This window comes from Alosa sapidissima, chromosome 11 (genome assembly GCF_018492685.1).
Source record: "Alosa sapidissima isolate fAloSap1 chromosome 11, fAloSap1.pri, whole genome shotgun sequence".
NCBI lineage: Eukaryota > Metazoa > Chordata > Actinopteri > Clupeiformes > Clupeidae > Alosa > Alosa sapidissima.
In genome coordinates, this window is record NC_055967.1 from 10,281,733 (window position 1) to 10,353,821 (window position 72,089).

The window sequence follows — 72,089 nt, forward strand, 5'->3', positions numbered from 1 at the left end:
GCACCGCCCTTTTCTGTGCTGGATAAAAAGGTCACACATTTCTAGTCACAAACATAAGATCATGTCTAGCAGAAGCCAGATCAAGGTTTTGCTGAGTAAATGTGTATATGTTTACATGTTTCATATTACCAGATGTCAAATTAGGCTCACACATGTGTGCATACATTCACACACACACACACACACACACACACACATAGAGTCCAAACAGTTGCTTGTTCTCAAGGGCATGTGGGCTTTTGGTAATCATCAGTCTCTTAAGCTATGTTTAATCAGGTTGCTTTGTTTAAAACTGTCTTGATATTTGATATAAGCCTCCTGGTAGTCACCCAAAGGAAGAGCCAGGGGATAGGCAAGCAGAACTGAGACGAGAGAGGAGGGAGAAAGAGAGAGAGTGGGGTGATCCTTTGATGTAGCGATGGTTAAAAGCTTGTATAAAATGCCAGGTTACTAAAGGTCAGGCTTTGTTGAGTTTGAGTCGTCTGCAGGACTGATTGGATCGATAAACACACCTGGAGATCTTGCTCTCATTCCCTCAGTCTCTCTTTCGCACACACACACACACACACACACAAAATGCACATATCAGCCGTTTTCGCACTGTAGGGACCTATTTGTAGTTCCTATACCATCTTTATGTAAACTGGGGGCAATTGTAGTCTCTACTGTAGCCACAGCTCCTATAACCAAATTAGTATCAGGTTAGGGTCTTTTCCTTGTACATAGGAACCACAACTGCATGTTGATTGGTCAAGCAATACAAGCACAATAAGTAATATAGGCAACAGAAGCACCCTTTTTAAAAATCCGCGAGACATGCCTACAGACAGATGTGAGTTGGATACATTTTCCACTGTAGGGTAAGGTCTGTAGGCTTCATGTAGCATATTTTATTAATCCTATCTGTCAATAAACTTCAGTAGCCTAAATAACAATGCTATCTGTTGCATTACTCTATGTTCATGTAAGACATAAGCTACTATCATAGTGTCAATATGATGCTAATATGCCTAAAAAAATGGCTGATTCATTCAGTATCACCGGGACATATGTGAGTAGGTTAACGTTACATTTTTCACTATGGGGTAGGCTAACTGGTTAGGTGTATGCTCCCTGAAGCTTATTTCATTAGCCTTTGCAATGCTATATATTTAAAATTCAACAACAATCATCCCCTAAGTATCCTCTGAAGCACAGTTTCCATCTTAAATATATTTGTTAGCATTGTGCAGAGTCCATTTCTCACTTTTTAAAGGGGAAAGCCAAACAACCATTAGAAAATATAACAACACATGAAACAGCTGCATTGCATATGCACTGTACTTTACGATTCGATTGCAATACTTTATGAAAATATCACTGTACTGCATTGTACTTCAGGAAAAAATGCAAGTTAAATTGCAATGTTTTGGTTTTGAGTGCTCCGTTTCTGTATGCATTACACCACCTAGGCATTCTTATACACACATTCTTACTGGCAGTTTGAATTCCCACCGAAAAAAGCCCTCGGAACTGTGTAGTTGTATGGGGGTAGCCTCCCTAGTTAGAAGTTCTTATAACTGTGTTCTTATGTTCTGAAGACCAGAACTGCCAACACGGTAAATGTAAATTTGAGTCTTTCATCTCTCTCGCATTCTCCTTTTTACTGTCTGGTTGTCCAACTCACTCTCACTCTCACTCTCACTCTCACTCTCACTCTCTCTCTCTCTCTCTCTCTCTCTCTCTCTCTCTCACTCTCACTCTCACTCTCTCTCTCTCTCTCTCTCTCTCTCTCTCTCTCTCTCTCTCTCTCTCTCTCTCTCTCTCTCTCTCTTCTGCAATCAACATTGTCTTCAATCAATGTTCACTTGATCTGAATTATACTAAAGATACTCCAAATGCTGATTTATAATTAATGTATTCATGTTTTATCTTCAAAATGAATCATATAACACACACAAACACTTACACTGATATGTACACACACACACAGAGACACAGAGACACACACACACGCACATACGCACACAGACAGTGAGACTATGTGTCAAAATATCTGTGTGTGTGTATGTTCATATCAGTTGCACCCACACACATTTATCTGAGCAGATCCACAGCCAGACCAAACAGGACTGTATTATTTCTTTCATAGTCCACATCAGGGCAGACAAGGGAAGAAGCCATGAAGAGACAGAGAGTGAGAGAGAGAGAGAGAGAGAGAGAGAGAGAGAGATTGAGAGAGGGAGAGGGAGAGATAGAAAGAGAGAGAGAGAGGCTAGAGGGGAAAAATGATGCTCACAGATCCTCTTCCAAAACAATTTTTCTGCGTGTCACAACCAGGCAGAGAGCATGCAGAGGAGGAAATGGACTTGGGATGAACGTGCCCAGCAAACACTGACATTCGACTCAAAGAAAACAGCGTCAACCAGCCTGAGTAAACGGGCTCTTCCGTCCTCGCCTGACAGGTTCAAAAATGACTTGGCTGCGGCTGAAACCATGTGGCAGTTTGACTTGCTGTTGAGGATCTCTGCGGCCTGACCTGCTGGAGCATCTAACAAGCCATTTCTCCTCATGCTCGCTGACGTTAGGAGGATAGAGGAAGTTCAGAGGTCATGGTGCCAGAGGGGTCAGCCTCGATCGTCTCTGCTCAGCCTGCCCAGGCCCAGAACTCTCCCTCCATTACTTTCTTCCTTCACTGTACTCTATGTGCATTCCTCTTTTCCTGTGTCTTTCTTTTCTCTTGCTCATTCCTTGTCTTTTTCCCCTCATAAACAGTACACAGCATCCACCATAAACCACCCTCACTAAATCACAGTAAGCTATGGAAAATGCCAGTGGGTATTGTGTGTGTGTGTGTGTGTGTGTGTGTGTGTGTGTGTGTGTGTGTGTGTGTGTGTGTGTTTGTACAGGCGTGTTTTTACAGATAACCCGCACCCCGTGCCAGCCGCCTTGTACTCATTCCAGCACATACAGTCAGAGAGCATCTTGGTCAGCGATCTCCCGTGAGCAACGTCCTCCTTGCAGAGGAGTCGTGTGGTGGGAGTATCATGCTGAAGCAATGCAGCCCACAGTACCACAGCTGTGTCTCTCAAAGTTTACAGCCTGCCTCTCCTCATTACGATAAAAGAGCCACATCCTTTTTTTTACTTTGAGAGGATGATATAAAAAAAAACACTGCGCCAAGTGTCAAGTACGTTCCTGTGTGTGTGTGTGTGTGTCTGTGTCTGTGTGTGCATGTCTGTGTGTGTGTCTGTGTCTGTGTGTATGTGCATGTCTGCATATGTGTGCCTTTGTGTGTGTGTGTGTGTGTGTGTGTGTGTGTGTGTTTCTGTGTGTTACACTGGCACCAGCCTGAGGGCTTATGAAGGAAAAGCTCTCTGACAGTAACGCAGCACGACTCCCTCCCACCCGTCTGCACCGTCCCAATTACCAGCGCACACATGGAAATCATCCAGCGTGTAATTGAAAACAGGGATGCTGACGCAATTAAGGGGTCAGTGTGCTCCTCTTAGAGAGTGACATTATCCACCTTTCTTATCGATTTGATCTAATAGAAAGTCTTTATATAGACAACAATGGAGGGGTACAATGATTAAGTTTGAAACTTCTTTTGTCTTTTCTTCTCTCTTCTATTCACGTTGCCAGAAGAGTTTGGAATAAAAATTATATTTATGTCAGATTCTCATGTCGTTTAATTTTTTGGGTTAACATAGCTGACAAAATATTGAAAATGTGAAATATTAACACGCATCATAGTTGGTCTAACTAACTAACTAACTATAAAAATGTATCATTTGCTTCTATAGCTTTGTTACGGTATCAATGGTTGTTACTATATCATTTCTGACCACATGGTACAAAAAACAGGCAGGTCAGGTGTTCAACAAAGTTGCTTTTAGTTACTTAGTAGAAATATTGATCAGGCATGAATACCTTGCTAGTTGTATGAATGACATATGGAAATGGAGATCTTTTTTCCATGCACGTTTTTATACATATCAACTCAACATCTTAAGTGAGAACTTTCAGTTTGTAATATTTGTTAAAATGCCAACCATTTGTTATTGATCCCACAGACAATAAAATAAAACATTCATTATTCAGTGTATATTAGGCTATTGTATGCAGTGCATGTATTTAATCTCTCATCAACTATAGGTTAGCAGTCTTAACTACATAGTTATTTTTGAGCCAATGTTTTTCATGCCACTAGCAAAAAAGAACACCATAACTTGTAGTCAAAGGCATTGGCCAAGTTGCAACAACTATAATTACCATAAATATGGCAGACGTCATGCAAACTGTGACTGAAATTAATTTGGCTGAATCATTAAAGGCAGAAGACTGGGAAATTCTTTGCAGACACAAGCAGGGGGTTTATTAAACACTAGAGGGGTCAAGCTTTTCGATTCGATAAGGCTGGAGACTTATTATAGCTCAAAGAGCTGAGAGTTGCTTTGATGGGTGAAATTGAAAATGGTCTAAATGAGCAAGATTTGTGCCAGAGTTTATCTGCTAATCTAAATACACTTAAAGCATAAGGCGGGAAATCACCAGTGAAGCACAGCTACATTATAAGGGCAAAGAATAAAGCCCTGTGAATAATGGAATCAATGTCTAATGCTACAATCCGGCTAAATTTGTATTACTGTATGTCTGCATTCTAGAAGCATCCAGCTAAATGTAATCAAGAGACAATCAGCGGAACAGAGGGGCTGACTAAAAAATTGCAGTGCCGCTTCAGAACAAAAAATTGCTGCAAATTGATCCAAAGGGAGCATTAATGTTCTCTGTAGCGTGTAAAAATAGTGGCTATTGACTCCAAATCATCTATGATTAGACTTCTATTTTGCTGAATAAACAAACTTGTGATGAATGGAACAGTCACCCATCGCCAACTGAACATTTTTCTTTGAAAGAACAAATATTGACAGACTTTTAAAATTTGGGCGAACCTTACTTTAAATGAAAGCTTTGTAAAATTCTGGCTTTCTCCAAGAATCTTATACTTTTGTTTCCTGTGAAGAAATCCAAGACTGAAAACTTTAGGTGTGAGCGAGTGACACAGTCAGTCTCAGACCTGGGAGTGAGAGCCCTAAATAAAAAATACAGTGATCATAACTCAAACTTTCATACAAAAAACACAAAAATGAAACACCTACACAATAGCCAAGTGAAACACACATATAGTATAGGTTTGTGGAGCCTCTATGGAATCATAAGAAAAATGGAGCTGTTCTTGTGGGGAGGGGAGGAGTGCTGAGGAGACAGAGAAGGTGCAGAAAGGTGTAAGGAAGAGTCGTGGTCCTGTGGATGCGGTGAAACAAAAAAAAAAAAAACACTGTGCCATAAATCTCATGTACAGTAAGACCCTTTGCGTTCCCTCTTTCCCTGCTCCTAAATCAGGGAAGCTGCGGAGAGCTTGCGGCATGCCCCTGGACCGGCTGGCTTCCTCCCTCTGAGATGGCCTAGGTGTCTGGGGAGACGTCCAGCGTCTGGGTGGGGACTGGCCCGACCATGAATCTGGCATCACGACAGAAGGTACGTTGCCCATCAATCTCATGTGACCTTCACAACAGATACAGGAGACGGATGGGGGGCTGGGGGGGCATTTACTCTGTGTGCACATTTGCAATTGAATACACATGCATTTGTATGTATGTGTAAGTGTGAACCTCTTTGACTGATTTGACATGGGTGTATATTAGTAGTCTGTGTATGTGTATACAGAGTGTGTACAGTATATGTGTGTGGCCCTATAGCTATTTCACCATGAGTCTAAATATGTGCAATGTGTGTATTTGTATGTGGGTATATTTGTATTGCAAGTATTTGCAACCACAATTTGTACTTGGGCACATGAGTGAGCTAGCTAGCCGTCGCTGGGTGTTTAATTCCACAGTTATCTACACAAGGACAGTGTGTTTGCATACGTGTAGAGAGGATATACACGTGTGTGTTTTTAAGTGTCAATGCAGATTAAATCGAATGACTATATATTTTGACCGTACATGTGCATTTATAGCTCAGCAAGTTAATGCATAATATGAATCCCACACTCCGCTAATGATGCTCTGTTTCATCAACCATAGTATGTGCGGACGTGTTCTTTGACATATTCGCATGGACCATATATCTGCAGATGTGGGTATTAACGAGATTAATACCTGGCATGGATTCAGACCGCATGTAGGTACGCCACATTTCATAAGTTGTACAAGGTGCGGACATGTGGTGTGCAGCCCGCCCTAATGCAAACTGCAGACACACACATACACGCACAGTCGCACACACACACACACACACACACACACACACACACACGGACATACAGACATACGATTCAGGAGGTGGGTGTCATCAGTTCCATGTTGGATTTATACATCTGCGCTCATCGGCGCCACGGAGGATATGGAGGAGGGTGTCGGAGGGCCTGGGGAAGACAGACAGCGCACGCGAGCGAGACACCATTGCTCATGTCCCCGTAGACTCCCTCCTCCATCCCGATGACACAGAGGGTCACAACAGAGACCCCACATATTATCTCCCCTTTTATGCCATCTGCTAGGACCGGTGTGGAACCTCTCTGTGGTGAGAGCCACTGGAGTTGTCTCATGGCCAGCCGTGAGTCTCCCTGAGGGGCGCTGCCGCTGCATGGGAGCAGGTCTGTGTGCTTGATACCATCCACACAGGCTGGGGTTTTTATTTTATCAGTATGGTCTGTGAAAACTGACTGCAGTTACATTTGACTTTATTTTTTTTCCTCATCTGGTGAAGTTGAGTCAAGGCGATGGAAAAGAAAAAGGCGTGTGTGTGGAATACTAATGCCACATCACAGAGATGCCTGAAAGAGCAGACTTGGGGGGGGTACTCCAGAGACCACAGCCTGTTCTGTCTCTCTCACTCTCTCTCTCTCACTCACTCTCTCTCTGTCTGTCTCTCCATCTCTCTATCTCCCCCACTCTCTCTTTTCCCTGTCTGTCTCTCCATTTCTCTCTCGCTCTCTACATCTCTCTCCCACTATCTCTCTTTTTCTCTCTCTCTCACTAACTCTGTGTCTGCCTCTCCATCTCTCTACTTTTATCTCTCTTGCTCTCTGCATCTCTCTCTTTCTCCCTCTCCCCCTCTCTCTCTGTCTGCCTGGAGCATGTATGATGTCTGTAGACTACTTACACCACAGTGAAAAAAAAAATATCAGAGATCTGGAATATTCCACAAGTATTTTGCATCCAGGGCAATGTCTACTGAAACAGCATCTTGACTCTGAATGCTACAAATCTATCATGCCCATCACGATCACAAACTCTGTCTTAACAGGATCTAACATCACAGAATCATCATAAATTCCACAATGCAAAGCCCCCTGCTCATCATCTGTTCTTATTCTATATTGCTTTGACTGGTCCAAAACTAGGTTGAGGACCACGACTGGCTGCTTAGAGCCCCACCCATCCATTTGGCAATGATGACACTTTGGAAAAGGTATAAAGTGAATCGGCACTGCCCTCTTCTGGCCAGACTGATAACTCCTCCACTTTTCACACAGGGGAACATTCCTGCCTGGCCATTAGCCACAGAATAGCAGGCCCTCCAAGTCTGCCTCTCTTTGCAATACCTCAGTAAGGTCCTTTCAGCAGACCCTGGGCTGCCTCTACACTATCCGCTGGGTAACTAATAAACAAGTGCCTCAGCTGTATTCTTTTTTACCCCATATTGTGTTGCAGTGCCTCTACTGAGCAACTTGTCAAAGAGTGTGTTCCCATCCTCCAAAGAATTAGGGGCGCAACCAATGAGAATTCAGAGAATGAGGACTCAAAGAATGAGTCTCTCTAGGTCTGAGTCTCTCTCATCATTTCAGCTGCTGTTGGAATTCTTTTAAAGAACAGAAAAGGGAAGGGAGAAGTGAAAAAGGTACAGGAAATGTAAAGACACAGAAGAAATGACCGAAAGAGTCTGCAAGGCTCTATGGCCAGAAGACGGGCTTTTGAATCTATATAAACTTGCTCATATGAATTGACTGTTCATTACAATCTCAACTGCAACTGTATAATTAAGAATACAAGTAAATTATCCAGTGAAGCACAAAGAGTTGATATGTTAACGACTCTATTTTAAACCAAACTCTATTCTAACACCAATGCATTTTTTAACACCAGTTTCCTCTGGGAATCTTTCATACTGTATGTACCTGTTCTTATTTCAGTGTATGACCAGTAGAGGGTGCTGTTGCAAGCATTTTGTCTGTTTATTAATTAAAAAACATGTATCCTGTGTGTGGAATACAATTTACCAAATATATTTGTCATGAAATTAACTCTTTCTTACATGCTACCTGCTACATACAACTATACATATCAATGGTTGACACCTGCTTGTTTCCCTTCTTGTAAAGCAGAGAATGGATAACAGATACTGTGACATTTCAGCTTGGGTGTTTATATTCTCATGTTCCTCATAGCTTTGTCTACTCACTGGAAACAAACATTTGTGAACTGTGAACCGACCTCAAATGTTACAGTGGATCAGTTTCAAAACATGGAGATCTGTGGAAAATCCAGCTAACATCACATGTGTTTGCACATAATTAGCATCATTCATTCTTAATCTGATTTGAACCTCTCCCTATCAAAATAGAGTCTAATTTCAGACTGCCAAAGCACTTATCTGCATCAATTATTTAGCATTCAAGCATTGACATCTTTCAGCAATTTGCTTTTATTAGTAAATGCTACATTTTGCATGTGCTAATAATATTTTATCTGAGGACGGTAAGAGAGGGGTACCGTTCGAACAGTTGAAATATCTCCCCCAAACTACTGATTTTAACACAATTGCAACGGAGAAGGTGGACAGCTTATTGTGTCCTAATCCCTTGTTTCAGAAAGCATGGCTAGTGCAAAAAGACCAAAAATAAATCCCCAATGTTCCTCTCCAAACATTTTTTTTTTCTTTTTTCTTTTGGCTCGAAGCTCCCTCTCGAATCTCCAGCCTTGCCGCCAAGCGTCAATACATATTCATTAAAATGGAAATAAAAGGAGCGAGCTGGAAGCTAAAAGCAGTAATTGCCCAATTGTAGCCCGGCTTTGGCTGGCGAACATAGAACATTATGAGGGGTTGATGGTGGAGGGGAGGTGGGCATTTTCAGCCATCCTTATTCTGGGCACCAGAAGTGCACAATGCCTGTCATTTTAGAACAGATTATAAGTCTGCATACGTGTGTACATGTGTCAGTACACATCCATATAGATATCAGTAGATACAGTCATCCACAGCACAGGTGTATGTTGCGAGATAAAACTGCGTGCATAATGATACACACACGCACACACACACACTCAAGGGGCTGTGTCCTCTTTTCCGGTGCCAGTAATCATTAGCAAAACACCTCTTATGGCTCATATGAGTGGCGTGCCAAACCTTCGTTGCACAAGTGATACATCTGTTGTTTTTAAGATGATCTCCAGTGTCATTCAAGTGTAAAACTATGAAATGGCATCAGTCTGTCAGCGGTAGGCAGAGGCCCTGGAGCCCAGCAACAGAGATCAAATCACACTGTTCATTTAAAGTAGCACAATGCAGGAACTGATATCTATGCCTGTTGGCGTCAACATTCAACGTCATTTAGCGCTAAGATGGTACCCAATTAGTCAAATACAGATTAAGAAGGTCATAATCCTACCCGATCAACAATGATCAACATAGTGCACTATCATACGTTGGGGGCACACATTGTCAATGTCAGAGACTTCATTCTCTGTATTATAAGTTAGTAGCTTCAAAATGAGTTTGAATGTGTTATTTTAAGGTAAAACTGCATTGTATTGCTTTAAAGGAACACGCCGACCAATGTCAGTAGTAATACAGTATATGTTCTTACCTTAACTTTCACGAGTTGAGTCATACCTCTCCCGTTGCTATGCTAGCGGGCTCAGATGTAGCCATAGAGGGAGGAAGATAGCAGTAATCAAAAACATCCACGTTTTCCTTACTTAAATACAGTTGCACGAGTAGTTGATAAAAATGTGTAAGGTCACGCAACATGAAACGTGGCGATTTTCCAAGCGAATAAACTGGAGAACTACAATGTGTGGCGCAATAGCACTTGGGAGTACTTCGACCTAGCGTAGTAATATTAATTAACACCTAATTGTAGATCCCAGCCATGCTTTTTGCCGTTTGTAGCGAAGCTGAATTCTATGAAACATGAAATCACTATAATACTTCTGCTTGTTATCACAACCCTTCACAATGCATGTTATAACCATGATTGTTCACAATCTACTTTACCACTACCTGCTACTTTGTTAAATCAGCTCAAACTAACGCCAGCAGGGCAGGTTGTCTCTATTTACGGAAATGACTGTGTGTGTGCCTCGGAGGGGGAGGGGGAGGGGTCGGCTGAACTCTGTGGTGGATAGGATCTACAATTAGGTGTTAATTAATATTACTAAGCTAGGTCGAAGTACTCCCAAGTGCTATTGCGCCACACATTGTAGTTCTCCTGTTTATTCGCTTGTTTAAACATTGTAGTTCTCCTGTTTATTCGCTTGTTTATTCGCGCCGCGCACCAGAGCGTTTGAGTGCACGTACCGACAGTACCGGGAGAGGTATGACTCAACTCGTGAAAGTTAAGGTAAGAACATATATTACTACTGACATTGGGTGGCGTGTTCCTTTAACATTTCAGGGAAATATGGCACTCTGAATGGGAAGACTATTTTACATTAAGCTGTGAAACAGTAGATCTTGAGAAAAGACTGCAGGTTTAGGAAAATCTAGGAAATCCATTTAGATTGCCAAATTGGCTGCTTTCTTCATTACCTCCAAGATCCTGATATAAAATAGCTACATAATACCCAAAGCAGGATATTTTATCATTACAATCAGGATGTATTTTTGCATGTAACATCCTCACATTCAAAGCCATTCTTAAAAGGTTTATAAAAAATATGGAAAATGCTCTAAAATGTGACTGTGCAGAAGCCCTGAAGTGACCCCAGCGCAGGGCAACCAGAGACAGAGCCAGAGGACGACTCTCCGAAAGCCTTAAAAGCCACACCTGCTGAAGGCCCATTAAGGACAGCGGAGCTGAACGCAGGGAGGAAAATGGCATGCAGATGAGGCCCGGAGCAATCAGGGCCGAGGCTAATGCTGTCTTAGGAGAGTGATGGAGGGGAACGGGAGGCGCGGAAAGCTTCACTAACGCTAGCGTTAGCGCACGCGGAACACGCCGCCGCCGGAACCAGCCGTGATGGATTAGGCAAGCAAACTGACCTGAGTTCGGTTGCACCCCGCCTCTTTTAGGGACAAATGTTCGAGTCGTGAGCAAGTGTTCAGGTCCAGGCTTTCCCATGAATACTTTCGAAGACATTTTGAGGCTGACTGATTAGGAGCTAATCACCATTCTTTTTTTTCATGGGGATTTAATGTTTACCCAAGCAAAAGGCACATAGAGAGAGTTGTTTAAGCGAGATATGAAATACAAACTGTCGTGATCCTCATCATCATCATCAGTGGCATCATCTCATCAGTGCAAAATACACTCTTCTGAACAGGCCCCCTGCCTGCACGCATACACACACACACACACACCACCCATTCTGAATGGCGTACTAAGTGGAACATTTCTGAACTCTTTCTTGCCATTATTTCCACCCACCTCCACATCTTCTGCTTGTGAGCCCCCTCAACAAGCCAATTCAGAGCATGACAGGTTGTTGCCCACCAGGCAATCATTTAGAGGCACTAGCTACGACATGTTACAGCGATGTTAGCGCTTCATTCACACCACTCTTACTGCTAGGGGAAACACTGCAGCTATTCCAAAGCCTTTTCTTTCCACAGATAATAGCAAGGATGGTAATGTGCCAGGGGGTGGTGGGACCGTAATGACCGGGCTACTGGGCATTGTGGACGCCCTCCTGATGAGGCCCCTACCTGGACAGAACTCGAGACAACCATACAGGCAGACGGAGAAAGACAAAGAACCTGTACCTGTATTTGACATTTGGGAATGCAAAACTCACGGAGAACAACACAAAAGAGTCTGTCTCACTAAAAGCTACCTGGGAAACTTCAGCTGACTGGATATCTTCCTTCAGCACTCCTTTAGAAAAGAAGCTGCAATAGCAATTTAAAAAGTCCTCACTTCAGAAAGCACAGAGAACATAAAGGGCATTTGCCCTTCCATTATTTTCCCGGCACACGGCGAGAAAGGTCATCATTTGAATATTAGCTATCCTTAGCATATTTCACCTGCTGTACCCAATACAGTGAAAAGGAGTTGTCCCTCAGAAGCCATATATCGTGCCTACTGAGGTGAGGGGGGGGGGGGGGGGGGTGGTGTCTTTGCTGATGACTTTTGCTTTGCCTGATGACTACTATCCGTCAGTGTGGCAGTAGAATGTTGAGCCATCACTCCTATGCCCTTGAGTAAAAGCTGTAGGCCATCTGAGGTAAGCTTCTGTCTTTCTCTGTGTTAATCCATGAAAATCTGGACTGCGCTGCAGCGCTTCCATGTACATATTAGTTCACAGACACAAAAATAATCTAGAATTTGACTTCAGAGAGGAGGGTGGGGGAAAGACATTTTGGGAAGTTTCATTTGAAGAAGTGTGACTGACGGGGCTCTTAGTCACCGTTCCGCTGAACTATATATGGACCATTGACTGGGAGAAGAGTGAAGAGAATGGGCTGAGAGCTTCTTTTGAGGTGCATCCAGGGGATTTTTTTTTTCTTATTGGTCGGGAAGTTGAGGGAGAAACTTAATTGAGTTGGTTAAAGCCATCCCTTTTCTTGTGTCACGCTGATCTGTCCCAGTCTCGGCAGAGAGAACAGGCAGGGTTTTTTCCCCACCCTTATCGAGGCGCAGCATGGGCCTCTCTGCTGCCACCGCCTCATTCATCCTGCGGAAGTCCTCCTGCCGAAAGGCCTCTCTTCTCTCCACCGACTGCTGGTCAGGTCCAGTTCTATCTCCACTGGCGCAGAACCAAGACTGACAGCATTCGGTAGACGCCTGGACCCCGATACCACGACGCCACACACACTAATATGTCTTTTGTGGCGGGAAAGCAGACTGCGTTTGATGTTGTCGGCTTCCTCTACCCAGGCTGTGTGCAATCAACATGAATGTGCCGGGAGCGAAGATGGTCACTTGCACGTTTTTCTCTCGACTGTTGGTTTTCTGAATCATTTAACATTCCTATCCATGTGCAGAGCCCCCCAGATGGGACTGGCCTTGCTTGAGGTAGTTTCATTGGTAGGCAATCCGATCACCCCAGTCTTATTAGCCACTTGTTTCGAGGGCGAACCCCTCTGTCCTTGAAGTGTCTCCTTTGGATCATCTACCCTTTCCTGCACCTCCAGCCAGAGGAGCTTAGAGGTGGAATAGTTATCGTCAGGCATTATTAATCGATTAGGGGGAATGTTTGGGGCGTCCGGTGCTGTCAGGCTGTGCTGGTATCGCTGTCTGCAGCTGATCCAATTTAGATTATTTGGCAGAAAGAGGAAGGGGGAGATTGACAAGGCTGGGGCGGCTTATCGGGGTGCCCGTGGTAAAGCAGACGAACACCCAGCGAATTTGTTCTCCTTCACAACAGCCTCACCAAAGATAGTCTCGGGGTCTCACTTGAAAAAAGACGGCCTAAATGAAACCATCTTGTGTGCATCATTCACATATCCTCACCATGATTTTTGTGTGACATGTCCCTGTGTGATACACTGAGCATCACAGCTTAGCTGTGATACAGCATGATTTATCACCAGGGCAAATAACAGACATGAATTCTCCTCTACAAGAGGGTTTTTACAAAAGATTGAAGTGTGGAAAGAGATTGTTCCGAGTTCTACATGCCATGCATTTATCATACAAAACTTAGGATGAAGCTAATGTGTTACTAATGTGCTAATGTGTCATTTTAGCTGATCCATTAACTATTGACAGTATGAAGTTAGAACAAGCCATCTATTGTCTGCTAATGTGTAGCCAATGTTAAATGCACTATTGTGTGATTGTGTGGCTTCCTTTTGCATTACAGTTTCATCTTCACCTAATCAGAAAAGGGTCATGTTTAACTTGGTAGTGTTGCAGAACTTACATACTAAATGTTTGTATTCATTGTATAGGAAAGGAAATAGTCAACAGTACTTAGGAATTAGGGGACTGTAAAAGGAAGATTTGCCAAAAAATTGTTACAATGATTGTGACAATAGCCAAACACAAAGTGGGTATGGACAAACATAGACACCTGCAGTCACACAAGATCCCAGCCTCTCAACACTCCATCTGCCGTGTGTAAACCATTCATCCATTTATATTATAAACATGAAAGGGCACTCGACAGGAAAAACCCTCACTTGCGGTATCTGCTAAATCACATTAGCGTCTGCTCAGCCTTCGAGACAAAACACGGGCCCTCGAGTGCTTTCCTATTTAAATACAACAACAGGCCAAAGGGGCTAACAGACTCCCATTACTGCCAGTGAGAGTGCTAGATAATAGACATGCAGCTGCATGGCTCTAGTGGGTTTTTAGCACATCACACACGAGGATGCTGCTATCTCCAAGGCCTGGGCCTCTGATTACATCCCACCGTTCATTAATGCGAAATCACCATCCACGGGACACATGCCGGGTCAGGCCACGTCCAGCCTAATGGCTGAAGACAATCAGCCCAGGGTCACAGCAACCAAGCCTCCTCATGAAAGGCTTCATGTTTTTTTGTTTTTTTGTGGTGCAGATAATAAATATTCACACCAATCTGTCTGATGTTGAGCCACGTAATTAGCAAATGAAAAGTGATTCGGAATAAACATGGAGCGTGTGGGACGCCTGCAAGGAGGAAAATGGAAAATACAGAAGAAAAAATAAATAGCAGAATGTGTGGTGAGAGAGAGAGAGAGAAGACACACAAAGAGATGGGGTGGTGAGGGATCATGCATGTATATGGCGCTCTTGATTAGTTCACCGGGATTCAGGTGCAACATGTGGCGTCATATCTGGCCCTATGCAAACACTCAGGAAACAGCTGTTGTCCTAAGTCAAATCCCAGTTCACACAAACTGTCTCCCTCGATAGGCGTCGTTGCTTCACTGCCATATCGGCACACAGCACCTGGCATTGCCCGGTTTCCTCTCCAACGGTGGGTAAGTAATCTGGCTGAGGCATATCTGAGTTTCCTCCGCAGCAGCAGTCCAAGGACAGAGCAGCGCTACTTCGCTGCCAGGTTTCGTGGCCTCCACTACACTCCGCGTCTGCGTCTCCCATGGGTAGTGCTAGAGCAGATATATAGTGTACTACAGGCATAACCCTCAGAGCCACCACTCCCCAGTAGATGCCACAGCAGCAGAAGATTAGTTCATTAAAAAGGCAACAGTCTCACATTAGCACGGCTTCACGCCCCTCTTGCCACCTAGCGCTTTATCAAAATGGGAGCGACGCCGGGTTCAGCAAAGGTGAAAGAAACGCGGCATGAAATGAGATAAGTATGAAAACAAATTAAGGCAGCTGCTTTTCAACAGTGTCAAGCTCAGGTAGGGTGGAGGGGAACTAGGTGACCAGGGATGGGAGTTCATGTTGTTCATCTACCAAAAAACAGTAAATGTGGCTGCTGGGTACAGAACAGAACTAGGTCAAAAACAAAAACAAACAAAAAAAGAATTCTTTCAATCAGAGAATTACAGATGAAAAGTCTTCAAAACAGAACTTGTCCTTGTAACAAGTCTCTGTCCATTCTCTGATAATGGCAACCAATCATGAGCATTTTGTCACAGTAATGTCATCTGACTGCCTCTGTGTAAACACATTTTTGGAAAAAAGAAATACATTCAAAAAACATCCTGTCGACATCCTGTTTGCACAAAACATGCAAGCAACGAAACAAACAGTCCTCTTCTTAAGTCATCTAAGGTTTAAAGACTCAGAGAGTTAAAGACTCTTCCTAAATCCATCAACATAGACTGGACAGGGTGTTTATGAGTCATAAAGTCAGTAGCATGATTAAAGGGCCAGTTGCAGCCATTACAGACCCATTCTCCCAAACAAATGGCTGCATTTGAATATTGCTTAATGGATTGGATTCCAGCACACTCCAATGGGGTAATAGGAACCATGCATCATATTGTCCATTAATTCATCTGTGTGTGTGGGGAATAGCAGGATGTGTGTGTGTGTGTGTGGCCCTCCATGTGAGATTACAGAGCGTGGACCCCTTTCTCATCTGCTCCGTTCCCACCTCCTCTCCTCTTCACCTTTTTTCTTTAGGAAAATGAAATAACTACACTGTCATGTCCAACAACTGACCCAAGTGAAGGATTTTTACGTGGATATTTTTCTGCATGGAAATGTGAATCCATTTCATCAATATAGCAATGCTCATGTATGAGGAGCTATACAATTTGGAATGGGCAATAAATACAAAACTGTGGAGTGATGGGCTTTGGGAAGGAGGAGCAACCATTTAACTCAGATTTGCATTCATCTTAACCCTTGGCATTTAACGAGCGAAAGTGAAGCATCCTTGTCTCTAAATACTCTCAACCAAGGGCGTAGGTTTGGTCTGAGCTTTGGTGGGGACACTACCCCCCCCCCCCCACCCCCCCCCAAAAAAAAAAACAAAAACAAATATATGATGCGTGCCTGACTTTAACTTTGTATGATGCATTACCTACTGATGCATATGCAGTAAAACATTTAGTCAAAACACCATGTCAAATGTACCTGTAGCCCTAAATCTCCCCTATCTGAGCAACAACCTGGCCGGGGTTCCTCTGTCACTTTATAAATAAAATATTGATGTCATGAGCAGTGACATAGCACGACTCAAATCTTGAAGAAGACCAGTAGTATTCACTAGGTCTATAACTAGCTAACACTAAAAAAACACCATGTCCTTATTCAAGTTCACCTGCTGCTGTGACCCTGCCACACCAACGCTGTCTGATAAAGGGAGCGGCTGGGTTGCTTTTTCTGTCATCTGTTTTGCATTCATGTTCTATCTCCAGCACGTCAAGCCCATATAAATGCATTTGTTTTCACTGACATCCTCGTGCCATTTTCATTCATTTTAGCAAACATTGCATTGCTGGTTAAACGCATGCATTTCCTTTCCTAGTAACCATTGTCATAGTACACAAATCTGCTAGCGCAATATAGCTGAACTAGCTGGTATTTGGTTGATTCCAACATCCATTTAAAGGAGAATTCCGGTGTGATATTGACCTAAAGTGTATTGAAACATGATACCGAGTGTGAACGTATGTCTCATAGCCCATCTCGGCTTGTCCCCTGCACTCCAAAATCTGGCGCTAGTTAGCCGATGCTACCAACAGCTTTTTCAATAGTGGTGCTTCGGCATCGGGCTAGCCATGCAAATAAATCACTGTTTTACACCCATTTACGAGGCTCAATGTATCTCCACACTTCATTGGTAGACTTCCGAGGGCCCTGACATTTAAAACGAGACATTGAGAACTTTGAAAAAGCACTGGTAGTTTACTTACAAGACGATTTATACAGACAGTATCTTCACGAAGTTTAGCGTTTGCAGCCATCTTGAATTTAGTCACGATAAGTCGAGCAACGAGTAAGAATGAACAGGTATGATAAGGGATCAGATTCCAAAAATAATTCAGTGGAAATGCATGGATTCCAGTTTCTTCCAGTAGCAGCAACTGGAATCCATGCATTTCCACTGAATTATTTTTGCTTCGGACCCCACGCAAATCTACGCCCATGCTTGCAACGTTGTGTTTAAAAATAACAGAGGTCAGAGTAGCTTGGACAAGAGCGATAGCTTAGCCCACAGTGTTGCGCTGTAGATGCACTGAGATGGAAACAGGCTTGTTTGTTTGCCAAGGGGATTAATGGATCAAAGCAATCATAGGATAATATCATAATTGCAGATTTGTGGGGCAAAATGACAAAAATAAGTGGTGCGTCACATGCTAAATTAAAACCTAGATAAACAAATCTGTGATAAGACAGAAACTCTATTAAACATAATCCATTCTCAGGGACACAGCATGTTTCGCTAGACTGAGGTATCCTAAGCCCATTCTGTCGAACCACAAGGTGGGATAAAACAAAAAAGTTCTGCTATTGCTTTTCTCCATCATCTTCAGGGCACTTGTTCTGTTAATTTTCATTGGGTTCCACCTGAGTTCCCAGACTGATGCATGCTTCAGAATTTTCGAAATGCTCTTTCTTTTCCCCTTTTTCTCCTCTCTCTCTCCCTCTCTTTCTCTCTCTCTCTCTCTCTCTCTCTCTCTCTCTCTCTCTCTCTCTCTCTCTCTCTCTCTCTCTCTCTCTCTCTCTCTGGGCCAGGACTTTAAATTGAAAATCTTTCTTATTGAACTTCGTTATTGAAGTCAGTTGAAGGCGACTACGAGGCAACCATGTTGTTCAGTCCCACAGGGACCATCTCCAAATATAACCAACATTCATTGGTCATCTGCCTCTAATTGTTCTCACAAGAAGAAACAAAATCCACTGAATCTGCCATGCAGATATAATGGTAGGTTAAGGTGATGGTGACAGTAAAAGTGGCCTTCATGCTTAGCTTTCTTATCAATGGCTTCTTAAATGTTTATCATTCACATTATTGTACTCCATTTGTGAAGACTTATTCATCAATTGAATCATAAAATACTGTAAATGTTCTTATGCGTTATCAAGGATGTAGCCTACAGTGATCAATGGGCGCATACTATAAACACTCTAGTGTAGCATGTACTCCACATTGACCCTTGCAGTAGTGCCGTGCTGTTTAATGCTTTCTAGTGAGTGCAGCCATGAGCCTGTAATGGCTCTCCAGCACCACTCCATGCAGCCCCAGACTTTCACCCCAGCTGTCGAGACACAAAGTGCAGCGCCAATCTGCAGCTGTGGACGCCACGTGCGTGTGTCCGTGCATGCGTGTGTGTGATGGCTGCCGGGGGCCCGTGGGCCGGGGGACACAGGGCGGGGGCAGATGTCTGCGCTCCAACCCCCCACACCCCCCCCCCCCCCCACCCCCACCCCCCGCTCAACACCAAAGGTGTTACAGTGGCAGAAGCAGTGGGAAGCAGGGCTGGTGGTGCTGGTGCTCTGTAGGGGTGTGCACGTCATGTCGTCTCATTGGAATTTTCATCCATCGGTGCAATCAAACACCCTCGGGTTCAGAGAGGTAGGGAGAAAGAGAGAGAGGATTCCAGAGCCATAGGGGTAGAACGAGGTTTTATCTGTAAAGCCTGAAGAATGGTCTGTGTCATGGCCAGGCAATGCCCAAAACACGGTCATACTTATTGCATGCATCAACAGATTGTGTGTGTGCATGCTTTGTTTTATCATTCACACATTTGCAAATGCATAGCAATACATAAAATGCAGGCTTAAGAAGAAAAGAGGGTAGCACAGGGACAGAGCGTGAGAGAAAGAGAATAAGAGAGAAAGTCCGTCCTTGTGGCATTACTGTAAAAAGATCAATGCTGATTAATTATACTATACAGGGTTAAAGTGGGGGGGGGTTCCGCAGTTCCGCCACCTCAGATACATTTATAATAACTATATTCTTTCATACCAACAATATAGCGCGATGATATTGTTAAAATAAATGGTGAGTTCTTTTTTTAATCTGTACAGAGGTGACTAAGAAGCTAGCAATTCTTGTCCAAAAAGTATTGCTACACCACGATTATGGTAATTTTTCCCCGTTGCACCGACACTGGATTTTAGGGTTCCCCCACCTGCCAAATCCCACTTTAACCACTGAATCTATATTTATTATGGGACTAATCTGTTCTGAAAAGTAAAGAAGAGATCTGTGTGGTAGGAGATGTTCGCATGACTTTTGCTCTGACACAAGTATTGATAAGGATTGATGGAGTGAGAAAAGTATTCTCTAAAGCAGAGAGCAGTGCATTGATGACACATTGATTAGTGCACTAGAGATTCAGTGTCGCCATTGGGTATGGGCTACACCTAGGGTTACAAAAGTTCATATAATTAGGCTTTTGCACTATACTTCACAAAATGGGAATGGCATCAGTAGATGGCTATGTAATGCTAGTATTATCCAGTATTATTTTAATTATTTTTATCCAGTAAATATTTTATTATTTTATCCTCATATCATTTTCTCGGTGCTTTTTAAAATGCACAGTTAACAGTTTTTTCTTTTCCCTGCAACTCATGTTTTTTGTCTCCATGTCTAACGCTCGAAAAGCCTATTGATCCATGTGAGTAAGTAGGACGTACAACTGCTTCAGACCATCAACAATCCATCACAGTCATTAGACTATCTGGTGGAGGAGGGAAGTGCCACACATCGCCATATTGATTCCAGCCTGTGAATATCTGCAGTCATTTGAACAATTCACTACTCTCATTCTTCAGATCAGAACCTATGCTGATATTTAAGGTCATGTGGGATGTATGCTTATTAGGAGACAGAGAGCTTGTGCAAATTAAAATATTTTCATAATATTTCATAATTTTGACCACAACAATTGTAATTTGGGGAGAATTAATGGATTTTCAAGTAAAAGCTTACATTTTCTATAATAAATCCACATTTAGCAAGTCTATTGCTATATAATAAAGATATATGATATATATAGATTTTACACATAAAAAGATGTCATAAAAGATGTCACAGAACAAGTTCATTGTATGAACCTAGTGTCGGATTCTGGTGTGCAACATGTCTGAGTGAGACTAATATCTTTCGATGTGATGATGGGAGGACACCCAGATCTGTGTCATGAATCCCGGCCAGTTCAACTCCATCACCATGGCAACCGCTGTGTGGATGACCTCACGCATCGATTTCCTGTTTACTTGAGTAGCCGTGTGAGGTGCTGGTCCGTCTGGCTTAGATGCATCAGTGCAACACAAAAGTTCTCTGTCTCAGCACCAGCAAGACCATTTTTAGACAACAGCCCTTCAATCATTATTCAGCCACTAATCTAGACCACTCTACTGCATTAACTCCTTAAAACAACTGATTACAGACACCTATTTAGTTATAATTGTGTTATTGACTCAGTCAAGTTTATATCCTGATCATGAAAAGAAACTTTAATATGCAACAAATGTGATAACACACTTGCACAGTTAAGCCTGCAACACCCCTACAGTGTTTACACCTCACAAACCCAGGAATGGTTTTACTGTGCCATTCTATTTATCAGTGATCAGTAGGATTCATAATTAAAGATGTGTCGCCTGTGGATAATTAACACATGGAGTTTGGCTGATTAAAGTCCTGTCTCTCTCTTTCACACACACACACACACACACACTTTGATTTTCTGTGGCACTAAAAATCTCTGCGGGGTTAGCAATGCGGGACGCAGGTCAGTGAGCAATGCGATTCTCTGTGACCCTCAGACATCCATCCATCACCAACCAATAGAGATGAAGGAAAAGCTGTCATTCTAAGCAGCGTCTAATGCCTCGCTCACTGGTCACTCTCGGCAGTGATTCATGGCACGCGGCCACCTCTGAGACATCGCAGAACATATCACCATGTCAAACAGTGTTAAACCAACTGTAATCACAACAAAAGGAAGAGCCCAGTCTCACAGCTAAGTTCTCACAGTGAGCCAATTTGCAATTTTTAGCACAGCAGGTGTTGATGTTGCAGTTCAATTCAGAATGCTGACTGATTTTTATGTTTGTTAATTCGTTTATTCTGAGTTTTTTTTATCTGTGGCTCTCATTCCACCTGTGTTAAGAGAGAGAGAGAGAGTTTGTACCAGTGACTTTAAAAATCATATCGGTTGGTCTCTGAGAAATCATTTGTTTAAAGAGATTCCCCTCTCCCCAAAGAGGCTGCACGGCTTTGACCATACTGCTTTGTCCAAATGGTACAGCACTGTTCCGCATAACCTAATGAAGCCCAAAGGGTAAGTGGGCTGCTCTTTGTAAAAAAGTGACCAGAAGGACTTTGCCAGGGAATGAGATGTGCTCTGAAGCCTGAAGTGTGCTTAATTGAATGGATGAGAATCTTATCCTGGCTTTAATATTTTAATGAATGTAAGATGAAGGTTTTAATTGGGTTTGGTGGGGGTTGGGGTGAGGATGGGGGTGAACTGGGGAACTGGGGAGTCTGCGCTGTGATCTGATGGACTAGTTTTGCGAAACGAGATTGAAATACGTCAGACCCCCACTTCTTCATAATTTAACAGGGTTCGCCCAAAATAACACCACAGTCAGTCAATCACATCAACAAAATGACTAAATGGAAGGATGGGACACACATCTGTTATGCTGGAACATGCAGCCACCCCTCAGTCCGTCTAGGGCTGAGTCAGAGGAGCTCACAGTGAGTGATTCACAGTCGTCACAGAGAACTCTGAAATGGATCTGCTCTGCCTCCAGAGGACTTTGAATAAGATGGATGTTTTTCGGAAAGGATTGTGTGTGAATATGCCGAGATCCCCACCCCCTCCCTTCAGAGATTAAAGAGAAGGGGTCGGAAATGTCAGCTCCCCATTCACACCCTTCCAGCTTGAGGCCGTTTGACGAGAGCCAGAGCTGGGAGGAACTATTCTGGAAGCATTTTCATAATTGGACTAAAACAAGAAAATCAGCCTGCTGCCTCAGTGGTGGGTTGATGCAAGAGGACTTGTGGTTTGTCAAAACAGCTACCCACCCCTCATCACCCCTCACCACTAGAGCTTGAAGACTTCCCGTTCTCACAGGCGAGCCTCAGCTCTGTGTGGGGTTCTAAAAACCCTCAAGTGGGCGAGATGAATGGACACAAAGCGCCCCTCCTTTGATGGGCCTTGGCCCTCCTTAATCTGGACATTGAAATTCGTGGCCGATTGTGGCCATTGTGGCGGCCGAGGTGCCGGGACAGTGGGCCGCTCAAGGAGCTCTGGGAAAGTGTTTGGGGCTGGCCGCGGCCGAGTGCGGCTCTGGGAATGGCCAGCGTAGGAGAGGCCTGAGGGAGGAGAAGAGGACAGGGAGCGGAGAGCAAGGAGAGAGTGGACCCATTGTGGACGGCTGGGATGCTTCTCCAGGGGCCGTTGAGGTGGGCTCGTCCAGAAAGGGCCACAGCGGGAGAGGAGCGCGTTCCCATGCTCCGGAGAGGCTTTGTCTCATGGCGAGCTGTGTGGCCTCCACTTAACACCCCCTCACAACACTCACACACACGCAAACACACACACACACACACACACACACACACACACACACATATACACTCAGAAGCTCGATAAACACTAGAAACCTTCCCCTTTATCTGTATCTCCCCTTTCTCCCAGATCTCAGTTCCTCTCATTACAAAAGCACACATACAAGTCCACTCTGTCCTCTCTGTGGTTGATTTATAACCCCTGGCAGTCCCCCTCTCCTACAGTATATTGCGCTTCTAATCTTGCTCATTATCTTTCCTCTTGCTTGCAGGCTTGCTCTTCCCTACCTTTGCAACTGCCCATTCTTATGTGTGTATAACTCACGTTTTAACTGTCTATATCTAACTGTAGCTCATTTCACTCAGATCAACCGGGACAAATGCCTCCTACATCAAACATACTTTGATATGAAATCATACCAAAAGATGCCAAAAGATGATACAATGTTAATCAACACTGATAATGTCAAGACAAGACAAAATATGACAACACTCCCCTCTGATGGCAGATCCCCCACCCTCCCTCTCTCCAGCCAGTCTGCTTTTGTCACATATGTAATAACTGAAATATTTAAAACACAGTCAAGTAATGAGAAACGGTCACGTCTAAAATATGAATGTCCTCATCAGGCCTACTAAATATTGGACCTGATAAGCAGCGACGGCATAGATTAATGGTCATGTGGCGCGTAAATTCTTAATGTGACCACGCACACGGACGGAGACTGCCGCCGAGACTGAAGTGTCATCGTCCCGGGGTCGGCCGTCTTCCTCTGGCCCTCATCATGAATGGAGTAGATAATGGAGGCACTAATCAGACAGCAGTCTCTCCCAACTCACACTCATCTTCCCCCGCTGACACTAATCACACCACGGCCCCCTCACCACACAAATTTCCACGCCGCCGCGACACCTACCCCACCACCATCACCACCATCCCCACCGGCGGGAGACCAACTTGTCATTCTTACATCAGGCTGGTTATATAATCCCGTCGGTTGTAATGTTCTCGCTGACACGACACTACGTGGCATTAGTGTAAATATCACACACCATTTGACGTTACTTATGCTGGCTACTTCCAGTGTCCAGTCGAGTCGAGTTCTGCCTGTCAGTACACAGCCACTCAGATCAGAGAGCATTAAACATGAGCGCACAATTCTCGTGTTCACACACTGCTCTTGGGCATCCAGGGGTGCTTGGAATAACAATCTCAGCCCTTTGGCTAGCTTATCTCCAACGACAGGCGTTGGTTTGCTTTTGCCTGTGTTTGAAAAATCTATTCCAACTATCTTGCTGTTGCTGCGACTTCAAATGCTTCTGCTAGTTGTTTACAAGAGTGATTGCTGATGTTTTGATGATTTTGAAGGTCTCTTCACACACAGGTGTGCTTCCTGATGGATGGAATAAACCATATCATATCATAGCCATATCATTTGATAGGTGCCCTGTGGTTGTCCATTAATACATTCAGATGCATATCTCTTTGCATTGTCCTTGTCTTTGTTGGTGATTGTCAGTTAGTAGGTTTTCAAAACTACTGTCCACTGTCAGTATGTTTTGGCATGTTTTACATGTAAAGACAGAGACTCACATCTTTATATAGCTGTTGTTACAGTGTAACTACCCACTAAGCACAGAATACACAGCATAGGTCAGAATCATGTTACCTCAAGTCAAGTCAAGTCAAGTCGGCTTTTATTGTCAATTTCTTTACATGCACTGGTCATACAAAGAATTTAAATTTCGTTTCTTACTTTCCCATGCAGACATAGACATGCTTTAAATACAGACATAGACATACTATGGACATAGCCATAGACAATAAACATTAAATTAAAGTGCAAGACTGAAATATAGAACATGTATGTATCAAAATAGAAATATAGGACATATATATAAAAAAAAAAATAGAGGTAGTTGTGTTGTATATTACCTTGTTACCTTGTACGTATATAAACTAAACTTAAAGAATGTGTTTCTTTTTTTTTATATACAGTAGCAAATGGTATTAGTCAGTCTCCATGTTACTTGTCACAATCCTGCCCAGGATCTCCAGATTCTGATTCATGCTTTCTCTGTGCCTGGTCTACTCTGTTTTGTCCTGATCTTGCACTTCCTGGGTTTCTGATAAGTGACACTAGCACTTCTGATTGCACACATGTGCAACATTGCACATTCTGACTACTCACTTGGTCAGGTTCGCCTTTTAAACCTTGCTTGAAGATTCACTCATTGCTGGGTCACCTCATTGGGATATCCTAGCCATGCTAATGTTCATGTTCTTACAGTATGTGTTGCTCTCACAACAAGTGGCTTTTGCATATTTGTTGGATTACATTCTTTGCCTGTCTCCTTGGATGTCTGCGTTTTTCTGTGTATTTGGTGTCTCACCACTGATCTCATATTCTCTGCTCAAGGGTTCATGCTCTGGTGCTTTCAATGGTTTTGACTCAGACGCTGTTTCTTCGCCTGCTGCTCTGAATCTCTTTTCTTTTTTGGGGGGGATTTTTGGTATTGGTGGATTTTGAACTGTTTCCTTCTCGGTCTGTGAGTTTTCCCAGTTTGAATCCTTTACCACTGTCTGTTTTTATCCTAGCTGTCTGGTTTACTAGTTCATCACGTGTACCCTTGTTTTGGACTGAGTGTTGGATTACAAACTCTCAACTGTCTCTGGCTTCTGATCTTTGTCTGGCTGCCTGTTTAAGAGACTCATTAAAACTTCAATACCTTGTCACAGCCTCAGTTTACTGTGTCTGCTTTTGGATCCTATTTTCACATCTTTGGGCTCACAGGTTGTGACGGTCACCGACCTTTGTCAGAGAAATGATGCAAAGCCCAACTATTAAGTCCCTTTCCTATATATACAAAAAAGCTGAGGAAAATTAGACAAAAAGTGTTACTGTTTTAGCCTTGGGGTTCTGTAAGAAAAAAGTAAGTGGTCTGTCTGTCGTCATCAGTTACAATGCCAAAAGGGCTACATAATGTTACGTAATGTTGTCAAGGTGGTAGTTGTATCACAGTCACTGATACGTGTGACCCAGATTTTAGGCCTATTTAGCAGCAGATGCAATTTATCCAAATCTGCTGGACAAGCTAGCTTGACCTGTGTGAACACACACACAATACATTTGCATAATTGCTGGTGTCCAATTTCCAATTGTTTGAAATCAAAACCATAAACTGCCAAGCAACAAGAATGAATTAAACATTGTGTTAAAATCATTTGACATACAGTCATTTTAATGTGACTGGAGGATTAGGTCTAAAGCTTTTGCTCTCCTTTGCTCTCCCTTCTCTGTTGGTATTAGTGTGTGTGTGTGTGTGTGTGTGTGTGTGTGTGTAGTTGTGTGTGTGTGTGTGTGTGTGTGTGTGTGTGTGTGCGTGCATTTGTGTGTCTGTGTGTGTGTGTGTGTGTGTGCATGTCTGTCTGTTTGTGCTTGTGTTTGTCCTTGTGAGTGCACCTATGATGTTCATGCCCTGCATTCAAACACAAGGGTAACGGCTGTGGACTTGGGCAATCAGTCTGTTTATACTATCTCCTCGATTCACTCTCTTTCAGGCTCTTGCCTTTTATCTCTCCCTCCTCCCTCATCCCTTGCTGTTGTCCTCCTCTTGCCCAGCGTGACTGCACCAGTCCACAGCAGATCACACTATTGTAAGATAAAACAGTTTCATCTTTCTACTGAGCCTCGTGTCAAGTATTGTTTTCCAAGGCTCTTAATTAAGCATAGCCTACTGATTGCAGAAGTGTAAAAATATCTAATCTACAATGCACAGCCAGCATGCTCCTGTCAGACTCTCTCTCTCTCCGTCTCTCTCTTGTGTGTGTGTGTGTGCGTGTGTGCGTGTGTGCGTGTGTGTGTGTGTGTGTGTATTAAACAGGGAGCAGGGACAGGGCAAGATATTGGACCAGACTCTGTACAAAGGGAAGCTGTCCGATCAGTAATAATAAAAAAAAAAAGCCCTGGAGCTCTGAGGAATGAGAGAGAGAGAGAGAGAGAGAGAGAGAGAGAGAGAGATGAGGGGTGAGACAGCTTGGGGAAAAAAAACACCATTCCAATTCTCTTTCCCCGCAAGCTTGAGCATCCCCACATGCAAAGCGTGATAAAAGAGCATCGCGCTGATTTGGCAAAGCCATTTTTATTAGCAATGGTAGACTGCTACATAAGCCCAACAGCAGGAAATTAAAAGAGGGGAGGAGAGGGTGGAGGGTGAGGAGAGATGGAGGAGCGAGAGAGGTGTAAGGCTGATAACGGGACCGGTAGAGGGAATGCACTTTTTAAAGTGCGGTTGAGGCGAGGAAGCTACTACTTTCAAAACGAAAGCATACACATTACCTCAGAGGGTACGAGGACAAGCATTTTTTTTTTGCTTACTTGCAAAACACCACTCTCTAGCCATGTCAGTGTCCAGTGCTTCAAACCTCTGCTCTAACATAAGTTGGGTGCAAACGATTTGTAGCGCTCCTGTGATAATCAGGGTCATTTATAAGCAACAGGATAATTAATTCTGAGATATCTGATAGCAGAACAATGACTAACACACAGGACAACCCAAATTATCCAAATTACAACCCAACGTCTTAACCCAAGTCACTTTCTAGAGGCGCAGTCAGTGAGTGTGTGTGTGTGCGCGCGCGCGTATGCATATATCTGTATGCCAAACATCACACAGTATATTCTGATGTAGCTGGTGTGCTCTTAATGATTTTCTAATTTACTAGCTGATCATTACTGATTACAATCAATGAAAGAGACCTGACCTCCCTGTCTTGATATACTATCCAACCTAGGACCACAGTCAATACCAGCCCTGCTTCATTCTTCATCTAATTCCACAAAAATCAGCCTTTATTTTTTATTTTTTTATAGACCTAAAGGCCTGTCACTTCTCCCGTCACACACACATGCACACACGCACACAAACACACATGCACACGCACAGGCACACGCACACGCACACACACACACACACACACACACACACACACACACAAACACACACACACACAGATACACACAACCTTGAATATTCTAAAGAAAAGAAATCACTAATTCTCTTTCTCACCACTGTAGTGTTACATAGTGCACCATACAGTTCCATGGAAGTACAAATGCTCAGAAGAGCAAGAGCCAGCCAAGAGTAAGGTCAAACCCATTCTTGTCACCAATGTAAAATAAATATGGAGAGAGCAACCCAGGTCTGCAGCAACAGTTACTGTAAGCCATTTCTGTTAGTCCCTCAACCTTCTACCCTAAAGGCATAATGAAAGACATAAAATAGAACCAGAGATTTGGAAAATTTGGTGTGTTATGGTATAAGCTGTCTGTTATGTGATGTCTGGGGCATATAATTCTAAATAGAGCCGTTGGAGGTGTAATTTTGAGGAAAGCACTATGCTTGTTCTGAAATAGGAGTCTATTATTACCGATGGGGAATATCAGGAGCTAAGTGCAGACTCGGTGGGTAATGAAACTAATAATGGTGTGAAATGTGAACTGGCGTGAACCTTTTAGGAACACACACACACACACATACACACAAATGCACACATATATCCTGGCACACCCAGCAAGACTCTGGTGGCCAGAATCTCTTATCTAAATAAGCTAAGCTATAATAAATAAAAATGTCTTTGAGAGCAGAATACACACACCAGTGCACACACACACACACACACAGAAAGAGCCATGCGTCAATGCTTGCATTTGTGTTGGGAGGTCCGTGTTGACCCCTCTCTGTACAAGACTTGTTTTGTCTCTGAAGTGTGTGAGATGTGTTACATGCGGACCTGTGTGAGAGCCATGCATGTGTGAGTCTTTTTAAATAGAAATGTCAGAATACTTAACAAGAATTCATTCAAATGAAAAAAGCTAGTTCAGCAACAGTTTCTATTCATTAACTTGCCATTCTGTTGGACAGGAATGGTCTTATTCATAACCAAAGGCCATGTAGACCTTTTTATGACCATTAAAAAAAACATGTTTTGTCAAACCATTCATCCAAATTCACAGGCTTGAAAAAAGTAGCTCAGGTTTGAATTGAAGAGCCCTTCTCCTAAAGAGCCATTGGTTTGAAGAGTTTTCAAAGCCTAGCCAAACTGTGGGGAGCTCACACGTGTTAAAGGCTCCCCACGCAGTTCAACCACTGCTGTTCTTCAGCCATCACTGATCAACTGCACAACATCAAGCACCTCCATTCTCTCTCTCTCTCTCTCTCTCTCTCTTTCTCTCAGACATGAGGGAGAGGAAGAGGAAGAGGAGGAGGCGGTGGAGGAAAGAGTAAAGGCTGCAACTGGAGAGGAGAGCGGTTCTCCAGACCTGACGAATTTGTGTGGGGGCCGTCCCTGCTCTCGACACCTACCCCATCTGCTGCGTATGCCAAACGTTAATGGGGAGAGAGAAATCAAATCGCTCAGGCTGCATCTTGTCGGTAAATATGCTTTCTCTCACTCTCTCTTTCTCTCACTCTCTCTTTCTCTCTCTCTCTTCTGTGAGTCACAGCTCCATCCATCCTCCTACACGGATTCACCGTATCCAACCAAAAATAGTCAGAGGGAAACAGAGAGAGAGAGAGAGCGAGCAAGAGAGAGAGAGAGCAAGAGAGAGAGAGAGAGAGAGAGAGCAAATATTTAGCAACCCTCTGGTGTGACGTTTGCCCTCTGGATGTAAACCCATCATATAAAATCAGAGAGCGGCTGAAAAGAGAAAGATAGAGTTGTAAGTCAGAAAGAGAGGGGGAGCGACTGCTGAAGGGAAGGATGAGGACCAAGGAAGAAATAAAAGCACAAAAAAAGAGTGAAAGGAGGAACGGAGAGACTTACAGGAGAGGGGGAGTGACAGAGTGAACAGGGAGGGAAAGACGGAGAGAGTGATAGCATTGTATCTGCAGGCATGTGCAAGCGCCCATGCCTCGGTGGCGGCGGGGTGACACGCAGTGAGCAGGTCTATGCTTTATTCATGTTCAGGGGCCTTGTACGCCCACCCGGCCTTTTAAGAGCAGTTAGGCACCGTCTCCCGTGGGTGATTACACACACGCACACACACACACACACACACACACACAGAGAGAGAGAGAGAAATACACACACGCACACACAGACTAATGTGCACATGCACACGTCTGCTTATCACCTTCTTTTCTAGCACAAGCAGCCTCCACATCTCTTTGAAAAGGCAGGCACTTTGGGTGTGAGAAGATTCCACTGAAAAGATTTATGCCTTGGCACAGCAAGCACGGAATGCAGCTTTCACAGGTTATTGATTAGTAACGCACCGACACACAAACTCACACACATGGACACGCACACAATCACATGCAAACACACACACACACTCACTCACTCACACACACATGCTCACTCACACACACACACACACACACACACACACACATGCCTCCACACACCCACAACTCAACAAGTACTGTAGCCTATATTTCATCATCAAATACAAGCATGAAAATACACTGATATCACGAAGAGCCAGACGCATACCCACCCATACTCTCACACAGGCACTAACACACAAATGTACACCCATGTATACAGACACGCATGCACGCACACACAAACACACACACATCCACACAGTAAAGCATTAAAAATGCTCAAATTAATTAAACGAATGGTGCAGCGAGCATTGCTTCAGAGCAGCTCCCACCATAAACAATCCAGTTGTTTATGTAAATGATAATGCCATCAGTGTATATGTCACTCCAGCTAGGAGTAATGATTAATGTATGGTGTCCCAGTTAAGATAATGAATTAAGGCCTCATTTACGGACTCCGTAGCCAAGAGGAGATCGGGGTTGGGGGTGGGGTGGGGGTGGGGGTAGAATAAAACATGAGGAAGTGTGATGAGAAATCACTGAACAGATGGGATTAGACAAGGCGCTTTGATAGCACAATTTGGAAGAACACAGTCAAAAATATGTTTCAACACATTTCAGGGACAAACAGGTGTGTCTTGCGTAAGCATGTACATAGACATGTGTATGTGTGTCCCTGTGAGTTAATGATCTTGTGAGTGAGTGAAAGAATGAGTGACTGAGAGAGTGAGAGAGAGAGAGAAATCCTCCTCTCCTCTTGCAGAGCTGCGGAGGTCTCCACACTGGGAAAATGTCATTTCAGCTACTGAAAATAACAAAGATATAGCATTAACAACGAGGAAGAAACAAGGTTATGTTGTTGTATTACAACACAATATTAAATTTGATTAAATTAAATATTAAATTTCAGGAATAAAGAAATCTCGTCCTTATAGTTGCTAGTCACATAGACACACTCAAGTTTATAATTTTAAAAATAACAGTCACTCACACCTAGTCTACTCTCTCTAACACACACATACAAACAGACACATAGTGGGGTAGAAAGGAAGAAAGTGTGTGTGTGTGTGTGTGTGTGTGTGTGTGTGTGTGTCCATACCCCCATAGGCAACAGAGAAGACATTCTCATCAGCGTTGTCTGGTGACAGAGTGAGGCCCTGATGGTGCGAGGCAAGACCGGAGGCATGTAATTAAAGTGTTATTAAATGCTTTATATCAACGCCAGCCTGCCCGGGTCGCCAGCAGAGCCTGCGCCCCTGGCAACGTGCCATGTCTCCAGCGCAGAGGGCAGGCACCAAACAAACCACACCAACAAACCGCCAGCTATGGTGCTATCCTTGCTCAAGAAAACTCACACTGGAGAGATAGAGAGAGAGAGCGTGAAAGAGAGAGAGGGAAGGATAGAGATAGAGGGACATACTGTATTCTGTCCTAGCAATTGCGTCCTTGCAAGGCGCAGACAGATAGCTAACTGAAGAATGTGGAATGAATAAAGCTCCAGAACGTTTCTTCAATGAATTTTACTGGTCCATAAAACATGCCTGTCCAGTTCTTTCACTCATTACATTGTTGCTCATTCTTTTTTCTCGTAAAACTATAAAAATAAACAGAAAGACATCAAATTACCATATGTCAAATTACAATGTGTTTTAAGTGTATTTTTCATATCACAAGCAACATGCTAATTATATCCGACGATAACTACGAGCTACATTAGCAAGCTATGAGTAGAAATTAGCACGCTAGTCGTGCATGCGTTCTTAATCAAAAGTAAACTTTTTATATTTCCTTATTTTTAGAATTATAACAGAGGCATTTTCATGAGTGTTTACATACACTATCTCGGACAATAATTGCTTAGAACACTTACGGACGTATCTACTCCAAGGATCTGACCGTGAGAAACAGCTTGTCGTACACATCTCTATATGAACACGTTAGAACCAGAGCAGTAGAAAAACAGAGTGGCGACACTCCCATAGACTTCCATAGGAAACAATGGCGGCGCTTTTTCCAGGCTACTTCGGCGTTATGCAGAGCTCAAAAGTTCCTAACTTCGACATTCACGCTTTAGCCCTATTCACTTCCATTGCTTTCTGCCTGATATTGTCAGTGGTAAGTAGACGAAGGTTCAACGTTTTTTCAATTGACATATGCATTTCCTATACCAACTGCACTAGTAGATACTGGTATTGTTCTTTGAGGTTTTTGTGCTGCTTGTTTAACTGATATTTATTACTTAAATGTTGACCGAAATTTTAAAGCCAAAAGTTAGCCTGCAAACCTTGATGTGGAGAGAGGCTAGCTTAAAGATAATGTTCCTACGTCAATAATGAATTTCAGACAAAACACATTTGGTTAGCCTATTGTAGTAGGGGAACTTTAGATGATAGGTTGGTTGTCAACAGGTTTTTATTATGTTTATAATGCTATATTTTTCAAACCTGATTGCGTTATCTTACTAGCTTATGTTAGCTAGTCAGCTCATTCACATACATAGTGTTAACGTTAGACATGCTATGAGGGGGGGAACACAAACTTTATCTTGATAAAATACATTTCATACAGCATGGTAACTCTATATTCAGATGTGCTGGTTATCAATGGGTTTGTGATTAACGCTCTTCAGGTGAAAAATCGAGGAAATTAATGTGATTATTGTCTGATATAGATTAGCTTGCTAGATGGCAAGTTTTATGGCATTATGAACTGAACCGTGGGCTGAACATGACATGAAGTAGGCTAGTGTCCACGACTTGTGAAAGAGGGGATTTCAGTTATGTATTTCAGGGGAAGCAGTAGGAGCAAAACCTAGACTATTTATAAGTTATTGTTGTTGTTACTGGTGCGTGGCTCTTGTGTCCCTTGCCAGCCCAGTCCTGTGCCACTATCACTGTTCCAAACAGGACAGTGGCACAAGCAGTAGGCGAGTGTGGCACGAGCGTGGTCGTGGGACAGTAGCGTCTGCATAGTAGCCTACAGTAGGAGTTTTTGCTCCAACTGATGATCGGTTTCAGTTAATTTAGTTTTCAGTAATTTTACATTTCGTGTTGGTGTTCTTGGTGTAATAATTTTAATTGCTTTGTCTGCCAAGTAATTTGTCAAATACATAGCGAAGTTTGCATGGAAGAGACTGACGTGACAAGAGGGCATTGGCTTTCATTAGGTCAGTGATCTTTGTAAGTAGGACAAATGTCTTTTTTTGGATAACTGAAAAGTGTGGTCAGGTTAATAGGGCATAGATCACTCTGAAAGTAATCCCCAACAAAATTCTTCATGTTGTTATTGTTATAGTTTTGTGTGGACTTGTGGCACCCCCAACCAGCCTTGCAAATGGTCGGCTGTGTATGTGTATGTAAAACTTGCTGGAGATGGCCTCTTGCTTAGGTTTCTGTGTTACCTGAGTGTTACCTGCTCTGTTCTCTCCCTCCATTCTCCACTGTGCCTGTTCTGCTTATCCAGGACCAAGGATGCAGAGGACAAGAAGGGTGTGCGATATATGACTGGAATGGTCAGATACGATCATTTATGTTTGAGGTCCACACGATGGGGCCCTTACACAAATGGAGTTGTGTTGATCCAGCATCTTCCACACCTTCCATAACACTCCCGACTCCAGCCAAATGTGTTGCATCCTCCTTACCATGTCCCTCTTATAGGTGTACAGAGTACACGGAGGGCTGCCATCCCTTCCACATTGTGTCTTTTGTGTAGTTCACACACAATTGTTGTTCAAACTTTAGAAACTGAAATCTTTTTATTTTTTGGAAACCTAAATGAGTGTCAGACCACCTTTTTATGTTGCAGTGTCACCATACCTTCCTCCCAGTCTTTTTTGCATTTGTTCCTGTTCTTGTTTTAAACACACATTGAAAACCTAATAAAAATTCTATTGAAAACTTAACATGTATCAGTCATCCTTTTCATGCTGTAGTCTCACCAGCCGGCTGAAATATAAGTTATAAGTATTTTATTGAAATAGTTGATTGCTTATTGAGTTACAAGTGTGTTATTGAAACAGTGGCAGGGGTGTCTTATCTTGCCGTATTAATCAAAATTTTCACATTTAAGTTGTTATTGATTCTTATTTAGCCTATGTGTTTTTGACATGTTTATGGCTTAGTCAAATGTTACCAAGGCTGTGTGGGCACCTTTAAGCTATTTCTCTAAAATAACTGAACAGATATAATGCATTGATCAAAGTTTTAAAATGTAAGCGGTTAGGCTACTGAATGCTATTCATACATTTGATAGATGTTTATTGCTAATCTTACAATGATCAAAGTTGTGTGGTAGATTGGGGGGGGGGGGGGGGGGCACCTTCATCTTCATCTCACCAAACGAACTGAAAAGGACACTGAATCTAATGTCCACACACAAAAAGGATACAAAATATGCATAGCCTACGTTTTGACAATGTAAGTAAAGTATATGTAGCGTGGTACAGGCAAATGTAGGAATCTAATAACAGCTCATGTCCAGCAAGGAAACAAACGTTCAATGTTAGAACTGCCAAAGAACTATTTTAGATCGATGTTGCAAACTAATTATACTCGCAATATATAATTGACACTATAATATAAGCATGCTAACACGTAATAACACTCGTTGTTGTTTTTTTGTAATGTTTCCCGTTCAATAACGCACTCGCTGCTCATTGAAATAACACGACTGCCCATTGAAATAACACGACACGCAAAGAGCTGTTTGTAACTGTTGAAGCGTACGTGAACCACGTGACCGCGTGGCGGCGACTTCAAAGAGTGTCGCAACTCTCTTTTTCTATGGCTCTGAGCTGGCCTAGAGTAGCCTCGTGAGACCATCCTGATCTCGCGAGCTTAAGGTTTTCACACGCAGATCAGTCTGGCAACTTTCCGTTAAAGAGAATTTGAAGCAGTTCACCAAACGAACGTCCAATCAGCGTTGGCTTTGAGGCGGGTTGAGGGGTGACGCAACGAACAACATGACGGCATCCACAGATGAGATGAGCATAGCTATCGCGCAAGTTTTATTCAAGTTAGAAAGTATTCCTGGGTAAGCTGTGAAGCTATGAGTCTCCGCCATGCAGCTGGGAGGAAACAACACAGACATCCTCCACGGACGATTCCAGTTCATAATGGAGGAATATACTTCAGAAGTATAGGGCCTACCGTGAAAACTTGATGGGAATTGTCGTTGATTAGGTTCATGTCACAAACAAATGGTAAGTTAAACATCTTAACGTTAGTTACGTTACCTAACTTAATTGTATGTTAAACAAAGGCATTAGAAGAACACTTTGTTCATCTAATTGGTTGATTTAGCCCGTCGATAACCAAAAAAGGTGGTGATAGACAGATCGTTTATCCAATCAGCTAACCAGTATTTCCGCCCCTTCCCAAAAGTTCTTCAACGGAAAGTTTTCAGATGGATATGCGGAGCAAATCCATCTGGCGGAGTCAGGTTAGGCCTAGAGAGGAACATCACAAGAAAATATTCTAATAGTGCCTTCTGTGAAGCCCATATGCATAATGTATCATAAGTGTCTTTATAAATATTGCAAAAAAAGTAATACTATGCATCATAATAGTTTTATTTCCAATAGAATGGCAAAAATCTACACTTGCATTCAATGCATGATGAAATCATGGAAATGCATCAAAACAGCTAAAATTCCTGGAGCTTTTTAGTATACAGCTCTGTGTGTGTGTGTGTGTGTCTGTGTTGGTCAGATCAGGACTTCCATCTGAAACTGTTACAGCCAAGGAAGATCTTCACTCTGATTAGTTGAGCTGTTAATGTGCTGAGTTCGTTTTAACACACATATTATCCCGCTCTCTCTCTCTCTCTCCTTGTTAGATGTTCTGTCAGGTCATGTGGAAGGAGGTCAAAACAAACCAGCACTCCTGGTTACATCCCAAAGATCAGCTCTCTGAGGGCTAATCAAGGTTAGCAACTCAAGTGCTAAAGTAGAAACATATTCTCTCTATACTGATACTAAAATGGTGCTAATGTTCTATACCTGTGAATCTAGAATTGTAGCATAGTAGAAAAACCAGGCACAATCAGCATCAGTGTCTTAGGAGCTAGAAAATGATCAACCCTTAACCGCAATTATCTATAGTCCTGTCACCATTGTAACACCCACCAAAGTAATAACTCCCCACCGTAATACAAAGCTGCACTTTTTCCAACGTAATAATACCACCAACGTAATAATTTCCTGCAGAAGTAAAATCGTTGCCTACAACCAATGTAATAAGTAGCACCTATTATGTTTCTACCGTCTCTCACTGGGGGTAGTCAGGGGTGTAAAAGTAGTTATAAATTCTTGCTGGGTACTACAGTACAAAAAATGGATTTAGGGATACCCTATCTCTAAACCATGCATTTCAAACCATGGGAACTGAGAACATCAAGTTCCCATACCAGCTCTTGCTGGCGAGGCGGCTTGCCCCCTGTCATTGCTGCTTGCTGCTATATAGGCCTATTAGACAGGGTGACTGTCTGTCTCAAGAAAGTGTGCCAAGTGTCTTGAGGCTGCCATAGATAGAATAAAAAAGTTAACAAAACACTGTGAAACACTGTGGATGTCTATGCAGTGTTGATGCTTGGTCACTAACTTACCTGATGAACACAAAAAGGTAGAGACACTATGCAGCTTAACTGCTTGGCCTCCAGTAAGAAAAACAATGGGCTCTATTTTAATGGTCTAAAATGGAAGTGTTTGCGCAAAACGCAAGTCACTTTGTGGGCGGATCTTAGGCGCTGTTGCTATTTTACCGGTGGGATAATTGACTGTTCCGCCCAACGCAAATCTAAAATGGCGTGGTCTGAAGTAGCTACATTAATCATGGGTGTGGTTTGGGCGTAACGTGCAATAAACCAATCAGAGCGTCATCTCACATTCCCTTTAACAACAGGCACGCTTGTTCCATAGCTGATTGCTATTATGGTGCCGTATTTGCCAGGCGCAGCCAGGAGCGTTCACAGCGCTATAATCACTGTTAAGTTGGGAACAGTTGATTTTTCCTCTTGACAAAATGTAATACAGAATTGTTACAAAGACATACTTTCCGATGTTTTGGGATCACTCTCACTTAATCACGAGGTTATGAATGCATGGTGATATTTTTGCAATGTACAATGTACAGTAATCTAACATTACCTCTCTATAGACAATGCATATCTTCTGTTAGTTAATCTCTTCTCTCCCGTGCTGCTGCTGGGGCATTTAGGTTAAATGGCATCGGCATGCAGTTCAACATCACGTCTCCTTAAGTCCAATAATATTTCCTAATTCATGTCATCAACACATCCGTGATTGGTGAAAATGTGTACGCTAGATTTATGCCTATTTTTTCACATCTTAATGGACAGTACACTGATTTCCCTCGTGTGGTAATATTTTTCTTTGTAATTATGTATGGTTTGCAGAAATGGGAACTACGTTGTATATGAGAGGAGCGAAGTGTGCGTTGCGCAGCACAGGCGGCCAAGCAAGGGCTCCTTACCATCAGGCAACTCAACAACGAGAAACAGTTTCCAAGTTGACCTAACTTTCCAACTCTGCACAGTATTCCATTAACTGCATGATAGTAGGCTATGTACAATATTTTCTGTAAAGTAGAGTTTGTAAACACGTTATCATCAACTTAATGCACGCACAACATTTGTTTTAGCAGGAGAGAGAATAACAATGAATGGATGCAGCAACTACAGAAATTGTAGCCATACTTGCTGCCTTCTTGTACTATCTATGGTTGCTGGTTAACAGCACATAATAAGCTGATTTAAGCTAATTCACTAACTCAAGACTTCAAGGCCATCATGGATATAAAACGTTTTTTGAAAACAATGAAAGGATGGAGGGAACATAGCAAAGCTTGGAGTTATTTCAGATGGGCTACAACAAGGTATATAGGGCTGTATAAAGTTGTCCAAATTAATAGGTCGTAATTAGGCGTTGTTGTTGTAAAGATATTGCATGCAGATGTTGTACTATATAGGCTACTAAATTTTTAGGTGACCAATGCATGAACAAAACCGGGAAATGGACAAATATTATCAAGGCTTTGAATGTTTCCGTCTGTGCACGGGGGTGTCTGTAGATTGGTGTACAACGCATTTATTCATGCAGGCCTGTGGCCATGCATGCGCCCTTAAAATAGCATCTGAATTTGCGCCACAGACTTTAGACCAGGGAGTTCTTGGTCTGTGGCGGAATTGTTTTCTGAAACTGCAAAATATCAACAGTGAACGTTTGTGCCGGAACACGCCCCGTTTTTTCGCTGAACCGCCCCGTGGGCGCAATCGAATTCCCTAATTTACAGGCATGTACCTGTGGAGGGAAAATTCCAATATGCGCTGACTGCAAAATAGGAAAGACAAAAGCACGAGTATACAAAGTCAATTGCACTGGGGTGCAAAATAGAGCCTTATGGGTGCATTCACAGCTGTTTGGTCCCCTAACACACAACGGGTGTCTATGCAGAGAACTGTCCACAGTAAATATTTCCAATTTGAAAATACATCGACTTGTATAAATTTAAATAAATAAATGAATACAGTATACATTTAGAAAATGCCTGTTGACACGTAATATCCCCTCAGGGGCTCTGCAGTATATTCCATATATAATTCATTTGATTCCTACTGTGCACCACAAGTTTCATTTTTCACAATTAAAATGTGTCCAAAGTGTTAACATGGAAATATGCTGTGTTTTTTTTTTATGGGAGAAATCATGGCATTGTGTTTAGTCAGTGCTCAATTCACAATCAGTTCATCCACTCCGTGCTCACATACAAAGTGTGTAAGGACATAAAACCAGCTCCGGGATCCTCAAAGCACATCGGCCTTCTGTGCTTTGGATGCCCTCAGACAGTGATGGCGGAAAAACAATAGGCTAATATAAACGTCAGAGCCAACTTCCCTTTACTGTCTCCTCGCAGGAAATGAGAACTGCCTCACGAGGCGCAATGCAAGAACGTTCATTTAAAATCAATCAAAGTGATTACCTGATATAAATCACCACCGCTGCCCAAATCCTAAAAGAATTGCTCTATCTCTCTCTTGCTCTCTCTTTCTCTCTCTACATGATCATATGTGTATTTGTGTGTGTGTGTGTGTGTGTGCTCTATATGCTCTATATGTGTGTGTGTAATTGAGAGAGAGAGAGAGAGGTTCAACACCCATTTATTGGATCATTCCTTAAACCATGGAATCTTGACGTGCCTGATACAAAGCCAACACCATACAAACAAACATACATAAATACAGTGATACATAGAACTCCTTATATATAATTTATTGAAAAGCACCTGACCACGCCCCTACCCACACACAACAATGAGAATATGTGTACATGTTGTGTGAGTGAGAGAGTGTGTTATACCACTAGACTAGTGTGTTACACCAATAGAAAGATCATGTCACTGTGTCTTCACCTCTTGCTTGTGTTGTTTGTGTATTCACTGGAGCGCATCATCAATGTGTAGGTGGTCAATGTTGCCGCCTCTTTGTGAAATAGGACAGTGGGGTCAACAGACTACATGGTGCATACACAGGCTTTCTGTCAGATTACATTCCCTTATACACACACAAACATACACACACACAGAAAAAGAGAGAGAACGAGCGAGAGAGAGAGAGAACATACGCTCACATGAACATAATTTTGTTATACACTCCCACGCAAGGAAAAATCTGACACATGCTTCCAGACTACAGGAAAGTACACACACACACACACACACACACACACAAAACAAATAAACACACACACACACACACACACAGAGACACACACACCATAGTCAGTGAATGTAAAACATCTTTCTGCTGTAATTTGATTAACTTGCCACTCAAACATGCGGCATGCAGATCATGTCCCTGCGCTCCTCCGTTCTGCCATGTTTAGTTCCACTTGTCTCTCCCGTGTACAGAGGGACAATCTCCCCTCCAGCTATTTGAATCAGTCAGCACTCATCAGCAGATCTGCAAGAGCTTTCAAATGCTGTCCGTGTGATACGAGCTCAGTTATTTCTTTCAGGGATGGTGAATAATGGCAGTGTGCTTAGTGTATCATCAGGGATATGTGCACATGGACTTATGTGGCAGCAACATCCTTTTCCTTACACACAGTGTACTCAGGTCATAATGGCAGACATTCCTAAGATGGAAGCATATAGCCTTAAGTTTCATTAACCCTCTATAGTTTCCACATAACAAGGATATCATGATACGTACCATAGAGGGTTAAAAAGTAGTCTGTCGACTTCAAGGCAGCGATGCGACCGTCGACTTCAAGGCACCTAACCCTAACCCTAACTCTAACACTTGCATAACTCTAGTGTTTTCCATGCAGAGCTACCTGGAAGATGACGTTGGGGGCTTAAAACACCAAAAGGCCTCTCCTGGACCAGCAAAACACCCAACACAGCACCTGTGTGTGACAGCTCCAGTGCCACAAGGTGTTGTGTATGGGAGTGTAGGTGGATTCTACCAGGACACACTGTACAGTACTGTTGTATAGTGTGTGTATATGTCAAGGGTTTGCAGATATTGCTAAAGTAGACTGTGAATCTATTGCTAGTTTTTTAAGGAATGCATAGTAATTAAAGTCAAGTACATTTTATTTATAGTACATTTAAAACTAAAGTGCACACACCGCCCACCACCGACAGTTCCAGGGATCAACAGTTGTCAAACTGAAGACAGAAAAGTGAGTGTTAAGCTTATATTCAAAAACAAGTTTATACATTTGCTAATTGCATTAGTTAAAATTGTGATTTTGGTTAAAAATCGATTCATCTTTCAGCCTTAGATGTAGGTCATCTGCATAACAGTGAAATGAGATGTTATGTTCATGAATAATTTCACCAAGAGGGTGCATGTACAGTGAAAAGAGGACAGGTCCCAGAATAAATCCTTGAGGAACTCCAGGGGAATGAATATAGGGTACGGTGAAAAAGGAAGGATGAATGAGGGACAGAGTGAGAAGTAGAGGGGGATGGGAAGAAAAGAAGGGAGGAAGAAAGAGTGACTGCGAACATAGAGAGATATGATCCTTTATGTATACTGTTAAAAGACATCATTTCAGTGTGATAAGCGTCTTGAAACTGCCAGAGACACCTTGGAGCCATCTGTCATCATGGGGGACAATAGTGCTTTATACTGTTAATTATTATGACTGCCGCTAGCAAAGCTAGTGAAGCGGTCATATAGGGATTGTCAAAGTTTTTTGTTTTTTTTTCCCATCATCTACTTCTTGAATTTTTGGTCAACGTATGACGGAGTATTAGGGCCACACATGAAGGAAAAAATATTTTTGCCATGACGAGATTAAACTCGCCATGTCGACATTAAACTCGACATTTCGAGAATAAAGTTGAAATATCATGTCGACTTTAATCTTGACGTGTCGACATTAAACTCAACATTTTGAGAATAAAGTTAAGTTTGGAGAGAGAACGACCGCGGGACGATTGAAAGGGAGGACGAATTAAACATTCCAGTTTTCTTCGACTGCAACAATGATTAGACATAGGCCTATATCATGTGAACAAAACATAAAACATTAACCTCCGTTAACCTTAACCTCAGCCAAATACTTTCCTGTCCTTATCACGGAGTTACAGGCGATAAATGCGATGGTCAAAAGTAGCCTAAACGTCATTAGCAGTTTATTTATTTATTGTAGGCCTATTATTAATAATTTTCATCTAAAGGTTCAACTTCATGCTTATGCACTAGACTAGGCATACTAGGCGCTCTCCCCAATCCTAGAATTTCACATTGCTTGTTTGTAATGGATGCAAAACAGCCTATTGCTGAATGTCTAGGGACGAATGAAGCTGTCCTCCTCCCGACCACCCCATGTACTAGTAGCCTACATGCGCACATATGCACACATAGTGCATAAATAAAGTATACATACACACATCAATCAAATCAAAAATCAAAATAGTATATATGCTTGTTTAATGTTTAATGTCAGCATGTGGACTTTAAAGTCGACACGTCGAGATTAAAGTAGATATGATATTTCAACTTTATTCTCGAAATGTCGAGTTTAATGTCGACATGGCAAAAATATTTTTTTCTTCATGTGTGGCCCTAATACTCCGTCGTATCAACGATACCCGGGAGACCGAAACAGCGGGGCACATGAAATTTGGTGGGTATGTAGCCCCACTAGACTTTTACGGAAAAAATTTGTTTGGTCCTCGGGGGCCAATGTAGAAGCATATGTAGAAGAAGAAACATTCACAAAAATCCATGGCATGACCTCTCTTCTTGATAGCTGTTGAAAACTGCATGGAACTGACAGGGATTGTTTTGTTTAATAATAAATACATAAATAAATACATTATGCTTCTACCTTCTGCTTTTCCCAAATACAATGTAGCCTACATGTGTATCAGTCCAGTTGCAATGGATGGACTGTGATGAACTGCCCTACTTGTGATTGTTTAGAGATTTTTTTATAAATCTCTAAAAAAAAAATTTATAAGGTTTTATAACAATGCTACAATTTTTGCAAGTGCTACAAATCTATTCACCTTTGCAGCGCCAGTAGGCTACTTTCTGTGCGTCCCGCAAACACACATGCCAAACAAGCATACACAAAAGTTTCAAGAGTGGGGGATGGAGTAGAAGATGGAGACAAATTGATTAATGTGATTTATTTTCGCGGAATGGATGTACAGGACTGAGCGGCGGTCATAATTTGTACCGCTATGCAGTACATCTAGTTTTATATGTGATTATCGTTTTCAATATATATATATCATTATATGTATAATGGAAATTTCCACACATAATTTTGCTGAAAGTATGAAAATCAACTCTGAAATGGTTGTTGGAACTGACTGAGAGCTTCATCTCTTGAAATACAGCTTATAATTCAGCTAGGGTCCCAGCATATTTGTTTTCAAAAATGATTCTCAAACGCTGTGAAGAAATTGAGCTGAAACAGAAAACAAACAAAGTAGCTGAGCTGCAAGAAAAAAAATGTCTGGGGTTTTGGAATATGAGATCGAGTCAGCTCGTGAAGGGAGATCGTTCCCATCTCCCGGCTCACTCAGGCGATGAATCACTTGACCTGCTTTAAACTTCTTTCTGATCTGAAGTTTTCCTTGCCTATCCTCACTCCCTCTCCTAGTCTGTTGTTCTAAGAGCTTGCCTATTCTTCCCCCTCCTGGAGAACAGAGAGAGATGGTGGCAGAGGAAGAAAGTACTGAGAAAAGAGCAGAAAAGGTGGAGGGGTAGAGACAGAGTGGGGAAGAGGTTGCCAGGTTTTAACTGTGTTTTATCTAGGCAAGCACACATGTGTTTGAGCCAACCGCAAAATGTCCATCATTGACCCTTTAGAGGTGCACCACCTTCTCTCTCTCTCTCTCTCTCTCTCTCTCTCTCTCTCTCTCTCGCACACACACATACACACACACAGACACAGACACACACACACATAGACACACACACACACACACACAGAGAAACTCATCAATCACACGCGCTGCCATCCAGATTTATACAACCCCTCAGCACAAATTACCCAAGCAAATTCATCTCATTAATTTAGCCATATGCTTCATGCACAAACCACAATTATTGCCACTGACCTCTCCCAGTAAGTACACACAACAATGCAACACTCACACACTCATTATCCACAAACAATGCACACTCAGACATCCTGTACACTCAGCAAAGACAATCTAACCTACGTCATTTAACTACACCAGGCTAAATTCATACAAAACATGCTGACTCATCATGTGATCATATTCACTTCCTAACATAGACATACAGTCAGCATGTTTTGTCAGCAGCCTGGTATAGTTGAATGACGTATGTTAGATTGTCTTTGCTGAGTGTACAGGATGTCTAACATAGACATACAGTATACACACATCCCCACACACACACACACACACACACACATGCACACGGATAATAAGACCTTGATATAATCAGTTGGCAAAAAGGCAATTTCGCAGTCATTACCACTGTAATATTTGGAGGAAACCTGATCAGGCACTTAACATGCCTCTGATGGGCCTAACCTATCAAATTTGTTTCCAACTTCCATAAGTAACAGATAAATGATGCACACGTTACCTCGGTTGTTTATTGATGTAGCGGTAAAATCAAAATATTTTTGCTCTAAGTTCTTTTCCATTTCTAAAATGAACTCCCTGCCTGTCAATCATGTTATGTGCTCCGACCAACATAACAAAGTGCAAGGTGGTGGTAGCGGAGTGGTTAAGGAGCTGGACTAGCATGCAGTATTCTGACCTTGGTGCCCTTGAGTAAGACACTTAACCCCAAGTTGTTCCAGGGACAATGGCCCTTGTAATGTAAATTACATAAGTAAGTCGCTTTGGATACAAGCGTCTGTTAAATAAATAAATGTAATGTAAATGTAAACTGTCTTTTCCCGCTCTCCTCTTCACAAGTAGCTCTGAGCTCTCATTTCCCCTTATCCATAAAGGGTATCAGTGGACATCGCTCACACACACTCTCTGCTGTAGGCACCCCACGACCACAGTCAGTTATCAAGGAAAACATGCTTATTTTCAGCATTCTATATCAAACATTCTGATGACAATTTAATGAGTGATCCATTAGACTGATGTTATGTTCCCTGATTGTTATACAGACTGCTTGCAGACCTTGTAGGGTATCAAAGATCTGGTGGTGATTGGAAGCTAATACAAAGTACTGTTAGTCACATAGATGAATAAGTTTACTAGAATTTATGACATTTTGGAGACACTGTTTGATAAAATAAATTAGACTTGTAACTGAGTTAGTGGGAAAACAACATTACGTTATGTATATTATGAGTTTGATTCAATAGCAATGGTCAAATATTACTTGTAACATGTCCAGTTATTACTGGCAAAATGATAGGCGTTTCCTGCTTTTACAGATTTTTCTTTTCTTTTTTTTTTAGCGAACATGCACTAATTCATGTTGGAGTCCTTGGAAACAATTATACTGAGTTGTGATCAAACTGACCAAAATCCAACATAACAAGTTATGAGCTAACGATAAAATATAAGTACCAGTGATAAATTATTATAATGTGTTGTTCAGGGCTTTCACAAAACTGTTCTGGTACTTCATCACTGGGAGAGTTAGACGCCTGTCCTGAAATGGATGTGGCAGTGGAACTCTCCAAGATGGATCACCTCATGAATGTTAGATCATTTTTTATCAAATCGGAGAATTAAATATTCAGGGCTGGGCTAATGAACTGCTCCGCACCTTGGACTGAACCCCTCTGTACTGCCACAGAGTTTTATCAAACCCGACACACAATGGTCTGTGGACCAGGGGGGTGTTGGAAAAAAATCTCATATACCATACTTCCATCAACAGGATAGAGAGATAGGAAGGAATTCTTTCACCTCTAAAGAGACCCATCTGCCTGCAGAGAGCACTCCTTTGTGAAAGTTTACCTGGATAAGTCGCTCGCCTGACACAAGACGAGGTGCTGCTGCCTGTGACGCACCCTCACCAAATCCGCTTTATGTTTGTGTGGAGAAAGAGAGAGAGAGAGAGTGAGTGTTTTTTGTATTGTCAGGCCAGAGAGAGAGGGATGTGGGAGAAGAGGAGCAAGTGGCGGTGGATCGGCGAAGCCTCTACCTCTGGGTGACATTTTCCCCATTAGAGGTGTGACGGAGGCGGCCCCATTGTGAATGTATCTCCGCTGACAATCTCCAGACGGCCCCGGCCCTTTTCAGGGAGAAGAGAGCACCGAGTGACACTATCACAGGACCAGCAGAGTGGTATAAGCTCAACCTGGGGAATTAGTTTGCACACGCGCACTCTATCTCTCTCTCTCTCTCTCTCTCTCTCACACACACACACACACACACACACACACACACACACTCAGGCACATTTACACATAAACATACACACACACATACTCTATCTCTCTCTCTCTCACACACACACACACACTAACACACACACAGGCACATTTACAAATAAACATACACACACACATACACACACATGCACGCTCTGTCTCACACACACATAAAACACACATGCACACAAACACTCACACACTAACACTAACACACCTGAATAATAGTGTCAACACTGTGAGGGCAAATCCATTTTTATGCAGGCTAAGACAAATGCAAATCCAAGCAAACACACACTCACACTCAGACAGACGCTCGCACACACACACACACACACACACATACACACAAAGACATACATGCACGCAAGTTAACAAGCCAGAGAGGGAGAGAGAATTCTACAAACACAGCCATTCATACATACCATATCACTATCCAAGAGGAATTTGCTGACACACAAAATGAATTATTTTCCGTCCCCTACGCCGCAAGGTTTCCCCTTTATTTTCTCATAGCACGTCTTTATTTCATAGGCACAACCACAGCCAGGAGGCACATTAGCAATGACACAATAACAAGCTGAATGTTTGCTACAGCACTCACAAAGACAGCACACACACACACACACACACACACACACCTCTAAACACAGTTTCTGTACTCACTGCCGTTTTCACGTTTGACTCGCTGACCTAGTTTAAAGGGCTCACGGTGGTGGCGTTGGTGGCGGTGGCGCCGATGAGAGCAGTGGGTGGATCAGCTTCGGCTGATGTCAGCACGGACGGCTCGAGTGGCGGAGGCAGATGCCCTCTCCGCGGGAGGCTAAGGACCCGGCGCAGCGAAGCAAGCCCTGGCGAGCTGGCAATCCCCCCCCCCCCCCCCTTCCTGGGCGAAAGGCACACACTCAACATGGCAAACCCCACCCCCCCTCCCCCCTCCCCCCTCCATGCATCGCTCCCAAAAACTAATGACCCCACCTGGCTCGGCGAATGCCCAGCGTGGGGGAAATTAATCACCTCTTCAGGTGTGAAGAACTAGCCCGGAGTGAGGCACGGGCACATGGGGCGGGCAGGAGGGGTGCGTTCAACAGGACGAGGACGGCCGCTGCCACCACCGCTCTAGTCCGTCCGTCCCGTCGCGCAACATTGTGCTGCAGAATGGTACATTTAATCCCACTGCTGAGCTTCATTTTTCAAAAAGTGTTTTGTCATTCCGGCCCTCTAAGGCAAATGCAAAATGCAGCTCAAACTGCGTGTGAGACTACTACCAGTATGGATGTCATATAACAATTGTCCTTGAAATAGCATTTAGAGTACAAAGTGTCCTCAAAGTCAGCTTTTTTTTTTGGGGGGGGGGGGCTGGGGGGTACGTGTATGTTAGTTGAGCCTGTAGTGTTTTTCTGTGTTCAGAGGAACTGTTCACTTGTAAGATTCCCAGCAAAATGAGGTCACCATATGGAAATCAGAGAGTCTGTATTGTTACATACAGTGTACAAAAATGTTGACTTGTCTCAAATCTACTTTGAGAATGTAACACAAACAAACACACACACACATACTCACATGCGCGCACAATCAGGGACTCACAGAGACACATCCAAGGTCTATTTCAGCAGGGATATGTCTAGAGAGAGAGCAAAATAGGACCTGGCTCCTCCACCCTGTGTTGTTAGGGATAACAGAACACAGAAGCAGCAACTCTCTATAAGAGAAGAGGACAGGTCCTACCCACTAGCCCATGAAACCAGAAAGCCCATGACCAGAAATCACAGCATTCATTCCAGAGCCACTTAACAAGTCAATAATGCTGCTTTTACTGTGATGTGGAGGTTGTGGCTGGATAGGGCTGCTGTTTTGTGCTGGATAGTGCTGTGGTCTGTAATGTACAGTCAGTTTGTCAATAGAGGTGATGGCATGATGAACAAATAGGACATTATCCAGTAAACAAATATACAAGCACATTCCCACTGTAACAGCTTTCACAAGGCAACCCTGAGCTGGAAGACACAGTTAAGGCATAACATTCTGTATAATAATACATTTTCAGAGGGTTTTTTTTTTTCACTTTTGAGGAAGACGTGTTTACATGTTTCTCTGTTTGTCTGGTTTGAATATTAATGTTTGAATGGCTTTGTTTATTTCTGAAAATACATTCTGAAAGATTGATGTCAAAAATTGTAAATATCAGTCGTACTACTTAATCTTGCCACAGATGGATCATATATTCTCAGAGATGAGTATTTTAAAAGAAGGTAGGTGACCCAGAAGGATTATCTTGTGGGTACAACCGGTGAAATGCTGTTATGACTGTGTGCTCAATAACATACAGGAAACCACTAGACTTCCTACATGATGAGCGACACCACTCACCAGGAACGGGGTCCATACGGTAATACTCTAATTATCTGCCCATCAACTCCAATCAGTCTTATTCCATGCAGACATAATGACATAATTACGCTGTGCTTTAAACCCAATTACCTGTCATGTAGGTGACCTAGTGTGATCAAGGAGTGAGTGTGTGCCACACGTACACACACACACACACACACACACACACTTAGGACTACATATGTGTGCACCCATTCATCACAAGGCATACCGGAGTCCCAGAACGGTGTCTTATTGATTGTAACTGCCGGTATTATTTTATTGATTCTCCCCATTGTAAAGATGCCAACACAGCTGGCGTATCAGGAGAAATCATCAATCAATAATTCAGGATGGATAGGTTAATGTTTCATGAGTGAGAGCTCTGTGGTCAAGCGCTTATGAATTATGTCTGTTGGTTAGCAATGTGGGCTGTCATGGAATCTCCACTTACTCTAGATTTTAGATGAAGCTGGGGCCGGAAGGAGGTGACAAAAATCCAGCAGATACTGGTACACAGCTTTGTGGTGTGTGTGTGTGTGTGTGTGTGTGTGTGTTGTTGGGGGGGGGGGGGGGGTTAATGAAAGGCATGATCTTTTTAGGTTACCACCACTGGAGCGCCTCAGAGAAGACGCTGGCATGACTTCAGTTTGAATTACTGTAACACTTCTTCCAAAGCTGACAAGAAAAGCAAACACACACACACACACACACACACACACACACACACACACACGTCTTCTCCATGTCTTCTGAGTTTTATGCTATCTCATTTCCCCACTTTACACACATTGCCCTTGACACATTGTCTACTCATGTTTGCCTCATCCCTCTGGGTCCCTAAATGGCAGGACCCTTCATGTGTGATACTTTTTTTTTAATAACACGTGCCCTTATGCTTCTAACCTTTATGAAGCTGTACTGATATAGTCTAGTGAAACATGTATTTTCACACACATAGCCCCAAAAGGGTTTCTATCTCCGTAAGTCTAGGTTTCTATCATCTGATCTCTGTGGTTAAATTCTGGAAGTCATAATGAGGATCCACTAGAACTATATATCTTCTCCATAGGCCTACTGTTTTTTTGTTTTTTTTTTGGGGGGGGGGGGTTTGGAGGGTGGGAGGATGAATCTCTCAGGAAGTGGATCATTTTGAGCAGCAGTCATCCAGAGAATCTGCTGAGGGCAAAATCACATCTGCATCGCTGCACTGCCACTGCCCCCTGGGAAACAGGGTCTTTTGTGGTTCAGCTCTCCTGTCAGACCTTAAGGGGGATCACTCTGGCGTAGTGGGAAGCAGGCAAACCACACACAGGCATCCCAGGGAAAGTCCCTCATCGCCTCACATGATGAAACAATGAATAGTATTTGGCTGAAATACATAAATAAGGATAAATTGTCATTTTTCATTTTGTATTATGATATGCATGTTTTAATGACACTTTGAGTGGATACCACAGCTGTTTGCTCTTTCCAGTAGATGTCCCTATAAGTAACTAACTGAGAGGATCAGGCTCTGATCTGGTTGAGGAGCAGAGTCATTACAATCAATATAAGGCTAAAAACTGTCATTGGACTAATGACATTTCAGCGAGAAAAGGGTAAAATGACAGACTGGTTGACTCGAAGCTCGTTTGGTGACGTAGTTTCACATTCCTTCTGGACTGCTCCATAAGGTCAGAGCCCTGCTGTGAGTGATTGAATGTGGGTGTTTGTGTTTGTGAGTGTGTGTCTGTGTGTGTGTGTGTGTGCCTGGTATCGCACAGCTGAAGTGTTTTACACCCCGCAATCTGTTGGCCATGCCTGCATTTCTGAGCTAATTACAGTCCAAGCCTGCGGCGTACCCCATAAACACCATGTCAGTCCGCGCAGATGCTTCAGTGCCACACCTCAGATGCACGCGTGCGCTGCGCTCACACACACATTAGTGTCTGACCAGTGTACTTGGAGTGCCTTGCTTTTCTCTGATGTAAACACATTTTTATACTTAGCAGAGGGGCTAAGCTCTTTTAGTTAGGGGAGAAGCCAGGACTAGGGAGGGGGAGGGAGGTGATGCTGATACAATGGCCGCTATTTTTATTGGGTGTGCAAGACTAGCTGCTACTAGGGCCACACACAGTAACCGTCATTTGAAAATATCCATGCCATGTGCAACGTGGGTTACAAGTCACAGTGTGAGCACAACAGACATTGGTAGTTCAATGTACATGAGCTCCTGCCAGGTATTTTCATGTCTGAAAACTGAACCTTAAGTCTAATACTGCCTCTGCACCTGAAACATTCAGCATGAGAGAGAGTGCATCACTAGCCTAGCTAAAACTGGATGCTAAACATTTATGTTCTGTACAGATCTGGACCCGCTGGCCACTGTTGTACTAGCCTAAATATTTGAACAGTTACGTATGTACTCTAATGCCGACATCTCCTCCCAAACACTGTCCTAGAGGTGTTGCCCGTGAGTAGAAACTCCACAGACATCCCAAATAACCGAGAGCTAATTGTATCACAAGTGATTTGTGTTTCATTCAATTTCTCGATAAACATTTCAAATTTCCCCATTAAACTGAATCAGCACTGTCCTCATAGAGTTGGCTGCCTCAGATGCACATCATTGGAGCAGTTAATTCTGTGAGACATTTAATTTAACTCTGAGCGCAAATGTCACATCCATGACACTGAAATGGGCCGACTATGCATCATAAACAACCACAGGCATCTTCAGTAGAACTCACTATCCTATTTACATGAAAATGAATAATAAAAAGGGGGGATGAACGAAAGAAGAGAATAGCAGACGGACACACAGCGAAGCTAAACATTTGGGATGCAAACAGACATGGTTGTGGGTAGAGCCACTGAGTAAATAGCTATAGCAACAGTGGCGCTCAAGGGCATCGACTCGGGCCCTGCCAGCCTCTGCTCTCACTGTGCCCGCACTCCTGCAGACATGGATGCAGAGAGTCCGGATAAACAGCCCACCCCCCAAATCCTCCGCAAAAAAACAAAAACAAAAAAACAATGACCTCAATCAAACTCTCTGTGTGACAGAGGTGTCCTTCTCTTTTTTGCTCTTTTTCATACATGGGCATTTTATTGTGAGAATGGGTTTGCTTGTGGAGTGGGTTATTAAGTGCCTTCAGATAAGCGTCAATGGGCTGAATGTGTGTGATCAATAACTGCCAGACAAATCAATATCCCTCTCATGCCGCACTTCTTAAAAAAACCCTTGGGAATGCACACCATACTGAGTCAAAGCTTTTTTGTGTCAATCACTTTTTGAGGCTTTGAGAATGTGTGTGTGTGTGTGTGTGTGTGTGTGTCTGTGTGCGCGCGCGTGTGCGTGTGTGTGTGTGAGTGTGTGAGTGTGTGTGTATGTGTATGCAATAAACCAATCACTTGTGCATGGCCCTCAATGAAGCCATGATAAATGAGCCATTGATAATTGTATTAATAATCTGACACGGCTGCTCAGATGAACATTTAGAGCCATGCCTGTGTGGAGCGGATAGAGAGGCAACAGGAGAAACAGATGGACTCACTCCATGAGGGGGAAGTCTGAAGTTCGCACCCGCACCCACACTTACAAACACACACACAAACACATAAACCACACACACAATTTATTTCTCTGTCTCTCTCTCACACATGCATACACACACATGCAAAAGATGTTTGTGGTGAAAGTAACACACATACTCACACTCACACACACTCGAACACATAAACCACAAACACATTCTCTTTCTCTCTGTCTCTGTCTCTCTCTCTCACACATGCACACACACACACAAATGCAAAAGATGTTTGTGACAAAATTAACACACATACTCTCTCTCTCTCAAACACACACACACACACACACATTCATGCCTGTAGGGGGCTCCTGTCTCCAGCAGGGTGGACCTGTAGGGGGTTGTGTGTGGTCCATTCAGGCCGTCCTCAGCTCCAGGCCAACAGCCCAGCGCTGGAGCTCTCTTCCCCCCATTCGGGCGCTTTCCGCTGGGAAAGCCAAACCCTATGGAGGGCTGTCCGGCACAAAGCCCTCATCCCTAAGAGTCTCTGGCCAAACAAAGCCAGCCTGTCCTGCATACATGCATGGGAACAGACAAAGAGGCCTTTATACAGAGAGGGACGATGCTTTTTGGGGAGCATATAGCCACACAGAGATCTGGCAAATGATTGGCACTGGCATCGTGTGGGTTTATTGAAGGCAAGAAAGAGAGAGAAAAGTACAGGGGCCTCCCCGAATAACAATCCGATCAAAAGCCGTAGCAGTGGTTACCGACTTCATGATGTTTGGGGTGGTGAGGAACAGCTCCTGTCCAGTTTTGCCCAGCTTCTGACCATTGCTGGGAAAAGCTGAAGTGGCATTGTTACGAAGGTGTCTCTGTCAACATCTTAGGACATATCAGCCTTTAAACCAAACACCTGCAAATGAGAGAGTGAGGGGAAGAACATCAGCACTCCACAACCATTGTGGCTCTCGCACGGTAGAGAGTGTGGTATGGAGAAAGTGACAGAGATGCGTCAACGCAGTGCAGGGCTTTTAATAGCCCCCTGGATTAACTGTCATTTGTAGATCCTACTGTGTTCATGCAAATAAACTGACACACACACACACATGCAATGTTCTATGTGAATTCCCTCACTGGCAAACCCCTGGTGGACTGCACCTGAATGATTCATTTCTGGTGTCATTTGTTTTTGCGCAGTGTAAAAAAAAGAGGGGGGGGGGGGGTGTTGGAAACAGAGGGGCTTTAATAAATGGGGTCTGGCTTTCCAGGCTGTGGGATCGCAACGCCTCATGTAAAACAGTCATCCGCAAGGTCGAGCTCAGAGCACAGTTTTCTTCTTTCTTTCGGACTCCTTATCGCCACTCAGACCATGTGCATTATGTGGCTACGTTTTGGAAAAGCTTTAGTGGTTCAATTTGAAATGTATACGTACATGTTCACATTGTTGTCCCCCCCTCCCTACAGCCCTTTTAGCAGAAGAGTAGCTGAACTTGTCACCGTTCACAAGGATGAATTCTCAGTCAGAAACTGTGAAAACTGGTTTGTGATGCTGTCAAGGGAAATGAGAGAGCCATCCGAGTCCTCACGTGCCAAACAGTCAAACTATGCCATGAAAGACACACACGCACACACACACACACACACACGCACACACACACACACACACACACACACACACACACACACACACACACACACATACACACACACACACACATACAAAAAGACCTAGACACACACACACACACACACACAATATATATATATATAATTATCTCTGGTAATTATGGAGAAAATATTTAAACTGTGAAAGGACATTTTCAAATTTCATTCTGCACTTCACTGACCATGGGGGGGGCAGAACAATTAAGTGGAGAAATATGTTCTTATTAATATATATTTATACTTAATGCGAACTTTTCTGTATTTTTTCCACTGGTTGAACATGGACAAAAGCAGCCAGAGAATTCTCATGTTCAGCCATGCATGTGTGTCGCCCATTCCAATCCCTGTTCATTCAGTGGGAACGGCAGACTTAAATACTTGCATTTTAATGACACATCACAAACAGAGGCATGACATCACAGCAGAGCAGCTTAGACTGGGTAAGGCACGGGGGTGTTGGGTTGGTAGGCTGGTGGACCACAGGAACATGATTGCCGGGTGGCGTGGGGTTAGGGTTGTCAGCAGGAAGCGGATGAGAGGGAGCAGTCACTCCTGATATTCAGAGTCAACACATTATCTTTGGTCTTTGCTTGCTCTGCGGCACTGCTTAAACAGATATTGAGGTATAATAATGATAAAATATATATTAAAAAAAACAGATATGTGATATACAACTACCACAACCATAATCTAAAGTTTTACATGTGAATATGTTTTTCCTCAGTGTCTGTTGCTGCCTATGCAGGCTTTTATGTAATCATCATTATTATAAGGTGGAATAAACTGGATTGCACAGCTACAATGCCGGTTGCTGCCTGCACAGGTGTTTGGATACCTAAGAATGTGAGAGCTGTTATGGAAATGTGTTAGTGACTGGTAAAACAAACACACACATACAAACACACTTACACACACACACACACAGACACACACACACACACACACACACACACACACACACTGAAATAAATGTCAGTGATGGTCGGGTGATGACAGTTGAAGCATCATACTCTCTCTCTTTCTCTCTACCTGTCTTTTTTCTTTTTTTCATTTAGGCTACTTAGACACATAGACACAGAGGTTTGAAACAGTGGAACTTTGATCTCAGAATGAAGTAGACGTTTAAGAGATGACACCTAATATCTTTCTCTTACACTCTGGCATTCACTCTCACCCATTCTCGAACTCTCTTCTTTCTACCTTTAGTGAATAATCATTGTATCAAATGGTCGTTATTGATCACTAGACGTAAATTGTGTGGCTACCTTTAATTGTGAGAAGTGATCGGTCAAGTTTTGACTTTATCCAATAAAAATGTATCATCGCAAGATGGATTGTTGTTGCTAGGAGACAGAAGCATCCTCAGGCGAAGCTGCCTGATCTGCGCTAGACGAGTTCTTTTTTTCTTTTACTACAGCAACAGCTCTCTCTCTCTCTCTCTCTACCTCTCTCTCTCTTCCTCTCTCTCTCCCCCTGTTCCTCCGATGAGGCTCCCGCGGAGGACAGTGGCACCCTCTCCTCCACTCTTCCCGCGTGCGGACACTGCGTAAAGAGCGAGACGGTAACAGAGTGCGAGGGGACTTGGAACACGAGGAGAAAACGCATCAAGATTTATGCCGTCTGAATAGCAAAGTGAGGTAAGTCAGTTGGGATTAGACCGCCGTGTTATAAAAGAGGAGAGAGCCATTGCTCAGAAAATTCGTACAGGGTGCAGTGCAATAACAACTTTCTGTGTAATCGTGTATGTCATCGATTGTTGTGTATTTTCTCCAATAATCACAGATTTCCAAATGGAAATAAAATGCTGCAAAGTGCGGAGTTTCTCTGCAACTTCCAGCTTTTCCGTAGCACCTTGTGGTTTCCGTTAAGCATCAAACAGAGAAAACATATTTGCCCTCATCGCTTTTACTTACCAGCAAATTAAACATTTATAAAACACATGCACATAATAGCTGCCAGTGACACAGTTGTCGCGGGGAGATGTTCTAGTTTCTGTGACAGCCCGAGATGTTGGGGAGTTTCCTGCAACACTGAGAGAAGTTGTTTCAGCTGTTATGCAATGGGTATGCGAATGGCCGTCTGTTAATTTCACATAAACAGGAGTTTAACGCTTGCGTGCCTCTCACATCATAGTCTAGTAGGCTAATTGATCCGTTGGCAGGCCGTAACATTACATACAAAAGTAACAAATAATGAAATGCTCGATTAAACCTTTGGTTCCGCCGTCCTGGCAACATCCAGCTGATTCAGGTAGGCTACCTCTCCAAAGGGTCCTTATCTCTCCACAAGGGAGAATACACCTACACGAAGGAGGGTGCATCTAGTAGTGTCGTAATTATGCATTGATGATCGTGAACATATCAGGGATGTTCGCCTCTGATTTCATTTTCTGTTGGCATTAGAATGTAGGCTACTATATTTTATTGGCTGAAATGGATTGTGCAGATTCTGAAATAGCCTACATGAGAAGGAACTGGTAAATAATCGCATTTCAAAGCTTATAAAAATATACACATTTATATTTGAAGTCGGTATGAAGATGACGTGCTTAAACTTTGCATATTATTTATTCACTTTTATTATAATAAATCACCCTATCGATATATTTTTATCCACTGTTTGTGTGTGGTGGTTAAAGCACCATAAAAAGCAGCCATTAAACAGCCCTTCTGCTGGCTCGGGTGGTTCACAGTAAAACCACGGCGGTCAGTAAGCTAGCAGAGTCACTGCATAAAAGCTTATCTGAGAGTGATTGTCAGAGGGTCCGCGGCGGGCCGGTGTATTTGAACTGTGCCGCGCCAGGCACCACCTGGGCGTGTATCTGTAAGATTTCTGGAGAGCGCGGAGATGATGATGCATAATTTATCTGCGCAGAGCATCTGAACAGAATTCTAATATCCCACTTGCTTACTGTTGCTCCTTGCATGTTGGTGTTGCTTCTCCAATCCATCATCCTGTGACGTACAACCATAAGTCACATCCAAAGTCAGATATGTAGCTTTTGTGAGATCCCTTGCCATACAATACAAGTCGGGGATGTATTGGACTGTCAGTCTGCTAAATGTTACCTTTGTAAAAGCTAACTTTTTCTCACTCAGCCTCAAGCCTGCAGCAGTTCACAAAATAGTAGGCTATCAAAAGAGACACTTTCATTTGCAATTTGTAATTTGTAATTTAAAGATTAACAGTGGTGCTTGTGTGTGTGTGTGTGTGTGTGTGTGTGTGTGTGGTGTGCGGTGTGCGTGTTTGTATGTATGTGTGTGTGTGACATGTGCAGGCGTACTTGTTGGAATTTTTTTGCATGGCTGTGTATGAAACGGCCTTGAAGAACTAAGAATACCTCTACTGTATTGGAATGCTGAGTGTGCCTCTAGATTGTATGTGTGTGTGTGTGTGCGCACGTGCACATGTGTGCAAGTGTGTGTGTGTGTGTGTGTGTGTGTGCATGTGTCTGTGTTTTTGCATTTGTGTTTGCACAGCTCTCTCTGTGTGTGTGTGTGTGTGTTTACAGACAGTGAATGTGGGAGATGGCCTTGTGAAATATTGGGAGGTTGTGATGCTCAGCTCAACAACCAGTACTCTGTGGAGTTCATGCGGTAAAAAGCCGCGCTACCATAATTAGCAGCTGAATGGAGCGGACTGCTTTTTGCATGTAAATAACAATCCATCATGGATCTCTTCAGCAGCACTTTATGGAGTGGAAATTCAGAGATGTGCAATAACCAAACAGAGGAGCGCTTTAAAATGAGATACAGTTCGGAAGGGATAATAATTCAGAAATAGGCATTTTTATGACTCGTAAAAAGTTTCTGAAAATTTATTTTTTTTCTCGGCTGTGGAGAGGCCACTCATATTTGCTTCTGTTTGGGCAAGCTGCAGGTTACGGGCGCTGGTGTACGGTGTACTGCGCTTCTCCTGGCCTGATTCATCTCACCGTGAGGCCATGCTGAGAATGGACACAATGCTGAGTGCCCCCCCCCCCCCAACCCCATCACAGCCAAGGAACTGCTGGTGTTGTTGTTGCCTCTCACCCTCCCTCTCGCCCTTGTCCAGTCCTGAATGTCTCTTCGGTCCACACACAGGTGACCGTCTCTGTTGTGCTCTTTGCTAGGCAAATGCGTTTTTGTTTTTGTTTTTTTTTGGAAGAAGGACGCGAAGATAGCCTTGTAGTGTCTCTCTCTTTTCCTTGTTGCATGGCATGGAGATGTTTGGAGGAAACCGTAGCAGTCTGCTGTACGGCAGGTTTTCTCAGTGGCAGCTCGGGCTCTTTCTCCAGCCGTCAGAGCATTGCGGGAGGTTGAGTTGCGTTCTTGCTGTTTAATGATGATATACATCATATGTAATAATCAGTGTATATGAGGTTATGCTTTTATGACACTGAAAACTAACTTGTTCAATTACTGGTTTGCAAGCTGCAAAATTGGATTGTAATTCACACCATAATAAACCTACTCACTGACTTTGGCTGACCAGACGGTTGTTTGTTAGACTTGAATAGGACATGATCGTTATGTTATTATCCTTTAACAACCAGACACATTTGTCATAATAAATGCACCTCAGGAATATCCATAGTGATATTTGAAAATCAAATGGTCTTGTTACAGTGGTGTGCAACTTAAAGCAAGCAGTCAAAGGGAGTCTGTCACAACTATGGACTGAAAAACATGCTGTCTTATACAACCTGCAGTCATTCTGTCAACAGTTCAACTCGGCAGTTGTCAGTCAATCAGACTGGAATACTCACCACATGTGGAGATATGGAGCTTGGCAAAAAGTGCATCCAGTTCATCATGTCAAGTACAGAGCAGCTTACAGAAAGGAGAAGTTGGGCAAGAAAAGCCAAGGCAAAGATGATGATGTTTGTGTGCGTGTGTATGTGTGTGTATGTGTGTGTATGCGTGTGCGTGCGTGTGTGTGTGTGTGTGTGTGTGTGTGTGTGTGTGTGTGTGTGTGTGTGTCTATCTGTGTGTGTATCTGTTTGTATGTGTGTGTGTGTGTGTGTGTGTGTGTGTGTGTGTGTGTGTGTGTGTGTGTGTGTGTGTGTGTATCGGTCTAAGGAAAGGGCAGTGTGGAGACAGACAGCTGTGACTGCTGCTCTTTCTGAGGGGGAGTTTGTGAATTAATGATAGGACAGAGATGACACACTGCTGTGCTCTCCAGTGTGTCCTCACTACAGCCACAGTGGGGGCCGGTCGCGCGCGCGCACACACACACACACACACACACACACACACACACACACACACACACACACACACACACGCGCGAACACACATACACACGCGAACACACATACACACACACATACACACACACACAAACGCACGCACGCACACACACACACACGCGCACACAAACCCCTTCACCATCCAAACACAATAATGATATGTCACAAATGCACCCTTTTCAGAATAATGACACCAATTCCACCAATTCTCACCACCATCCACACCCTAATAACGATGTACTGAGACACAAAAATATAGGACACAGAAGCATCTGAGGACCACTGACACAGGATAGTTATACACAATATTCTCTATCCATGATATTATGTGTCAGCTTTTCATCTTTTCTACACAGTAGAATACCAATGAGCTTTTGCATCCCACTATCCAAGCATATTAAGGTACTATATAGTCACATTAGCATATAAACCCATAACACATGACTCATCGACCAGTGCATGATTGAGCTGGTGTTAGTAACTTGAAGATGGTTTGGTAGTGATAGTGGTGGTCACTGGTCATAATATAGCACCGGGCAGCAGCCCGGGCCAAAGGGAATAGAGCGTCCGTAGGGAGCATGTATGCCGTGCCGAAACTGCATCAACAGAGACGAGTCTTGCTGTTAGTGAGGCTGTTTGCCTTATGGATGAATAGAAAAGCAAACGCACATGCATGTAATGACACTGCAGTGGCAGGCTGGGTGTCAAGCTTGCACGTGCCGAATGCTGCGGATTTCATACTCGACACAGTCACAAGCCATATGTTTCAGCCAGAATTGGACTAGCCAAACACATCAGGATGCATTAGCGTCGTTTTCATAAGCGAGCCATGTTTTGGAGCATATCGCTCTGCCCTCTAACCATCTTCTAGCTCGGGTGACAGCAAAGGAGACACTGCCAAACACAATAAATTGAACAGGAGCTCGATTAAAAACAGAACACCACCTGTTTGATCGGTAAAAAAAAACAAAAAAACAATAGAGGAATTAGCAGATGAAACATTTTGCGCTTGACATGTAAACTAACTGGTGTTGCCTCTGCAGGAGTGCATTACTGGCAAGCCTCAGGTAAGGCTTATGCAATAATTGTGAAACTCTTCGGAGAGCACAAGTATTTTGAGGACAACATACAAGGGCTGCAGTGCGTGGCTCAAAGCACCATCAGCAAAAACCCGCTGCAGCATCACACGATCAGAACCACACTCTTCAAAGCAACACAAATACGCATTATTTTTAACAAGTGCCAGGCAGAGCATTTGATGTGATATTCAGGCCATTATTATATTAAAGAAGTCTCTCACAGTCATAGAGGAGAGGGTTCTTCTCCTTGGTTTGTGTGTGTGTGTGTGTGTGTGTGTGTGTGTGTGTGTGTGTGTGTGTGTGTGTGTGTGTGTGTGTGTGTGTTTACTGGTCCGCAAGTGTGCTGTTTCTTGTGTGTGCATTTGTGTTTATGTCTAAATGGATGTGTGTCCTCACACTTTTGTGGATGCAAGTGTATGTGCATGGGAATGTCCTGGTGTGTATGCACGTGTTTGTGCACACATTCGTGCGTGTGTCTACGTTACCTAGTCATCGAATGTTTCCCCAGAAATGTTTACTCTTGGTTTGCATCTACATGTAAGGAGCAGGAAATCCCATCTGATGCGAAGGCTAACACACTGGTGCTCATCAACGCACCCTACAAGATCTGTCCGATTTTCAGACGCGTCCCATGTGAATTGGCCCTCCCACATCAGGGTTTGTGGTGGAAGTCGATGTGTTTTACGGGGTGGCCAGAAAGTGTATGTTGCAGAGTGTAGATGGCCTTTGCTGCGTCGTAAACAAAATCAAATTGCCACAGTAAATCAAGCAGGATTCACTGATCTGCCCGCGCAGGCGTGAAATGCGAGCCAATTCATCCTGATTTACTGCCGACACACCTATGAGGTAGTTATGCAGGTGACATGCTGTCAATTAAAGTTGATTTCATTTGAAATGGGAATCGATTGAATGTTAAATTTTTATTAGGCAGCAGTCCTGACTTTGTCTAGTTATTGCATTTCTGATGCTGGGAGGCAGACACATTGAACTTGTCTTTCTGTCCAACCCCACCACAATTCTCGAATTTCAGTTTAAAAAACACTATACACTCAGCTACAGCTCTGTCCATCACAGACATTGACATTGCCTGATTTTCCCAATCTAACGTGTCACCTTCATTCCTCTCCATCTCTGCCCCCTCGCTGTGCCTTGAGCTGTGTTTTTAAAGACAGTTAACAGAGTGTTGTGTTGGGGTTAAATAAGTTATAGCAGAGACTTTCTACTGAGGAGACACAGCACCTAAAAAATCCTCCATGGGGTTAGATTGTAACGCCAATATGGCAGTTGTCTACACATATCCCATCCCTTCCACGGCAAACGTTGACATGTGAATACATTGAGCCAATCATGTGGTGTGTTGTGAATACATTGAGCCAATCATGTGGTGTGTTGTGAAGACATTGTGCCAGTCATGTGTTGTGATCTCACCACTGGAGCAAGGTTGGTGTCGTGAAGCCTTGCGCTTGTGCATTTCTCCCGAAATAGGTGCCCGATACGTGCTCAAAAAGTGTTGCAATATGGCCGCCGAGTGGAGGGACTTGCCTAAAAGGACTTTGGTTATAGTGTGTTGTGCATTATTGTGGTAGTGAATGCCACCAAGTTGCATTGGCCAGTGCAGGACTGGTGGAGGGCTGCAGCAGAGGGAGGTGTTATACACATTCCGGTACAGGGTCCCCGCAGGGTGTGAGGCGTTGGAGTGAGTCTGAGATTGACCCCCAGTGTGTGAGGTAACTGGAGTGGAGCATTGCAACCTGCTAACAGGCTCGCTCCTGCCATCACCACAGTGTGAGGGCACAGGCGCAGACACACAACTTCAGTCACGCTTGCACTGACAACTACCGAAATACGCATGCTTGACACACACACACACACACACACACACATGCATACACACACATTCTAACTTCATCGTTTAGCACATGTACACTTACAGCAATCATATGCGCATACTAAACTCAAAGTACAAATACAGAATTCACACACACACACACACACACACACACACACACACACACACACACACACACACACACGCACACACACACACACACCCACACACACACACACTCTCTCTCTCACACACAGAGAGAGAGAGAACAGGAAGAGAGGACTGTCATTTAATGAGGCTGGGTGTTATCACTTCACATTTGGTTCAGTGTGGGTGGATGTTGTGACTAACCCACACAGGAAGTAGCCCCCTCTCCCTCCAAACCCTCCAACATCCCCATGGGGCCTGTAGAGCTTGTAGGTGCAGAGGTCAGCATCTGTTTCACTCACACGATAAAAGCTGCCTAGAGCACGTTGTGTACAAACCCCCAACCCCCCAGTCCCTGATGTCGCACAGGGGCAGGGGTGAGGCTGGGGGGCTTGGGGAATCAGAATGCGGGTCACAGGGGTCAGAATAGACACCCATACCCCGGCTCAGATAAATGCCCATCGAAAGAAACGACCTGCGTAATGAGGGACACACGGCACGGCAGCCTCCTTGACCCCCCAGTGACCTGCAATGAGGTTCCTCCACCCACCCACCCATCCACCCATGGAGAGAACTCAGAGAATTCATCTAGCCACTCACATCACATTTTGACAAAATCTTATAACGTTGCTAATATGAACTGATCTGTGTGCTAATGTGATAGCGGTGGATATGCACTGTAAGGTGGATAAGTGGTGATTCCATGCGCAGGGTTTTCTGTGGCTTGTGTGGAATGCTAGCCTGCTGTTGCACTCCTACCCCTGGAGAAGAGAGGCTCCTCATGCCGCTGTGCTCTGTGTGTCCCATTCTTCTGACGTCAGCAGAGTTAGAGTGTGTAGGCGTTCAGGAGACATTCAAGTAACCAAGGCAAATCCTGCAGCAAAGCCGTGTGAATGATCGCTGTCTATGCATTGCGAGTTTTTATTCTCCAAAGGCCCTTTGTTTTACTGCCTACTTTTTTTTGGCCCTTCTTTCTTAAAGCAAATAGCAATGCCAGTGGAGAACAATGGCAAAGAAAAGGACTTGGGGATTTTTTTTTGTTTGGCACAGGAGTTGAGAATTGATTTTATGAGCTGGCTGTTTGATTTAGGCATGCTGTTAAGGAACAGCCTGGGAGAAATACCAATTAATTTCTGAGTCTCTTCCCCCCTAAAAAAGGGCCCTGTTCTCTGCTTGCGTCCCATCCCAGGCGGCTAATTAGCATGATTAGCCAGAGGCGAGTGTTTAAGGATGGGAGACAGTGATCAGACTGAAGGCAAGACATTTTCACTTATTTAGCTTAGCAGTGATCCCTGTCGAAAGAGGCCTGTCGCCAGAGAACAGCCCAAGATTTCAGTCAGATATGGGAGTGTTAACCGATCAAAAATGAAACAAGAGCACTATTAGCTGCACTGTGAAGGTGTGAGATTTTTTTCATTCTTCATGTTTTTCTTTGCTATTGTCTGAAAATTAGTTTTTTTTTTAAATCCTCCTTGAGTTCCATGCCAATGGTGTTTGCACTTGACACTCCGTATTGCCTTAGCCCCGGCACTGTATCATCGTGTAATAATCAGACATCAGACACATTTTGAACTACATGCAGAAACTTATCCAATTAGTACATGCTTGGCAGCAGCATTATTATCTTCTGCAGTCTGCTTCTCACTTCTTACTGGAGGAAGAAAAAAAAGGAGCAATGCAATGAAAAAAAAAATGCACGTCCCATATATGCTCATATTAGCTCTGTGGTGCACACAGTTAGCAATCTTTTTTTTCTAACACTTACTGTAAACACCTGTTCCCCGGATTAGAAGCCATCTTGGAAAATGGGTGTGAATCTTTTATAAGGACAAATCATGCTGAAGGGCTTCCTGTGATGACGTTGAGAGGGGTCACTGAATGTTTTTATTGAGGCAGAAATAGACTGCAGACAACTCCTGTTTTACACTATGGAATATGGACAGTAAGTTAGGAGTGTTTCAGCTGCTCAGCTGCTTGAGGTTCATCATGTTGTCTCAAAATGCAGTGACTGGAGACGTGTGGGTCAGTCAAACCATCTACTTTGCAAAACGATAATTTTAGTGTCAACATTGTTGGCTGAATGTGAAATTGTTTGTCTGGTTAACTATCTTGAACTACCTTCATCTTCTTAACTATCTTGGCAATATAGATTTAAAATCTGAGAGTAATGACGGTGGAAATTTGTTTCAGATTGATGTGCCACAGTTGTCACAGACAACAGGAATAAATCCACTATGCACTCACTCCATCTCTTCTTTATGCACTCACTCCATCCCTATACTTTATATGCAAACAAACAAACAATCTCTCTCTCTCTCTCTCTCTCAGACACACACACACACTCCTGGCCAAACTCGAACCCACTCCCACTCCCTTGCTGTCCTGACCCTTTGAGGGTGCAGGTTAAAACAGCATCTCCCAGGAGAGTCTGAACTTCTTCCAGCTGTGGGTGACATTCTCAAAAACTAACGCTGATACCATGCTGTCCATCTCCCAAGAGAGGAAGGAAAAGAGAGAGTGAGAGAGAGAGAGAGAGAGAGAGAGAGAGAGAAAAGGAGTCAAGAGAGAGAAAAATAATACAAGGGGAGTAAATGGACACACACACACAAACACACACACACACACACACACACACACACACACACACACTACCCAGTAAATTACATAAATTCAAGTACAAGTATAGTGCATTTCTAACATTTCTATATAGTGGTCCATATAACTCACAGAAATATATAACACAAATATGCTCACAGAAATATAGACACACATACACTCAAACATTATCCATCAGAAACATTATGCATACAAACATTTTCCTACATACTTATCAGACAAACACATGCAAATGTGATCATACACACACACACACACACACACACGAACACACACACACACACACATAGTCCATCACACATAAACAAACACATTGTCCTCCTGGCTCGTTAGCGCCTGCTGTCCCTGAGTGCCGAGGAGGAAGCAGGGCCAGATTACAGCAGAGCTCTTTCTCTCTCACACACTTTCTCTTTCTCTCTCTCTCTCTCTCCATTTCTCTCTCTCTCTCCCGTTCTCTCTCTCCGCTGTCGCTTCTGCTCCAGCTCAGCTCAGCGCAGCTCAGCGGCGCAGGCCAGGAACTTGCGTGTCGGCTGTTTTGTGTGCCGGCCTCGCTTGGATGAGATAGCATCTCGCAGGGTTGAGTATTATCCAAGGTTTGGACGAATCCCTTGGACAGACAGCTCAACTTTGTGCAGATGCCAGGGCATCGGAGGGAAAGGGGGGGGAGAAAAGAGAGGGGAAACAAGAAAGACAGAGAACTAGAGAGAGAGAGAGAGAGAGAGAGAGAGAGAGAGAGAGAGAGAGAGAGAGTTGGGGGGGAAAACTAGGCAGGCTTTTGGCATGCCGCATAAATGCACAGGCGGCTGGGGAATCTGCAAAAGGGGAAATCAGATTAAGGAAGCTTTTCCAAGCCCTGAGATCAAAACATGAGCTTAGATATCAGCTCCCTCATCTGAGTGGCATTAGCACCTCGCAGCCAATGGGGGCCCAGGCCCATATTTAATTAAGCCATTGGAAGTGCAGAGCAAGAAAACTTTGAGCGTTTGTTCTGTCCGTCGGAGACACAAGCAGCTCTGCAGGCACCAGGGCCCTCGGCAACAGTGGTGACTGCAGCGGTCAAAGCTGCATGCTTTCTGTGGGTCTCTGTGCGGAGAGTTCATTACGTCAGACTGGAGAGGGAGGTTCACTCAGGACAAGGCTAGAGTCGAGCAGTGGCATACAAAGGGATAGGGCAATGGTTTTTTTTAAAGGGAATGTGCTTTAGTTATGCTCAACAATGCATATGTCATTATCCACCTGTTTTTAAATTCAATTAACTTTTGGAATTATCTCTTTATGTCTATCTTTTCTTCATTTCTCTCTCTCTCTCTCTCTCTCTCTCTCTCTCTCCCTCCCTCAGTGCTCCCCTCGATGTTTGATCCCGCTGAGTGCTCCCCAACTGATACATGGCCCACCCACAGGACCGCCGCGTGCTCCCCTGACGTTCCTCTCCTCTTAGTTCCCCGGTAAGACAGACATCCCACCCCCCCCTCCCCTCCTCTCCCCTGCCACCGCCACCACCACCACTACCATCTCCACACGCCTCTACTCCGCCGCACACCTCCCCCCGTGACCGCGCCATGCCAGTGGGGGTTCGGCCTCTCCTGCTGGCCCTGATGGGGGCCAGGCTGCTGCTGCCGTCCGGCAGCGACTCCCCGCGGCGTGAGATCAAGATCGACGGCGACCTGGTGCTCGGCGGCCTCTTCCCCATCCACGAGAAGGGCCAGGGCATGGACGAGTGCGGCCGCATCAACGAGGACCGCGGCATCCAGCGTCTGGAGGCCATGCTGTTCGCCATCGACCGCATCAACGAGGACATGTCGCTGCTGCCCGGCGTCCAGCTGGGCGTGCACATCCTGGACACGTGTTCGCGCGACACCTACGCCCTGGAGCAGGCCCTGGAGTTTGTGCGCGCCTCGCTCACCAAGGTGGACGACACGGAGTTCATCTGCCCCGACGGCTCGTACGCGCTGCAGGAGGACAGCCCGCTCGCCATCGCTGGAGTCATCGGCGGATCCTACAGCAGCGTGTCCATACAGGTCAGACAGCTACGTCACCACCACACATCTGAATTTAGATGAAGATATTTAAACACTAGTTTATATGTGGACATGAGGAATTGGAGCAATTCTGAGCAAAGTCACAGTTGGTTCTGTGGAATAGCAATTTACATTTTCTGTTCATATCTTTGTTTTAATTTCATACTGTTTTGCATTTAATCTAAACCTGATGCTTATAAGTCTTATTAGTCTTAAGTCTTATTAGTTACCTTCGATTGAAGATGTGGTCTTAAATAAAAGTGTCTTAAAGTGTTCACTTTGTCTCTGAACTATTGGTAGATTGCTATGACGATGCTTTTTACTCTTTAGACTATAAGCGCTTTCAGACATACGTGTAAGACCGGAGGTTCTGCCGATGTTAAACGGTGGGGCCGTATATCTGAACGACATAACCGGTCATATGGAAGTCCGAATTTAGCCGGTTGTTCTACTACTCCCCCCCCTAGTATTTCCTCCGGACATTATGTAAATGGACTGTGTCTGAACGAGGCGTAGAACATACGGTTAAAATTCACACCTAGTGAGAGGGCGTGTTGGTGACGTTTCTTTCGTGCGTCCATGTGGTTAGGTCTGACTTAAATGCCAGTGTTATGATGGAGTGGCATAGTGCTGTCCAGAAAATCTCCGACCTCATCACGGAGCTACTGTTCATGAGGGCATACAACATTTTGCTAGAACACATGAAGGGAATGGCACGTTGTAGCCTTCAACTGCATGGCAAGGCCAAACGAATTCAAAAGACTGATAAGCAGAAGGCGCTGTAAAGGCAGTAGCCTACAGCGACGTCGTTGACGACAATAACAGGAGTATTTAATAAATTGTTAGCCAACACGGTTTTCTGTTCATTGATAGCCTTCTCATGGCCTGCTGAGCTAACTGGTATTTGTTGAGCATATATGCCTAGAGAAAATTAAAACAAAGAAAACCCAACTTTGTTCCAAGCTCCTTACGTGTCCTAAATGCAACAGACACATGGGGAGAGGATGCTTTTGGAAAAAAATAAACCATGAAAAAACGAACAACTTCACTGTTATGTTAGTATTTTGTTTGTTGCTTAAAAACGTTGTATGATGGCCTTGAAGTCTTGAGTTAGCCTACTGAATTGGCTGGTAGCCTACCATAAAGTTTGTGCATCGCTCTCCAACGCAAACCAGATTCTGGTACAACGTTGAAAATAGATAAATGTGTTTATTCGAAGCACACATACAAATAGTGTAGGTCAATTTCAAGTGCGCACTTACGTGACTAGCCTACGCTCAATAGATTTGTCTTCTTTAGCCTACATAATGCATAGGCTACACTTCGTAAACAAAAAGCAGCAGTGACAGGCAGCGGCCGCATATATTCTGCGTCATATCTCGCATCTTGTGAACTCTACAAGCCCCCACCCCTCACTCGACAACCACACGGAGATTCTGTAATGTGCGTGTATGTCGTTCACACATACGTACGTATAAGGTCAGTATAAGGTCCGCAGGTTAGCATCATATCTGAATCATCCGAAGGGTAGGACCTCCGTTTGACAAACCTCCGCATATACTCCGGAGGTTATATCTGAAAGCGCTTTATAAATAAGCCTACTGTAGAAACACTGGTTGAAGGCCATCTCCTACTGGAGACAGATTTGCCAGGGTGGTGTGGTTTAGGAGTAATGGAATACATTCGAAACAAAGCTGCAGGTTTCAAGAAAATGGTCACGGAGATAATAGGCTGTCAGCATCCTTACTAGGGTGAGCAAGAGCACACTGTGCCCTTTATGCAGATACAGAATAAAGACAGTGGGTGTGACTGGTGCTCCTTCTGCTAAGTTTGTGCTCAGCTCCCAGTTTCTGGAGTTTGTTTCCCATGTAGAAGCTACCAGATAGGCCTGTTTTCAGTCACCAGACGCTATGACAAGTTAGCCATTTTTACTTGCCTGAAAATGTTTTGTCAGTTATTAAGTTACCAGGAATTGCAGGGGTTCTGTCATAGATCTGCAGCCTGTTAGAAATTGTATGTGCTATTTTGTGAGGTTTTGATGTGTTTGCAGCTTTGCAGGAACCACTTCACAGAGAGGATAATCCTGGCAACATGCATATAATAGATCATTGAACAATGTAAGAAGGTTACTCAATTGTCTATTTCACAAGGTTGAAACTTGTTTGCCACATCCACTCTACCTGGTCACAGATGACCCTAACCTGTATCAAAGCACCTCATTTACAAACCAGTCTCAATTGGCCAGACAGACAACTCATACGACATCAATACCACAATACACAGAATATTAATTTCAAGCAATACTTCAAACAATAACAGCATCGTAATGATAATTCTCACAGATATTATGATAATTATTTAGGGTAGACTGAGTACAGTTGAGACACTTTTTGCCCACACAAAATCAAACAAAAAATAGATACTGAAAAGAAGTGATTTACCACACAACATTCCACATGCCATTTCTTTAGCTTGTAGACTAAAATATTATAAATCAATAATACCCATAAGTAGTTTATATTTTCCACAATTAGCTCATAAACATAAGGTGCATTTTTTGTCTTGACTGTGTCTCAACTGTACCCTATAGAGTACAGTTGAGACACCCACCTGGTACAGTTGAGACACCCATCTTTAATGATGTATAGTTAACTAACCGTTAGTTGGAAAGTTTAATAAATAAAAACATAGCAATTGCAAAGTGTTTGTAGTTCAAATTCATTCATTTCATTTAAATTAGCGTTAGTTAAAAGGAATACATGTTCAATATCATGAACAAAATGTGACACAGGAACAGATACCGAACAGTAGCCTACAAATGGAATGTTCAAGTAGCCTAACACAATCCAATGTGTGTCTCAATTGTACCCCGCTGACCACCTCACACATTTCTCTAGATTTTTCAACGACCTTACATGACACAATGCCATAAAATATGCCAGTTTTTAGGACACAGAATAATGTTTGTAATGATACCAGTTACATTTAACAGTAACATAAGTGTAATGAGCTATTCATTGTCGAAGGTGCATGGTGAAGTGAAATTCTTACTTTGGAAAAAAAACATGTGCCGATATCCTTTGGATGGGAGATACTTTTGACGTTCAAATTTGCCATGATCAAAGAGGGCACTAATACGCATGTGCATAGCAAAAATCACAACTTGGGGTTGCTGTGCGAGCAAGATATTTAAGGTGTCTCTACTGTACACATGTCTCAACTGTACTCAGTCTACCCTAGAACACGTAAAACTTCCAATTGGCTCTGACACTCCCATATGTCAATCAACATCAGTCTGTTGTGAGAATATTCAACATTGTGAAGTGGCTCTTCGAGTGAAGTCTTTCATATGTCACTTGTATCAGTTTCACGTCTTAGGTTTCAAAAGAAAAATCATAGCCTTTCACAACATCTAATGTCTTTTTTAAGTTCCTTTTCAAAAACCCTCCACCCCCACCAAAAAAGGGGGTTCTCAAAATCATTTTTACAAAATATTCATTGTCAAGAGTCCCTTCCAACAGAAAGATAATATAAAAAGTATCCATGGCATTCATTATGATAAATGTCACCTTTTGTATTGCAAGACATTCTGAATATGATTAATTGTGTCACAAAACAAAAATGGGTATAATATGCAAAAAATAGGCCTGCAAATATGTTTGTGAGCGAGTTGAGTTAGAGCTGTTTCCTATTCCTATTCAAATCCTGCTGCACCACCCTTCCTGTGGAAGTGTCCTTGAGCGAGGCCCATTGTGCTGGACCTGAGCGATGAGCTGCCTCACTGCCTTGCACGGCTGTCTTGTCTTTGAGCCTGGATGGGGAGAGAATGGGAGCCATTCATTGTGCAGTGCTCTGAACCTCCACAGTGGAAAAGCGCTACACAAATGCAGTCCAGTTAGCGGTGACACACCTAGAAGCCTTTTCTGACCACTGACTCCAACCCCTGAAACACATCATTGCCTCAGCCAGCCACCCAGAGGCAGTTCTGGTCTCTTCCCTCAGCAGGGAATTTTTGCTAGTACCTCTGTGTCCTTGCTGACCCATCACCTTCCATTTACCATGAATAGGATGAGTTAGATGGACATCGCAAAATATTTGCCATGAATTCTCCAAATGCAATTTCATGTCTTAACTTTATGACCAACTTCAACGGTCTGTTTATTACACCAAAATGTACATTATAGACTAGCTCTAAACACGGTTTTCAACACAGTCAGAGAGCAGATGATCTGGACGAAGACAGGGACGAAGACAGGGAAATGAGTGAGGTATAGAGGTGCAGGGCAGGCCTGTAGCCAGTTTAGCTTACCAAGAGGAGTACAAAGGGCCGTGGATGCTTTGATTCTCCACAAATATGTCTCCTGAGATTGGAGCCATCCATCTTTGACTTTGGCAGGCAGCTTTCTGAGGGGACCTCTCTAGAATGTATGCTGGGTTAATGGACGTTTAATTAACAGCAGTACTCAAGGACAGAGAAGGTGCAGCAAGCATTCAGAAGAATCTCGGATCCGACAAAAAAAGCATAGATGCCAGAGAGTGTGGAAGAGAGTATCTGGCATTCTCTAATGTAGCCAATGTTTTTTTTTTCTCATTGTCAGAGAGCTCAACTTATCAGCCATAGTGTAGTAGGAGGCACCTTCAATAGAAAGGTTTATCAGAGTCGTAGATGTTACAGTGCTGTTTGGTGCCACCACCACGAGTACCCATTTTGCCTGGGAGATATACAGGTTTTGAAATAGTTTGATACCTCTTTGCCTAACATGACAAAGAGATTATGGAAATATTGTGATTCATTAGTGCGGTATATTGAGATAAATATCTACAGGACCATTTTGTTTGGGCGACTGGGCTGACAGGGTTGTTTGATGCATGGTACTCTGAACTTCACCAGACACAGTAGACACATCATCATCATCATCATCATCATCATCATCTAGAAAGCTCTCTGAAATGCATTCGGCTGAATGTAGATGAAGGCAGAGACAAAAAAATAAATAAATGAGATCTTTGTTTGGTGAAGCATGAAAGCTGTTGGGTTCTGTCTGTGTGTGTGTGTGTGTTTGTGTTTGGGAGTTGACATTTCTGCCATCAGGCAGTGAGGCGCCTGATCGTTTTGGACTTTTCGCGGCTGGCTCAGAATAATTAGTTTTTCGATTTTGCTGTGTTGTTTATGCTGTTGTTTATTTATTGTCGAAAGTGTTTCTGTTTTTCGGGCCTGTGCACGCAGCAGGCGCTGACTCGTAACAACAAACACCAACCACTTTCACTCTCGAAGAGAGCACCTGATCCATTATTTAAAAGGGAGTGTGTTCATGAGAACTCTCA

At 43.4% G+C, this 72,089-nt stretch overlaps 1 protein-coding gene and 2 long non-coding RNA genes across 6 annotated transcripts in view; 2 read left to right on the forward strand and 1 right to left on the reverse strand.

The window, feature by feature from the left end:
- Positions 1–13,205: 13,205 nt before the first annotated feature.
- LOC121723938 lies at positions 13,206–32,063 on the reverse strand. Its single transcript, XR_006035092.1, has 3 exons — positions 31,849–32,063; positions 28,668–28,678; positions 13,206–13,219 (listed from the first exon to the last, which is right to left on the reverse strand). It is a non-coding gene; the product is annotated as an uncharacterized LOC121723938 (long non-coding RNA).
- Positions 13,581–32,477, forward strand: LOC121723937. The gene is made up of 3 exons (XR_006035091.1): positions 13,581–13,591; positions 25,892–25,894; positions 32,394–32,477. It is a non-coding gene; the product is annotated as an uncharacterized LOC121723937 (long non-coding RNA).
- Positions 32,478–55,203: 22,726 nt separating this feature from the next.
- Positions 55,204–72,089, forward strand: part of grm3 (glutamate receptor, metabotropic 3) — a 44,543-nt gene continuing 27,657 nt past the window's right edge. The window contains exons 1-2 of one of the 4 annotated variants that reach the window (XR_006035083.1): positions 55,204–55,483; positions 66,086–66,764. Coding sequence is in view for 3 of the 4 variants with exons in the window: in XM_042110165.1 (XP_041966099.1) it covers positions 66,306–66,764 (459 nt within the window). In the remaining variant the exon portion in view is untranslated. Of the gene's footprint in view, positions 55,484–55,890; positions 55,910–57,849; positions 57,929–66,085; positions 66,765–72,089 lie in introns of those variants that run through there. The other 3 variants (XM_042110165.1, XM_042110167.1, XM_042110166.1) reach the window with 3 other exon arrangements.